Below are 72089 nucleotides of genomic sequence, written 5' to 3' on the forward strand. Positions count from 1 at the left end.
GCAGAGCATGGGTATAGGCTGGACTGATGACTAAGGGAAAACTGCTATGAAGATGCCACTAGGGGCAAGAACAGGGTACTGTATTATCACATTTGAACCTGTTCATTACTACACTGAACTGGGCCAGTTTAAATAAGGATCACCCAGTGGCAACTGATCTTTAACTCTTGTTGGGTTATCATTTCAATCATAAAAAATAAATAAATGATGCTTTGTTGCACACATCTATGGAGACTCAGTTGTTTGTGTGCGATTCTTCATTAAATTTACCATCTTGTTATTATGAGAAACAGTAGAAACAGGTTGAGGCTAATCCTAATTGTACATTCTCTAATTCCATATGTAGTGACAGGGTGTTTCCATTAAAGCAGAGCACGCAGAAAGAACAGCTCTGTACAGCTAAGCACTGCTCCTTGCACATTGGACTGGGACTCAGGACTGGTGAGGACATGGCCAATACATCAGAGCTAACACATGGATTCAATGGAGCTCACAGTGACCCCAAGTGGCACTATTTGCACCTCAAGACGGAAATAGACAGCTATTGAGAGAGGGAAAACGGAGGTACAGCAGAGCCATCCTCACATGTCTACCAAAATCCCGATGCATTAACCTACATGACGCTTGAAACAATACTCTGATGGTGAACAGTAAAGAAACATTCCCGATCTGGAACCTCAGCGGGCCAGTATGCAGATACAATACAGGCAAAGACAACAGAGTACAGGACACCAAACAAAGAATGACTAAATCAAACGTATAATGGCAGTACAGTAATGACAGTGGAGACAGGGAGAGGTTCCTGATCAAATGTATGCCATTAAGGAAGAAGCACGCTGAATGTGATCATGTGCATTGATGTGTTACTCCATTGGGCCAACATTTTACATACGGCTTCAACTGGGGTATCATAAGATGATTTTTGACAATCAGATACAATATCAGTGTTCCTTTAATATTTGCGGAAAATTTATAGTTTGTCCAATGCAAACTGGTTTTCCACATAGGCATTTACATACACTGAAAATAGACAGACAGACAGATAGCTGAAAACAAAATGAAAAAAATCTGTGTACAATGTGGCAGAATATTAAGTATTCACAATTATTATGATGCAAAATATAACAAACTTGAATGCATGAATTCATAACAAATCTGGTAATCAGCAAACATATACTGAATGCCTTTGTATAAACATAAAAAATAGAAAAATAATATAATATACAGTTATATCTGATGACAATGATGATCACACAGGAAGTTGCTAGTAAGACACTGCACTGTAATTTTCAAGACACTTAAATTACAAGTATTGTTGTAATAATAATAATAATAATAATATTAAAGCTGCGTGCAGCAGTGAGACAGCAAGCAACACACCCTCTGATCCCTTACAGGTCATTAAAAGTCAGATGATAAATGGAATGACATGTTGGTGTGCACCACTGTGTAGCTAAAATATTCTATACTGGACATGTTGTGCCCTACACTGCAATAATTTATAAATCTGCAAAAGCTGTCTCTGAACAGTTCAGAATTGCCAATTTTTATTGATTTTTTTTATCTAAGAAATATTACTTTGCATTGATTGTGTGGACATATGTATAAAATTAATTGACTGGCAGAAGAATTAGTGAGAAGATTTGTGAAGGATCTGTTGTCTGCAACAACACAAGATATACTGACTGCTCTGGGTGAACCGTTTAGGCAGAGTAATGACTATGATAATGATCCAAATTTTTTCATAATCTGAACAGAAACAACAGGGTGTCTATGGCACTACAGTGCTTGCCCCCCTGAAAGATAACAATTCAAATAAGAAAATTTGGGTGCAGCCCTGGCACCACAATACACTAAGAATCACTCTTACTGTTAGCCCATGTGCCTATAAGAGGCCTTTGAGTGCTCAGGGTTTTGTAAAATTTTACCATGTTAAACTCATACAATGTACCATGTTTAGTGTCCATCCCCTCCACTGCCTCCCTTCCCATCTCTCTCCCTCTCTCTCTCTCTCACTCCCACTGCTCTACCACTCTCTGTAGCAGAAGGGTTCTGCTTGCTGCCCACCATTCTCTCTCTCCCCTCATGAACCCTGACCAATTAGGCCTTTATCTTACTGCCTGTTCACCAACTCTCCTCCTTTAAACAGTTGAGACACCAGTGTACACCAGTGTAAATGCAGCACAGAAAGTTTTGAGAGTACAGGGGCATTGGGGGTTTGAAATGTCACTCAAGTACACTTTTAAGATACCTTGAGAATGTCAGGTGAAATCTGAAAATGATTTGCAGGGCAGTTGATTAGATATGTATTTTGCGTGTCTGTCAGTCCAGTGGGAATGTTGAACTATTTTCAGTCAGAGTCACAATAGGTGTGTTCAATCCATTACTTACTATGTCATGTCACAGTCTGTCCCAGAGTTCTGTGAGTCATTCAATCACTGTAACCGCAGTCTATCACTGTGAGCTTTGTCAGTTTCTGTGAAACCAGTTTATCAGTGTGTGAGTATTTTAGTGAGGTCAGTGGCAGTCTTCAATGTTGGCATCCGGTCAGGTTAGTGTTAATGTGTGGTCGAGTCAGTAAGCCTGCAGTTAGGCCTGGTCAGTGTGCGGTCAGGTCTGTAAGCATGCAGTCGGGTCAGTAAGCATGCAGTTAGGTCAGTTAGCATGTGGTTGGGTCAATAAGTGAGTCAGTGTATCTCTCTGTCTAATGCCCCCTCTCTAGAACACCTGTGACAGAATTGGGGATGCCCAGATTGGCAGGGGGCATGAGGGTGGGGTTGATAGGGGAGGTGGCCCCTGAGCTGTCAGGGCCTCCAGGTCCTGGCCCATCCCGGTGGCCGCTGTACTGGCCGATGAAGGAGCCATCCTCATTGAACTGGATGTCCACGCTATCACCATACTCCGCTAGGCTGTCTTCACTGCCAAGCTTGCTCTTCACACACAGAGATGGCTGGCTGGCTGACCGCTTCTCCTCGTTATCACTGGGGGTCAGAGAGTGGGGTGAAATTTGGTGGAGTGGAGAGTGGAGGAGAAAGATAAAGAAAGCAGGAGAGATTAACACTGTCATGACTTGGCTCAAAGTCACAACAATGTCAATCCAAGTTTATTAATGCACTAAATGTTAAAACATGCATCAATGTGGATGGTCCATTAGTAAGCCAGTGTGGCTGCATGGGTGATGGTGTAGTGCATGTGAACATACATACATTAAAGGCATTCAGACAGATAACACAAAGGGACACACAAAAGCAACCAATCACACCAAGAGATATAGATAAAGATAAAGAAACACTGCATACCTTTCAAGAGATCTACAAGGTATTGTGAAAGCATTCAGACAGAGAGGGAGTAAGGCAGAAAAATTGTTATTTGTGTTTTTTAGCAACTCTTAGGTTGTTATAATGTTAACAAACTTGATGCCGCAGGTTACAGTTTTTCTAATGTTGCTAAGACAACATGAATAAAAACTGTGGTCCATGTGACCAGTTCAGTCCATATTTCAACGACATTTCACAAAATATTTTCCTTTGTAATACAAGGGAGAATCTGACATGCGACTCCAGAGACTCCTGGCATGAAACAGTTGATCAGCTCATATAGGACTGCACCCTTTTGCCAGCTTGTCACATTTAAAGGCCGGGATTTCTATCATGATCAACACTAGTGGTATATATTTTATGGGAACTTCTGGTCAAAGATTTATTCCCTGTTTAGTACCTCTTTCATCTCTTCCACAAACCCCTCTTCCTCTCTGAGTTTCTGGTTGGGCATCTTCTCTTCCTCTCCTCCTCTATTCTTCTCACCTAGGCTTGTGGTGCCCCTCTACCTCTTCACTGTCACCAACTAAATGGTGGTCTCTTTTACATGTTTTTATAGCTACCTCCCTGGTGTTGTGCATTTTTTATGAACTTGTTGAATGTTTCTATAGCTACGGTTTAGAAACAGCTGCAGTATGACTGTAGCAACAGCAGCAATCTAGTTGTAGGAACAGCTGCAGGACAGAAACAGCAGCAGTTTGGCTGTAGAAACAGCTGCAAGATAGAAAAAGCTGCAGTATGTTGCTGCAGTAGTAAAGAATATATCAGTGCAATGCAGGCCCTGACATACCTGTACTCCCCAAATGTTTCATCCTTCATTGGCCGGGCCTCAGAGTCCACCTGGCCTTCTTCCTTATCCTTGACTAAAAAAATAGAGAGTAAAATAGAGAGATTTTTGAATGGGTTTACAGTGAGTCAGTTCCCTTTGCTCCCTGAGTCAATGTAACGCCTTTGTTTTGAGTCAGTACCGTTGCTTAGTCAGTTAATGCTCAGAGATCCAGTTTTGCCACCTTTGCTCTGTGAGGCAGTACTTTTGCTCACTGATTCAGTAATAAGTGAGTCAGTGCTGAGGTGGGGCAGGTTTGTACAGCTGTGTTACCTGAATACTTGCCCCCCTTGCTCCTCTTGATGAAGCAGAGAATGAGCAGTACCAGCAGCAGCAGCACAATGGCGCTGATGAGGCCAATGAACCAGCCCTGTGTGGCAAAGCCCCCTTGCACCTCTGACAGCCCTAGGGGAGGAAGATGGGTGTTATTCTTCAACAGCAACAAGATGAAACAAATAACTTACCACAGATACACACAAAAAATGGCAAGCACATAACACACAGATGCCTGGGGAAAAAGCATTAAAAAGATTAGACTGACACATAAACATATCACCAGGGTTGGGGAGTAACGAAATACATGTAACGGCATTATGTATTTAAAATACATAATATGAGTAACTGTATTCCGTTACAGTTACCATTTAAATTGTGTAATGGCGTTACATATTTAAAATACAAAATATGAGTAACTGTACTCTGTTACAGTTACCATTTAAATTGATGGTAATCAAGTTACAGTTGCATTTTAAAGATATTTAGAATACTGAAGGGATTACATTGGATTTTTTTTTTTTTTTTTTATTTAATTTATTTTAATTTTTTTCATTTAATGTTTATTTAGTTGGAAAATCTATCCAATGATAGGCAACTCCAGGGTGTATCCCATATGCCCCTCACCAAAAAAAAAAGAAGAAAAATGCATGCAACCTGCCTGACTCACAAGACAGTAGAATGGAGAGTGAGACAGAAAGCATCCAGTGCAACGTGTTTATGTCATGGAAATACCGGGACCATTTTACTTTCAAATTTGGCAAAGGTCGCAACATAACAGTACAATGCAAGCTGTGTTTGCCAGCAACCAAACTGCTATCCGCTTCAAAAGAGTCAACCTCTAACCTGAAGAAGCATCCTGAAATAAGTTCTCCTTTTCATTATTTAAGCTAATATTGACTGCTAGCTAGCTATCTTACATAGTTTGCCTGCACTGGATTAGCTATTCAGCTAGCTAGTAGGCTAGTAGGTATAGTATTAAAGCTAGCTAGCTAACAAGTAGATACAGTGACAAAACAAGTGAAATTTCACATGTTCAAAACTGCGATTACTCCAACAATTTTACACTACGCATATTATACATTAAATTGTTAAGCTACTCCTTTCTCACTCACGATGTATTTAGGGTGGCTCGTGCCTTTTCAAACTCATGTTTTCGTGTAATGTACAGTTTTTGAATTAACATTTATAATTCTGAAGAAACTGCGATGATTGCCCATAGACTTAACATGGGGTGCCAAAATGTTAGCCACAACAATGCTAAGTGAACATTCTAAAAATTTAGAACCTTAGTCGGATGCACATTCTTTAAAAAAATCATTAAGAACATTCTTCAGATTTCAGCTTGCTCTGTGTCGCAGTAAAAAATTACTCAAGTTTAGCTATTTAGATTTTGACTTGGACATAGTTCGTGAGAATCACCCAAACAGTATATGCTACATTCACACTTTTACTTACATACTTTTAAAAATTAAAAAGCAAAGTGTTCAGAAAGTAATCCAAAGTATTTAGATTACATTACTTACCTTGAGTAATCTAACAGAATACGTTACAAATTACATTTTAGGGCAAGTATTCTGTAATCTGTAGTGGAATACATATTAAAGGTAACCCTCCCAACCCTGGATATCACATTACAGTTCACATCAGGTAGTCACACAGGAAAAGGGGGAAAATGTGTGTGAGACACAGACAGAGGAAACAGGTATGTGTGTGTGACACAGGCAAAGGACACAGGTGTGGGTGTGACACAGGCAGAGGACGCAGGCATGCATGTGACAGAGTGGGACCAGGGGCAGACTCTTACCTGGCCCTTCAGTGCGGATATCTGTTTTCCAGAAGGTGTTGTTGCTAAAGATGAAGTTTAGTAGATAATGGGTTCCTGGCTGTAGACCCTGGAGCTGATAGAAGGATTGGGTCGAGTTCACCTCCTCTGACACCTCCACTGGAGCCCCGGCTGGACAGACAAATCACCAAATCAATGACACCAATGACACTATGAGTGCAGATCATGATTCCAAATTTGTGTCCCTCTCATTATTTTATGCCTAGCCGATGCAGAGCTCTTGCTACAGCTCCCATGCTTTAAATGTTAACCATTAATATAGGTGGATATTAACTAAGGCAATTCAGTGTACAACAGCAGTGCCTTGCCAGACCATAAAACCAGAAATACCACTGCACCCCATTGCTGCTCTGCACCACTACAACACTCTTCTACTCCTGACCACTACAACACACTTCTGCCCTGCACTTTAAAACTACTCCACACTTCTGCCCTGCTCTTTACCACTACACCACACTGCTGCCCTGCTCCTTACCACTACACCACACTGCTGTCCTGCCCTTTACCACTGCACCAAACTGCTGCCCTGTCTAGTCTCACCACTGTTCCGCTGGTAGTAGATGTAAAAGGCAATGTTCCTGTATCTCTCTTTGGGAACCCAGCTCAGGTTGACAAATGTCTCCCCCAGGGACAGGCTGATGTTAGAAGGAGGACCTGAGAGAAATAGGAAAACAGAGAGTGATGTCATCAAACTGATGTCTGCACTGCCAGTTTAAAAACACTGAACAGCTGCTTGCACTGTAAGGGCAGCTCAAAGGAGGAAAGGAAGAGAGGATCCATGCTTAAAATATGCACTTGATTTCTTGTAATTAAATGGTGGTTTAAGGGAAAAATTAGACAAACACTGGAAAATTAAGATCTAATTCAATTAATAATTCAATATACCTAGAAAATGAGTAAAAGTGGTTGTATGAAGTTGGTGAAATCATACCTCAAAACCGCTGTAAAGCTTCATTGCTGATGTTATGGCATTAATGGTAAATTTGATAGCTAAATGTAAATTTTGCTGTATTTAAAAAGCAGGAACTGAAGGAAAAGCAGCAGGAGGACCAAAATCTGAATAAATTAACTCTGAAAATTCAAGACAGACTTTCACCCAAGACATGAACAAATCAGGAGTGGCTGTTTGCAGGCAGTAGTCAGAGTAGGGGAATGTCACTACTCACCTCTCTCAAACTGTGAATACATCGGAAGGACATTCAACTACATGCAATGATGAAACAGTCAATTGAAAATAAAGTGTATGGGAATTTTATGAAGGCATGTGTGTGCCCTAGCATCTTGTACAGGATCTGGTTGGTTATGGATGGGTTGATTGTCCATCCATGGATTGTTAGTTGTTCAGACTGCAAGCTAGTTAGCTTGCTAGGACAATTGTGTCAGCTTTTTCATGGCACTGCATGTTTTTCTGTTTGCGTCTGTATTTGTATAGTGTATGAAAGTATGAAAGGGACTACATTCAATGTAGCCTTGCTAGCTAGCTACCATTTCAGATGTAGTGAACATTACTACAACTGGATTGACATGTTGCTCGCAACAGCAACAACATTAAATTGTAATATAGTATAACAAAATAAATGTAATTTGCATATGCTTGCTAGCTAGCTAGTTACTGCATTTTCAGATAAAATGAGCTCGTTGTAGTCAGGGAACAGTAAATCCTCCCTTCCCAACTATGTCATAGCACCATGGTAAAGATTCAGGAAAAAAACAAGAACAAATTATACATTTTTGCAGGACATTGTGTAACACACAGCATAATGACACAACTAACACACTTAGGAAAGTGTTGCCAAGCACTGGCTAATTAACTAGCTAGCTAGTCCACTAGCTGGGGATGAAAGCTTTGGAGATACTGTATGTCATAATGCACCAAGACACTAACTGGAACTATGTGGCCAGGATCAAGAGCACAATGTTTTCTGCATAACTGAGACTGCAGTGTGGATTCCCGGTCTTTGGAGAAGATCCGTCATAAATCATCTCTTAATCCAACCAAAAACACTAGAAACACTGTCACCACTGAGGACACTGTGAGATCTAAATGAGGCTGGGCATTCCCTCATACCTCATTTTTAAACTCTTTGAATGTGGTGTCTGACTCCTCATCAGCGCCTTTGTCACTGCCAGAGAAAACTGTAGAGGCAATTGGAGATTGTAGTATTTTGCTCTCCAGACCTTTGCCAAGCTAGGTGGGTAACTCTTAATCTCCCACATAGCTTGAGCAACCCATGTCTGAATGCGGCCCACATCGTAACAGGGGTCTGCACCTCACCATGGAAGCAGTTAGGCAGGGTTTGCATGCATGCATGTCAGGTCTGAATTGGCCCCATATTGCTTATGCTATTATGCATGGGGAACACAATGGAAATCTTCTCATGCCAGTAAAGGTGTCTGAACTGAATTCAATCTAATTAAAAAGAGACTCAGCAAATTGATCTCACTCATGAGAAATATTTTATTTGTTTTATTTTCAATAAATTAACTTGTTTAATTTGCTGTGGCTTTATTTCATCAAGCCATTCATTTATTTAATTGAATTTCAATGATCTGTTTCATTTGTTAATTTCATTCCATTTAACTTAAATGATATACAAACATGAATTCATATTGAGGACTGTTGAATTCATATTGTTATAGCTGTTGCTGCTTTCACTCCCCATAACAGACATCTCTGTCTAAAGAATACATACTGCTTGACTTGAAACTATGGAGGAAAAAAATTTACATAAGCATAAATAAATAAATAAATGCAGAAATAAATAAATAAATGAAAAATAAATACATTTTGGTAATGAAAAAGGCTATTTCTGTACTTTTACATGTATTGATTTATGCATTTCTACATTTATTTATTTATTTTTGTAGTTCTACATTATTTATTGATGCATTTCTACATTTATTTATGTATTTCTACATTTATTCATTTATGCATTTCTGTTTTTCTACATTTATGTCTGTATTTCTACGTTTATTTATTTCTGTATTCTGTGTTCGTATGTTAATTGAGTGGGTGGTCCTATACCTCAGTCTAAAGCTGGATTGGTTATAGCGGTGCGATTGGATCTAAGTAGCAGAAGGAGATGCTTGGTTTTTGATAAAAGATGGTGTTTATGACATGTGAGATCTCAGACAAATTTGGTGATTATTGATCGCTGTTTTGAGACATTAAGCCACGTTAAGCTTTTTATTTATAATGTGCGTCAATGGAGAGGAAAACGCTTAACGTGAGATAACGACGATACACCTAGGATTTCGGATTAGATTTTTTGATAGGAGGAAATGTTTTTGACAAGAAATATCCAAGAGAAATTTGGTGATCACTGATCGCAGTTTTGGAACATTAAGCCATGTTAAGCGTTTTAGAATTTCCCGGCTTTTGTATGCCTTCAGGCTTTGCTTTGTGTATTTCCCCGATGTCGAAATCAGGTACCTACATAAATGTCAGGAAACCCCAAATCCTGGCCACATGTCAATGACCATGGACTACTGGTTCTTTGGTAAGTTGTAAGGATCACTGTCAAGTCCAACTGTCTTTAATTTAGCCAGATAATCGTTTGTTTTACCCCCGGCTTCGCAGTTTCCCCTACTAAAGGCAGCCATGTTGCAGCATGTTTTGCCACTCAATCTGACTGAGGGGGGGTTTCCGGTGGGAAAATTCCAGTTGAATTCATTACCAAAATGTATTTATTTTTCATTTATTTATATATTTATTTATTTATGCATATGTCATTTTTTGTCCTCCATATGAAACAACCGTATTTTAATTACATTTATAAGTATATTTACTCACAGAGCATTGGTTACTGGGTTTGTATTAATTAAAAAGCACAGACTTGTTTCAGCTTGAAATAGTGACATGAAAAGAGACCAGGGATCCATTACAAAATAATCAAACCACTGGTGGTATTTCAGTTTAAATACTTAATGGGGAGTCACATCACTTCAATTACAATTAGCTCAACTGAAACAAACTTTAAGTCTTGTTAGTCAAACATCATATCTCCATTTAAGGAAGCTTAATGCCTCAGATACACTCACATGTGGCAATGCGAAATGAATTTGCAGCTTTGCTTGCAGAGCATACATGCATACCCTCAAGGTGAGCGAACAGTGTGGCTACCTGCAATTATTTTCCAAATAGTTTTTAGATGCGACAAATTACACGTCATCAATAGCGTTTACTTCCTGGTTAGATCAGATAGCTTTCACACCAAATGCGAACCGCACCGAAGTTCAGGTGAACCGTACCCCAGACCCCCGTTTTCTGGAGGACTCAGGTACGGTCCCTGGTGCATACCCGAGTTCAGAAACCGCGTTTACATCAACAAAACAAACCAAACTAACGGCTCAAGCAGACTTGGGTCTGCACCAAAAGCTCTAATGTGAAAGCACCCTCAGTTTTGTTTTGGTTGAGCTCTCTTAAGTGCTAAGGGTATGATGCAGTCAAACCTCCATCCAGCAGGGTGGTGGCTTCCTTGACAAGAGCCTTCCCCAACCCAGCAGCAGTGCGCCCCAGCAGGTAGAAGCGGTAACGGCTATGTGGATCCAAGGAGCCCAGTCTGAAGTGAGAGACCATGGGGTCATCAATCTTCTGCACCCGCAGTGGGCTGTCATTACTGTCCACAACTGAGAGAGAGAGCAAGCGAGAGAGAGAGAGAGAGACACCTCAGTGAAAATAGCTCAACCGCTGGCACACTGCTGGATTATATAGATACAGAGAGAACAATGGACCTTGGTACTGTAGCAGGTATAGATAGACAGACCAACTTACTCTCTTGGTACTGCAGCAGGTACAGATAGACAGAGGAACTTACTCTCTTGGTACTGCAGCACGTATCCAATCAGAACTCCATTGAGCTGTGTTGGAGGTTTCCAGTGTAGGACCAGTTCTGTCTCAGAGGGGCTTTCAAACTCCAGGGAGGCTGGGGGACCTGGTGCTGCAGGAATAAAACCGCACATCCACATATCCTCATGAATGCAATACCAAAGACACAGAGACCATAATGAACTCAAGACCACTGAAACCTTAACCATTATAAACAAAGGAGCAGAGAAACAGAATGCACCTAAACTGTTTAAGATTACAGCCATTTTGCCATGTGGTATAGAAAAAAAATGCAGTCCCCTTATAATACAGATACAGATACAGTAAACAGAACAGAACACAATTTAGAAGGGAGAGGAATATAGTGACAGAGGTTCCAAAAGGATCTCACCTCCCTCGGGTGTGTGGAAGGCATGTGGCTGAGAATGTGGCCCCTCCCCCTTGCTGTTGAAGACAGAGACCGTCAGAGTATAGTGAGAGTAGAGCCTTAGGCCCCCAACCTCCTGCTCCACACGGCTGGCCCCCAAAACCTCCACCACCCGGCTGTCCAAATCCCCCTCGGGTCCCCTCTCTCTCCTCTCCCTTCCTCTATTCCTCAGGTGGCCTCGTCCATCCAGTGAGCCCAAGCGCCGCAGGTGGATCTGCAGGAATGGGAGAGAGGGTGGAGAGAGAAAGAGAGGGAGGGAGTTAAGAGAGGGAAGGCCCAAGTAAGAAGGAGTAGGAGGGAGAAAGAGAGAGGATAGAGAGAGCAGGGGGTGTGGGGTGGAAAAAGAGGGGGAGGGGAGAGAGAGAGGTAGTGTGGGACCAGGAAGAGGAGAGTATTGTAACATTTGAATATTTTGTATATACTGTAACATTTGTATATTTTATTTTGTATAATACATTGTAATTTTGCATTCTAAAGCCAGGTCTGTCACTGTTGCTTGTGTAACTTGGATGGATACACTTCTGTTCTCTTGCACTGGAAGTTGGTCTGGTTAACAAAGTCAGAGTTTTTAAAGTATTGTTCCTTTTCAATTATGTCTGAAAATGTTATATCCTGGAAGATGTTTTATCCACCCTGCATTCAAAGCCACATTATGGGAACAGGTGATGTGGCCCATCTCCTGAAACACTCAACCCTTCACACCTCTGTAGCCCAGCTAAGGTTAAGACTGGAAGGAAAGGGATGATATTTGATTTTTGTGGGTGTACTTCATTTTTTAGAGAGCATTAAGTCTGGAAAGTAAATCATTCTAGAAAAACTAAGTGATTTAGTGAGTGTGCATTCAGAGACTTATGAAGTAAAAAGAAAATTAATAAAACATATTTTTGTGAACAGTTTAAGTTTTGCCATTGATGAGAATGCATATACTCCTCCATGGAAGCCTACAGTCTTAATATTCTTTTTTTTTTACTGAATAAACTCTGTTTTTTTTTTTTGGATGTATGATTCCAAGCAAAACCAAGGCAAACCAGGAGACCTGATCACAAGAAGAGGGCAAGCAACACGTATGTCATCTAGAATACAAGTAACTCACATCTACTGACTGTCTGTTTTGCGCATTTCTTCTAATAATCACATGATCACAGCAAAAGTAGAGTAGCTAAAAAAAATAGTGGCTGTCAACAGGTAGCTAGTTAATAGCTGACATTAGCTATCACTAGCTCTCTAGCTGGATAACCTTTTCACTATTTGTCAACTAACGTTAACTAGCTAGTATTGTCAAATAGCTATCAGTCAGTCAATCTAATATAGTGATGATATATTGAGGGCTTATTTTGTTGGTTTAAATAAGAGGTGATTTTTGACCTATCCCTCAAAGCTTTTAAAAACAGTAGCTAAATGATGGGAAATACTCTGTTAAATGAATCCCTGATTGTTCTTCAAATTTAGCTTATTTATCTAGCAAATTGAACATTAAATAAATCAGAATGATTCAACTTTTTACGTTGTTGCTGGATATATTTTGTTCGGATTATACCTCAAAGAACGGCCAAAGCTGCTTGTGACTAGCCACTATTAGGAACTATTCGAGCCTTTGGGACTTCATCCAAAAATCACCAGACTTTAATGACATGGTGATTAACCTGTTTGAGTCCCAGAAAATTTGTCGATGTGAGCTTCTCTTCAAATAAGGTAGGCCCAAGCCTATAGACCTCTTAAAAGACCATCACACACGTTTTCTTTAGCTTTCCTGTCTACATATCACCTGTCCCTCTGCTATGATGACCGTTATTTTTGCTGTGGTTACTAAATTGTTTTATTCGGGACATGATGTTTGACACAATGTCTTGCAAAACGGTTGTGATAAAAACAGTTGCAGTATCTATTGGCAGTCGTTACAGTTGGAATACGTTTTGTAGTGCATCCCTAGGTGGACCCTTTTCTGACATTGTAGGCTACATGACAGAGCATTCTGTTCTATCATGTAGCCTATCATTTCACCATTCTTGCATATTTTGTTTTTGTTAAAAATGGCATGTGCTAATGTGTACAGAGAAAAATAGTCAAATGGTATGTGTGTGTGTGTGTGTGTGTGTGTGTGTGTGTGTGTGTGTGTGTGTGAGAGAGAGAGAGCTAGAGAGAAAGAGAAAGATACAGAGAGAGTTTCTTGGCATCAGGCCATTCTTGTGGGTACTTCTCTATAGTGTAACTTGGTATCTCGGATGTGATGCTGCTGTTGCTGCAGCATGAACTATTGATGGGTATATTGCATTTGTTTGCATTAAGGGAAGTCCCGCTTTTCTACCAAATGGCCAATTGCTTTGTTGGTAAAGGCGTAACCTGGAAAAAATCAGGCCTAACATATTCTTAAGGTGAAAAATGAACACCCACAGCCCACTCTACTGTCACAGTTATGCACAAACGGGGTAAAACTACTAGTGATGGGAGTTCCGGCTCTTTTTAATGAGCCGGATCATCTGGCTCAGCTCAGCAATAGGAGCCGGCTCTTTCAGCTCCCAAACAGCTCTTCATTTAGTACCACTTCTGGCTTTTATAATTCAGCCAAATTTAGCAATGTTTTGACCTATGATTGGTATGTGTGCACGTATATCACTTAAATTATTCAATGTAATTATATTAAACCTTATAATTTTCAGAATACCATTATTTTACATTAAGTTTGGTATAAAAACATTAATGTAAAAACATCAAACGCTGTTACACATGTGTATTGAACGTTTTATTTATACTGAACATTGTAAATTAGCGTTTCGCTACAAACACTAAAAACAGTGCATCTGGTCCTTGTGCATAAATGTATGTTACAATCCTAACATTCAGTCAGTGCATGGAGTACCTGTGGCCAAGCAGTGTGGCAAAAAGATCATCCTATTAGTCAGGCAGGAGCCAGCTCCCATCGTTCACGTAAAGGAGCCAGCTCATAGAGCCGACTCGCTCGCGACCGAGACATCACTAAAAACTACACAAGGAGTAATAGTAATGTTAGGTACCAAGCTAACATCCTATATAATGTCTCTGATGGAGATTGGTGCATTATTCAGCCAGCTTTTCCGTCAGATATCTCATGTAAAAGATGACACAACTGTGCCTAAAAGAATTAAAATATAGACCATTTTTGGATTGTATGATCATAATAGCGTGAGCATTTATTAACATTTGGCATTTATTGTGCTTTTTTCAATTTCTATTGAAGCAGAAATTAGCTTGCTAACTATGTGTATCAATTAGCTAGCTAGCTTGCAAACTGTGATACACCCAGTAGGTGATTTGTTCATTTTTAACAGGGGGGATGGCAGATGCACACGCAGCACTCTCTCTGCTACTAAGTAGGGGATGGAGAGGGGGGTGGCAGGTTAACAAGGTGAATGCATTTTGGTCATTTTGCTAACAAGGGGGATAGCACCCCCTCATCCCACCGCAAATAGCCTACTGGATACACCGACTTTATTAAGTACCGGGCATGACATAGTGACCACCTCTGAGTGTTTACTGATATTCACAGATCATATGTAAGTCCACTTCATATTTCTCCTCCGGCTAAACACTCTTCAATTAGGCTATGTGATCAATGTCTGGTCTGTTGTCACCGCTCTCGATGTATGTGTGCGTGTAAGGTGCACGTGCGTGGTCAGGTTTCTGTGCGTACCCTAAGATGAAATCCTGCAGGTGCCCCTGATGTAGTTGGCGTGAAATGGTGACACCCCTAAAACCCAGCAGGCTTCAGCCCTGCTCCCTCTCAGTACCTTGTAGCCGAGCAGGTGGCCCCGCACTGTCTCCCTCTTCACAGCCTCCCACCTCACCAGCACAGTGGAACTGTTGACCTGCTCCACTCTCACATCTGTGGGAGCCGCCAGGGGAACTGAGGACAGGCAAAGGGAGGGGGTCAAGGAGAGAGAGGGACAGACAGCAAAGGAGAGAGAGAGATGATGAGAGTGAGTGAAGAAGGGAGAGAAAGAGAAGGAAAGAGATTGGAGGAGAGAAATGTAGTGAGGGAGAAAAGGAGAAAGAGGGAAAGGGAGAGAAGGTTGGAGGAACAACACACCATCAAACACACCATCATGAACATACTACAGTGAACACAGCTTGGATTCAAAGACTAAAAACCATGCAACGAGTGGGAGAGGAAAGCATAAAAAGACTGGCTGGGGACACAGACTAACCAAACCAAATTTTACTGTAGGACATCGGTCACCAAAAAACCCAAGTATAATAAAACAAAAACTGGGTCTGCATAAAGAGGGAAAAAAGGAGACAACTCACGGTCTTCTCCAGAGTAACCAATCACAGGATTTGGGGGTGGTCCCTCCCCTTTTTGATTGACAGCCTGCACTTTGATCTCGAAGGGTGTGAAGATACCCGTGTTGTGGACAATGAAAGGAGGCACTCTAGTGAAATTGCTCTGCCAGTTGGGTCCCTTTCCCTCAGCTTGTCTCCACAACACTCTGTACTGGAACCCAGGTCCATTAAAGCTCTGCTGGTCCATCTCCTGTGAAGAGAGACATGCCTGTTACAGACACAGTCACCTCCTTAAAACAAAGTTGATCAACAGATGTGAAATTACATCAGTGGAACAGTCCAAAGAAACACAGAGAAGATGAATATGTCAGAGCCTATCACAGGTAAAATAATGCATTCAAGTGCTTGTCCCAGTACAGGTGATCCAGCCATAATCATTTTAGCTTATGAAGGTAAAATCTAGGGCTTCGTGTACCTCAGTACTCCACTGACACTCTCTGCATCAGCTATAGATTTAAACACTCACTGTAGTACTACATATTAAACACATCAAAACACCCTCTGTATTCTCTACACATTAACATACACTGTGAATCATATTCACATTAAACACTCACTATAGTTTTATATATTAAAACACTATGCATCATATAAATATTACACTTACTGTAATACTACACATTAAAGCATTCAACACTCTGCATCGTGCACAAATTTAAAACTCACTCTGCATCATATAAATATTAATACACTATTGCATACATGTTGTGTGCTTGATGTACGTTGCTTAATGTATAGCACACGGTGCGCTACACGTTAAACACTCATTGTACAATTACACACTCAAAGTACAATTACACATCTTAAAACACTCACTGTAGTGCTACACATTAAAACACTCACTGCATCCTTTATACACTAAAACACTCACTGTAGTTCCACATATTAAAACATTTGCAGCTGTCTCTAAACAGACCTTCCATGTGATCACCAGGCTATCCGGGTTTATTGATTCACTCCTTACATGTGTAGGATTGCTGTCAGGAGCTGCAGAGAGAGAGAGAGAGAGAGAGAGAGGTGAACACACAGATTTAATTTAAGAACATAAGAACATATTATGACAAGAACAGGCCATTTGGCCCAACTAAGCTTGCCATTTCTTAATTAAAGAGTATCCAAAATGGCATTAGGTCTAGACTTGAACACAGCCTAGAAGAAGGGTCTCTGCCTCAACTACATGACCTGGCAACCTATTCCATGTATTGATATCTCTTTGCGTAAAATAATATTTCCTTTTATCAGTGCGGAACTTACTCTTAACTAGTTTCCATTTATGTCCTCTTGTTCTACAGACTGAACTCACCCTAAAAAATGTATTGTAGTTAACCTTATTGAGTCCTTTTATAAATTTAAAAACCTCAATTAAATCACCCCTAAGCCTCCTCTCGCTAAGTCTAAATAGGTTAAGTAACTTGAGTCTTTCCTTGTAGCTTTTATATTTCATGCCAGGAACTAATTTAGATGCCTTTCTTTGAACTTCTTCAAGAACTTCAATATCTTTTTTATAGTGCAGTGCCCAGAACTGCACACAGTATTCCAAGTGAGGTCTGACTAAGGCATTGTATAATTTCAATATAACCTCCTTAGATTTATACTCAGTACTTTTGGCTATATATCCCAGCATCTGTTGGCCTTTTTTATTGCTACAGCACACTGCCTAGATTTTGTTAAGCTTGGGTCAACTATTACTCCCAAGTCTTTTTCAAAATGAGCACATTCTAGTTTTTTTTCCCCCCATGAAGTAGTCTTGTCTAAGGTTCTTATTTCCCCACATGCAAGACTTTACATTTATCTAAACTGAATGTCATCTGCCAGGTATCTGCCCACTTCTGGATGCTGTTTAGGTCTTCCTGTATTACCTTAGTTGATTCTATACTGTCGGCTAGACCCCCTAGTTTTGTGTCATCTGCAAATTTTACTATTTTACTATTAACCTCTGCATCAAGGTCATTTATGTATATAAGAAATAGCAAAGGCCCCAACACCGATCCCTGCGGGACTCCACTTCATACAGGACCCTGCTCTGATACAATTCCTCCCACAGTTACAGTCTGCTTTCTACTAGACAACCAACTTCGAATCCACTCAGTGATAGCTCCTGTAATTCCTGCAGATTTCATTTTCAATATGAGCCTCTTGTGCGGAACTTTGTCAAATGCCTTTTGAAAGTCCAAATAGATAATATCATAAGCTTGGTTTGAGTCCAAACATGCTGTAGCTTCCTCAAAGAAGTCCAGGAGGTTTGTTAAGCACAACCTCCCTCTGCAAAAACCATGTTGGCTATCATTTAAGACACCATTTTGTTCCAGAAATAATTGCAAATTATCCCTAATGATGCATTCCAGTAATTTACATGTGATACAAGTTAAACTGTCAGGCCTATAATTTCCTGGATCAGTCCGGTCTCTTTTCTTGTACATAGGTAGTACACTGCCATGTTTCCAGTCATCTGGGATTTCTCCAGTTTTAAATGATTGCTTAAAAATAACTGTCAGAGGTGTGTAAACCACCTCTGCTAGTTCTCTGAGAACTGGATTTATTCCACCAGGGCCTGCTGCCTTACTTGTTTTAAGTTTTTGAAGTTTATCTAGTACTTCTGCACCATTTAAATCAATTTCCTCCATAAGTCTCTGAGAACTGACTGCACCTGAAGGCATATGCGAAAACACTTCACTAGTGAAACTCTCCACAAAGTAACTGTTTAGTGTATCAGCAATAGCTTTGTTATCATAAACCATAACTCCATCCTTATTTTTTATACCTCTTATTTCATCCTTAACTATCCTTTTTCGAACGTAATATTGAAAAAAAGCGTTTAGAGTTACTCTTTGCATCTAGTGCAATCTGTCTTTCAAACCGTCTTTTAGCTTCCCTTATTTTTTTTCTTAACTTGAGCTTGCATATTACTGTATTCAATCTTATTACTATTTGAGCTGTCCATCTTGTATTTTCTAAATAATTTCCTTTTTTGTTTCAAACTGTCCCGTAACGACTTATTCATCCACTGTGGATGCTTCTTTTTCAGCTTCCCTTTTCTCACTTGCGGAATGAATTTACGCTGTACATCCAGAATAATCGTTTTAAATATGCACCACATTTCTTTCACAGTTTTACCATCTAGAAGAGGTACCCAGTTTATATTCCTTGTATAATCACGCATCTTAGTAAAGTCAGCTCGTCTAAAGTTGAATACTCTAGCATTGGAGAATGCAGACTTAACTTGCCAAAAAACCTTCAAATGTAATTGAACTATGGCCACTTGTTCCGAATGGTTCCCCTACCTCAGTACTGCTGATTCTATCAGGATTATTACACAGAACCAGATCTAGAATTGTGTTCTCTCTCGTGGGTTGAGTAACAGACTGTATCAAAAACACTCATTTACATCCCAACATCCAAAAACTCTTCCTCACATTTACCTTGCTAGTTTACCAGCTAGTTGGGCCTCGAGATCAAGAATCTTGTTCTCCAAGTGCTCAACGAGTCGGCAACAGTCGCAGATGGACTCATCCTGGAGGTCTCCCTCCAGCAATCCGATCATCCGGCAACTCTTGCACAGTTTTGGCCACATTTTTTCTGAACTGAACACGTTTTCCTTAAATAAAGATTTACTGCCGAGACAGAATTACCAGCTAAAAGGTGCTAAAAGCACCGTGGTGCTAACTCGTTGGATAACGCTTTGACGGAGGAAAGAAGTGGAAAATTCCCTCTCTGTCCCCTAATGGCAACAAAAGATTCAACTTTAGGAGCAGATTAGACCTACCTTATTTAATAGCTAGGTAAATAGCCCCAATTTTTATTTTCATCCTATTGAATGTAATATCACAGAGACCACTCCACAAACACAGCAGAAACTCGTCCAGGCTAGAGCAATTGAACTCTTGCTCTTGCTCGATAACCTCCTGATTATATAATTAACCAGGAGGGTTGACTGAGAACTCAGTTACAGATATGACCTGGGTAATCCAGGTGGGGATGCAATGCAAGGTAGCTTTAGGGGGACCCACCCAAGCCCTCTCTGAGTCCTACTCAGTTTCAGCTGTTCAACATGGCAGGGACAGTGGCAGTACTGACAAGCAGGGAGTGTGCTGTATGCATAAATCAGCAGGGGCAGTGGCTTTACTGACCAGAAGGAGGCTTGCTGTATGTAAAAGGGGCAGGTACAGTGACAATACTGACCAGCAGGAGGGGTGCTGTATGCCTCAGAGGGAGTGCTGGAGTCACTGCTCCCCAGCTCGTTCACAGCTGTGACCCGGAAGCGATAGGTGCAGAAAGGTTGCAGTTGGATTTCCACTTGTCTGATGTCCCCTTCAACTCGCATCTCCTCCCTCCACCTACCTTCTTCCAAACTCAGCTCTTCAAACTCCACCACAAACTCTGGGAAGAGAGAGGGACAGGAAGGTAAGACAGAAAGTTTATTCTACAGAGGGTATAATTAGATACACTGTAAAATAAACCTATTATATTAGGCAAGTCGAAGTAAAGTATTGGAAATAAGAAGTTAGTAATGAGACAGGTAAATTAATATTGAGATAGGTAAGTCTATACACTGGTATAGTGAACTGGAGACAGTTAAAATAATTAGTTGCAGGAAGGATACACCTCATATAAAGTATAATATATCTGTGGAGCAGAATCAGTACATAAAGATAATAAGTAGATACACATTTGTATATACAGACAACAAGTGTCATGTTGGTTTCTTTTGGGAAACACTTAACCAGGAGTGCTAGAATCTGAGTAGAGAGCATTAGTTTCCATTAAAATCACCTTCTGAATGAGTGAATGAGTATACAGGTACTGAGCAAGAAGAGTCCTTTACACTGGAGGATAGGGATGTGATGTGGGGTGGCTTTGGTGTGGTGTGGTGTTCTGTGGGTATGGTGAGGTGTGGTGTGGGTGTGAATATGATATGGATCTGGTGCTGATGCGGATGTGGATGTGGTGTGGTGTTGATGTGGCATACTGTGGGTGTGAATGTGCTGTGGGTGTGCTGTGGATGTAGCTGTAGTGTGAATGTGGATGTGGTGTGGTGTTGACGTGGCATGCTGTAGGTATGTGTGGATGTGGTATAATGTGTTTTGGATGTGGTGTGCTGGTGTGGTGTGGCGTGGGTATGGTATGGGGTGGCGTGGATGTGGTGTGGGTATAGATGTGGTGTGGCTGTGGTGTGGTGTGAATGTAATGTGGGTGTGCTGTGAATGTGGTGTGGGTGTGGTGCAGTGTTGATGTGCTGTGGGTATGGATGCTGTGTGGTGTGGTGTGGATTTGGTGTGGTCTGCTGTGTATATGGTGTGGGTGTGGTGTGAAAGTGGTGTGCTGTGTATGTGGTGTGGTGTGCTGTGTGGTGTGGTGTGGGTGTGGTATGCTGTGGCGTGGGTATGGCGTGGAGTTGCATAGATATGGTGTGGTGTGGATGTGGTGTGCTGTGTATATTGTGGTGTGGTGTGACATGGGTGTGGTGTGGATGTGGGTGTGGTGTGAAATGGCATAGATGTAATTTAGGTCACAACAAGGGAAAACAGCCGTGTGTGTGTGTGTGTGGTCCCTTTCAGTGTGTTGTTGTACGGATGTGGTGTCATGTTCATATGGTATGATTTAATGCAAATGTGGTGCAGATATTGTTTAGCGTGGTGTGAATGTGGATGTGGTGTAGTGTAGATGTAATGTAGATGTAGTGTGGTGTGGCTATGGATACAGTGTTTTGTACATGTGGTATGGCGTGGATGTGGTGCAGACATGACATGGATTAGATGTACCGTGCACTGCACAGTTTGTTACCTTGGATAGGACTGTTGTGTTCATCCCCCGGGGTCCAGCTGAGGGTGATGCTGCGATCCTGGAGATCAGACAGCTTCAGGTGCAGCGGCGGGTCTGGTCGGTCTGAAAATGAGAATTGCTGCTGAAGGAGAGTTTACTCCTGAGTGTCCTTGCCTGCTTGAGTGTCTGTGCTGGTCTCTAAATTCTACAGACTGTGATTGAACCCAAGGCCATCTTTCCTGTGTGCAGTCAGGACAGATTGTCTTGACATAACAGGCCCTTCACCTACATAATTAGCCAGTTATGTGGATTTGTTCTTTAATCATGTTCCTCTGTTTATGAACATATCATATGTATTAAGGACCTCTCCTTTTCTCACTTCACTGAGCTAAACAGCACTCTCATGACTGATTTTCAAGTCACTTTTGTGTGTTTGGCTGTGATATTGCAGATCATAGATTTCTATCATTTTAAAACATGATGGAACCAGAGTTAGTCAGACCGCATGTCCCTACAGCGGATAGTGAGAACAGCTGAGAGAATCATCAGGGTCTCTCTCGCAGCCATGGATGAACTCTTCCACAAACACTGCATCCTTCGTGCAACCTGCATTGCCACAGACCCCTCCCACCCCTCACATGGACTGCTCACCCCCCTGCTGTCTGGCAGAAGGTACCGGAGCATCCGTACCGTCACTGCCAGACACTGCAACAGCTTTTTCCCTCAGGCAGTCGGGCTCCTCAACTCCTACCCTTCTGCCACTGTACAAGAGCACAGCATACCCCTGCCCACTCCCCTGGACTGAGCACCCCAAAATTTAAAATGCACATTGCCACTTTAAAAAGTGAAATTCTGTTTACAAATTTACTTGCACTCTTCTGCCTGCCACTTTTATAATTTAATTTCTTGTTATTTTGTCTATTTTTTTGTCTTGTTATTTTGTCTATTTTCTGTCTCATTATTTGTCTATTTATTGTCTTGTGTATTTATTCACTGACTGAATGTAGCTCCAACATTATTTCAACCCTACTGTATACTTGTATATGGATGGGCTGACAATAAAATCTCTCTTGACTCTTTGACTCAGCTTCCATATAATGACTGGGTAAACTGATCTTGGCTCAGTACCTGTAGCTGCTCTGTGGCTGTGTGGGCATTAAGCCATACCTACTACGATGATGGAGGCACTGGCAATGGCCATGTCCAGCTCAGTAATGAATTCACAGGTGTACTCAGCTTCATCCTCTGGCTGGACATCCACAATTTTGAGGGAGCTGTCATCAAATGTGTACCTGAAACAGTGAATGCATTACTGAAAACATGTGAGAGCGATATGATCAAACAAGGACTGTATCTACACATGGTTAAAAGTGAAAACAAGCACAGCTCATATCTCAGCCTTGGAATTATTGGGTTATTTGAAACTATAGCAGTTAATTGGTTTCTGCTTATCATTACTGTATTTTTATTAAATGTTTGCATATTTTTCAAATAACCTGCTTGTGTACTTGTGACAGTACCAAGCTTGTCTTTTCACAGTAATGTTGGTACTATTTTCAACTTGTGTTTTTGAACCCACATAAAATAAGAAAATAGAAAAGTTTATGCCCCCACTTTCACAGGGCAGACCAAAGTGGACTTGTCCAGAGTGAGTTGACTGTGCTCAGTGTACATGTTTCAGTAATACAGTGCCCTCCAAAAGTATGTTAATGGTAGAATGGAATGTGTGTTGTTTTCCCATTAACTTAAGGTGTTTGGATTTGAAATTAAAGATGAATGTGAAATAAAAGTAGAAACTATCAACTTTTATTTAATGGTCTTCACATGCACACACATTTTTCGATTTTAGAGAAATGGCTGTATTTGTGTTGAGTGCCCCCATTTTCAGGTGTGCAAAAATAAGATAACAAATGACTGACAGGTGTAACTCATTGCTCAGGTGTTTTCTTTTGCATGGATTGTTCACACATAAAAGGGCAGTGGGTTTCAGCTTATCTTTTCATCTGTGGAAATTGCTTTTGGAGCGAGAAGACATACACCAGCATGAAAACCAGAGGACTGACTATGGCAGAAAAAATAGCTAAATCTGTAAGAAGAGAGAACAAAAGGTCATTAAGAACCATAGCACAGGCAATGACTATATGAAGTACAGTAGTTTGGAAAGTTCTGAAAAAAGAAACCACTTGTGGACTTCAAAATAAAGACAGAGCAGGTTGCCCATGGAAAACAACTGCAGCTGATGACAGAAAAATCCTAAGAGCTGAGAAGAAAAACCCTAAAACAACGGTCAGTTACATCACCTCCAGTCTACTGAGTGCAGGTGTGAAAGTAACACAATCCACTGTTCGCAGAAGACTTCGACAGCAGAATTATAGAGGGTATACTGCAAGATGCAAACCTCTTATCAGCAGCAAGAATCGAAAGGCTGGATTTGAATTCGCCAAAAACATACAGAGACGAGCCAGAAGAGTTCTGGAGCAAAGTTTTATGGACAGATGAGACCAAAATAAACCTTCACCAAAGTGATGGAAAGCCAAACGTGTGGAGAAAGATGCCCATGATCCAAATTATTCCACCTCATCTGTGAAACATGGAGGAGGTAATGTCATGGCCTGAGCATGTATGGCTGCTTCTGGAACTGGCTCACTCATCTTTATTGATGAAGTAACATATGATGGTAGCAGCAGGATGAATTCAGAAGTGTACAGACGGATTTTGCCTGGCTATGTACAAAGCATTTCCTCCGGTCTCATTAACTGGTGCCTCATCCTGCAACAATCACCCCAAACACACTACTTGTGCAACCAAAGCCTTTATCAATGACAAAAAGTGGAAAGTTTTAGACTGGCCAAGTCAGTGACCAGATCCAAATCCAACTGAGCATGTATTTTACTGGCTGAAAAGGAGACTGAAAACAGAGACCCCCCATAACAAACATCAACTGAAAGCACTTGCAGGGAAGGCCTGGAAAAGCATATCCAAAGAAGATATCACACGTTTGGTAATGTCAATGGGTCGTAGACTTGCAGTCATTGCATCAAAGGGCTATGCAACCAAATATAAGACCTTACCACTTTGATTTGTTTTGGAATTCATCTGTTAACTTACTTTTGCACATCTGAAAAAGGGAGACTCAACATTAAAATGGCTCTTTCTATAAAATGATAAAAACATATATGCATGTAAATAGCATGAAATAAAAGCTAAAAGCTAGCCTCTACTTTGGACTCATTTTTTTATCTCAAATGCAAATGCCTAAAGTAGCAAAAATATCAAATGCCATTCTACTGTTAACATATTTTTGAAAGGTACTGTAAATATGACTTTACCTGCATGGTCAAGCACTGTGGTCTTTTCCACCACTGACAGTCTGACCTAGCGAAAGAGCCTTACTTGTCATCATATGAGGATGGAAAGAGCTTATGTCTGCCCTTCCTCCACTGCATCTGAACATGGTTCATCCGGGGGTCAACCAGGGCATGGCAGGTCAGGTTGGCAGAGTCTCCACGGCGAACACGCAGTGGCTGAGGTGGCAAAACAATGACTGTCCTGTCTGGATGGAGAACGGCAAAGGAGGGGCAGGTCAGACACAGAGTCAGGAAAGAGAGGGATGGAGAGCAGCAGAGGAGGAGCAGAGGAGAGGCAGAGCAGGGGTGGGTCATACACAGAGTTAGCAGAGAGATGGAGGGCGCTGATACCATACCAGCCTTGCTGGTCCTCTAAAGATAACCTCATAAGCATGCAAGAAAGCTTTTATTTTCCTGAGATTGTGACACAAGTGGCATTGATTTGGCACACTTTGTTTCAAGTATAGGTAATGTGTGTGCATGTATGTGTATGTACTCACTCAACACCTCCAGCTGAGCCATGATTGACAGATTGCTGTTAAGCACGGAGCAGGTGTACTGGCCGCTGTCCTCTTGGGAGGAGTTGGTGATTTGCAGGACCCCGCTGGTCAGCTGGGACACTCTGGGGTTGGACAGCACCAGGTCTGAGCTTCTGCCCTCCCTACCCCGAAAACACAGTCAGCCTCACCCATTCAGCAACAGCACTACTAACAACTCATACACAGCTCATACACATATCACATCCCTCCCAAGCACTTGGACATCAAATCTGTGATAAGCGCTTGAATGTCACATCCCACATTGGAGCTTGGATGTCACATCCCTCATAAGATACTACACTATTTTGGTGCCAAAAGTTCAGTGTTTTGTGCTGTTGTGTACGTGCTAAAAATAAGAAGCACGGTTATGACCGTGTGACTCACCAAGTGACTTTGGGTAAGGGGGAGCCAAAGGTGTCGCATTTGAGGAGAGCTGTCTGTTCCTCTGTCACTCTGTACTTCTCTCCATCCTTCGTCAAAATCTGAGGGGGAAGCTCTGTGAGAAGAGAGAGAGAAGGAGAGAGAGAGAGAGAGAGACAGGGAGAGACCATGTTATGAAACACTTATGTTGAAACCATAAGAACGCAACTCAGCCTGTCCATTGCTGTCCTACAGCAGGAATGGAAAATTACCATCATAACAGCCTGAGTATTTTTATGAAAGAAAGCAGGGATACTTATTTGTGGGACAGAGAACAGGGATATTCATTTGCTGTCCAGGGAGCAGGTACGTTTTTTCATTTGTTTTGTTCATGTTATTTTGTCATACAAATAGATTATTTTAATGTGAATTTCCCTGTGAATTTTAATCTGAATGGGAATGTGAATGTGAGACAGACAGAGAAAGGGGCAACTCCCACCTTCCTTAATCTGGTATCCTTAAAACACATTTAGGAAAATGTTCAATTTAGGGTGGAGTACCAATCCTGAGGGTGAAATACTAATTGAACCTTTAACTCAACATTCACAAGGCAGAAAAGGAACAGACATTAGATGAAGATATGGAAGCCAAACAGACTGTGTGTACTTACCTGTGATGTAGATGCTGGTGTTTGTCAGGATGTACTCACCTATGACATTGATGTAGGTATTGATCATGATGTTCCCATGCTTGTTGGAGGCTTCACACTGATATACTGCAGTGTCACTAGATTTAACATCTTTCAATATCAGAGTTCCAACATGTACTCTGAGTCGGGGGTCTGGGTCAATGCCTACAACAAGACGACCACAAAACATCATCACACCCAGTGCCTACAGCAATACAACATGACCACAAAACATTATCACACTCAATGCTTACAGCAACACGACCACAAAACATCATCACACTCAATGTCTACAGCAACATGACCACAACACATCATCATCACACTCAAGGTCTACAGCAACATGACCACAACACATCATCACACTCAATGTCTATAACAACACGGCCACAAAAAATCATCACACTCAATGCCTACTGCAACACAACCACAAAACATCATCACACTCAATGTCTACAGCAACACAACCACAAAACATCATCTCACTCAACGTCTACAGCAACATGGCCACAACACATCATCACACTCAATGTCTACAGCAACACAACCACAACACATCATCACACTCAATGTCTACAGCAACATGACCACAAAACATTATTACACTCAATGCCTAGAGAACATAATCATGTTCAGTGCCTAAACAAAGGAAAATACATATAGAAAACACTATACTGTACATTCAGGATTCTATCCTGAATCCTTCATTAGCATATGTGACATGAGAATCCATTCAGAAACAACTGAAAAGCTACATCATGTGTGACACACTGTGAAACAGGGGATGCTATGAGAAAAAAGGAAACGTTACAGCTGAACAAATGTGATATTTCATTTTATGGAGGCTGTCTTATCCAGAGCCAGTTACAATAATTACAGGTTTACACAATGTTATCCATTTATACAGCCGGATATTTACTGAGGCAATTATGGGTTAAGGACCTTGCCCAAGGGTACAGCAGCACTGCCCCTGTGGGGAATCAAACCAGCAATGTTTCGGTTATAAGTCCTGCTCCTTAACCACTACGCTACACTGTTGCCCATTTGTGGGGCTCTGCAGTGTTGCTTGGCACTGTGAAGTGCAATGCTGTGTCTGTGTTGTGGAAGGATGTGTTGTGTGGGGTTGTGTTGTGTACTGTTGTGTCTTTGTGTTGTGTAGAGACATCTAGTGTGGAGTAGTATTGTGTAGTGCTGCGTAGTGCTGCTATGTGTAGTTTTGTGCAGAGCTGTATGTTGTGACTTCACGTAGTGCTATGCAGTTGTGTATTGTAATGTAGTGTGTTTACACAGGGTTATTCAGTTGTGTAGTTGTTTAGTTGTTAAGTGGTGTGTAATGGCATGGGTGTATAGTGTTGTGTAGTGCAGTGTGTTTATGCAGTGCTCTGCAGTTGTGTAGTGGTGTGTAGTCTTGTGAGTTTTCACAGTGTTGTGCAGTTGTGTAGCAGTGTGTCATGTACTGTACTGTAAAACCTGAGATGGGATTGCCATTGATGCTCCAGGTGACATTGGGGGTGGGGATGCCCTCTGCATGACAGTCCAGCCGCACGGTCTCTCCTGGAGCGTACAGTTGACTCTTGGGCAGTTTAGTCCAGTATGGGGCAGCTGCAGAGACAACACCATCATACCATTAAATGTCTTCATTATCATCATCATCTTTACCATCAACATCATCATCATCACCATCATCATCTTTATGAGTATCTTTATCATCATCAGCAGCAGCAGCAGTAGCAGCGGCAGCAGCAGCAGCATCTTCATACCATTCAGCATTTTCATTTTCATCATCGTCATCTTTATAATATCTAGTCCTCCACTGCTATACTCAAAAAGCCTGGCAGAGAGCAAATGTATTCACTCAAAATAATCAGAGGTAATCTAGACAGCTTCACTGTGATTTAAGGCTGCTCCGACGTGATTAGTCAAATGTGGGTCATTAAGACCCAGATCAAGGCTCATCTGCAGTCAGGCAATACATAATATCTGTTTTGGCAACTGCATTTTTCAATAAACAGGTAAATTCATTCACAGAGACAAAACTTGTCCATGACTCCTACCTTCCACAGTGATAGTGTAGGTGTGAGTGGCCTCGCCTCCTTTGTTGGTAGCTGTGCACTGGTATTCTCCATCATCATCCTGGGAGATGTTGTTGAAGAGCAGCCATCTGTCAAAGTTCATCTTGGTTGTGCCAGATTCAGACAGAGCTCGATCTTTCCTAAGCCACTGAACCCTGGGAGTGGGTCTAGAGAGAAAGTTGGAGGGAGGAAGAGAGGACAGAAAGGGAATGGGGGAGAGAGAAAGAGAAAGAGAGAGAGAGAAAGAAATGGGGCAGCAATGAGAGATGTTGCATATAGTTACAGAGACATGTAGAGGAATGCAGAAACCCACACATACAAACAGAAGAACAGTGAGCTGGACAGATGAACAGAAAGACAGGGAGATGGACAGACAAGCAGAAGGGTGGTGAGTTGGACAGACAGACAGAAGGACAGTAAATTGGACAGACAGGTGAGTGAGCTGGACAGACAGACAGAAGGACAGTCAGCTAGACAGAAAGGGAGAAGGAGAGTTGGACTGATAGAGTGCAACTTACAGTCCTTCAGGGATGCACTCCAGCATCAGTTCCTTGCCCATGAGGGCCAAATGGTGGCTGTGGGTCCCACTGGGCCTTAATAGCTGGGGCTTCCTGTGTTGCACCACGGAATTAGCTATGGAAAGAGAGAGGGAGGGAAAAAGGTCTTACAAGTGGTAATAGGGAGGGAGATTGGAGGTGCAGTTGTATTACAGGTGATGTAGGTGAGGGAGATTGGAAGTTCAGTGTTATTATAGGTGGTGATGATAAGGGAGAATGTAGTGGGGTTAAATTACAGGTGGAGATTGTGAGGGAGATTAGAGGTGAAGCTATAGAGCAGAGAGATTGGAAGCGCTGCTATAGTACATATTACAGTTATGAGGCTGAATAACACTTACAGGGCATAATGCTGAGAGAGATTGGCTCTTTGGGCAGGATGGTCCTGGCAGCAATGTACTGAGCATTGCAGGTGTAGTCATCTCGACTGTCGCTGGGGATCACGTGGGCAAAGTAGAGGCTTCCGTCCAGGCCAGTTGTCACCCGCTCACTCTGATCAATGTGCCGCAGTTCTGTGGAGGCAGAGATGGGTGGCCTTTTATACTCTGTATATACAAAGTGTGCTCTGTACCACATGACAGAAACACACATACAGTTTAAGTCTAGGCTCAAAATATATCTATGTAGGAAATCCTTCGGCTGAGGGACATGGCCTGGTGCTGGCGTGGATCATAGAGTCTCTGGTGGACTAAGTGGTCATTGCTTTCATGGACTCTGTGCCGTGATCTGGTGTTGACTGTCTTAGGGTCGCCCTCATGACTATGCCGGTCCCTTGCCTCCCGTCCCCTAGGTATGCTGCCATAATGTTAGCCTGCCAGGGTTTTTCCTTGTTGCACACTGGCACCTTTTTCACTGCCCCTCCTCTCCTGCCTCTCTGTTCTACATCCCTGACATTCTTATCATCCACTAACCACTGTTTTCTGTTTGCTTCCTATCCCTGCTCCGGGCTCCTGTCCAGAGCTGTAGCCCAAGCGTCTCATCCCGTTTTCAAGTCCTGCTACCTCGCTGCCCTGCCCATCAAAGCCAACTGCATTCCAAGAACCGGACATCCTAGTAGATATTCTTATAATCACTCTGCTGTTAACCACTATTGTCTGTCAATCGTAAATGTCTTAAAGTACATTGCATAACTTGTCTTTAACTCTATCTGCCCAGTGTGGCCAGAAGCAGATGGGTCCCCCCTCTGAGCCCGGTTCTGCTCAAGGTTTCTTCCTGATAGGGAGTTTTTCCTTGCCACTGTTGCCTTAGGCTTGATCTCAGGGGATCTCAGGCCTGGGAACAATGTAAAGCTGCTTTGTGACGACTTGTGCTGTATAAAGTGCTATACAAATAAAAATGAATTGAATTGAATTGAATACACATGATGATGTTCAATGCCAGAAAAAAATACAGAAGAACTAACATTCAGGCAACTTACACGTACAAGCACTAAGAAACAGACAGTCACATATATGAACAAGCACAGAGAAAGAGACTGACAGATGGACACCTGTAGAAGCATTGAAATACAGTCAGACAGACTTACATGTAGAAACACTGGGAAACAGACTTACACGTACAGGCAAACAGAAACAGGCAGTCAGGCAGGTTTCATGTGCAAGCATAGAGGAACACACAGTCAGACAGACAGTTTTATGTGCAAGCACAGTGAGGCAGGCAGTCAAATAAACAGTCTTCATGTGTAAGCATAGAGGAGCAGATAGTTAAATGGACACTTTCATGTGCTAGCACAGACAAACAGACAGAGAGACTCACTCTTATCCATCCAGTGAATATGAGGGGGGATGGTACTGAAGGGAGGGTCACAGACCAGGACCACACTTTCCCCCTCCCCCACCTTCTTCATCACCTTCTTCTCTTTTGGTAGAGTTGGGGTATCTGGAAAAGATGGTGTGTTACATATGCAACATCATCAGAGGTAAAAGACAAATTGCAGTGAGGAAGAGGAACATGTGAGCACACGCACGCAGTTTACATGAAATGCCACTTTCAAGCTAACAATTCTGGCAAAATTGGCATAGTTGATTGACACTCCATTCACACCAGTTCATACCACAGAACCATTCCACTAAATTTCTGGTCGCCATCCTTTCATTTACACCAGTTTAATGGCCTCAGATTGCTGTTTGTGTGTGTAAAATTATTACAATAGCCAATGTGTTGTTATTGTGCACATCCTGGCCCATTATTTTAACGTAACACTTTTACGTTGTCTTTAGTGTGAACAAGCCTAAATTATTCTTAAAAATACCTTAACTATGCCTCAAAGCTGAAATTTTCTGCCATTGAAACAACACTATACAGTCCATGTTGCTCATTTACAGTGACCTGATGTGTAAACTTACTAGTATTTTTACTGGAACACGTGCCATTGAATTTCAAAATTTTTGTCACCAAGGAAACAATTTTATGACCTCACACATCTTTCTAAGGGACTGTTGCCAATGAAAATTAAGGGTGAGGTAAGAGGAGGAAGGGATTTTTCCTCAGTTATTGTAGTTTGTATGTTATTCAGGTCATGGGTGTACAACTGAATGACTTTTAACCTTAAAATAAGCATTGAAAATGTTAATTTGTATGTTTTGCCAAAAAATTAGAGTTCAATTGAGAAATGGACTCACTCTCTGTGATGATTTGGACCTCACTGGAGACAGCAGTACCAAGCTCATTGGAGGCATAGCAGCGGTATTTGCCCTGGTACTGGCTGATGGGACCATTTGAGGCAACAAAGAATGTTCCCGAACTCTTGGAGGTGGAAACCCTGGGATAGCTGGTGGGGTCGAACTGCTTTCCGTCCTTCACCCAGCGAAAGCTGCAAAGGGGAATGATTTTAACGGGAAAGAGAGAGGGAGAGACATCTGATGATTGCTGTCAGTGCCTCCTAATGATGCCATTCCCTGCATTGTCTGCTTCTCATCAGCCCCAATTTACTGCCATGCTAACAGAGCCACTCCATTCTCTGAGGAGGTGAGCATCTGGCAGGGATTCATCTCAGTCTTTATTGAAGAGGTTCTTTATCATTGCAATTACTTGTAAAGGCTATGTCTGTAAAGGGATTGTATTCAGACAGTGTGTCTCCCTGTAGTCCTATGGAGACCTGTGGGAGAGCTGAACACAAAAATATGTTGCAACTGCATACAGAATAATCATACATGAGCTCTGTTTTAGATGGTGACTCTAATCTGGTATATCCTTCAGAGACCGCTGAGACAAAACGTGGCACAGTGAGTAACCTGCTTCATCAGGGAGAGGGATCGATATAGGTTACTCTGTGTAAACAGTGAGTAAGAGATGAATGAAGACTGACGTGGGTGGGGGGTTCCCAGAGGCCTCGCAGGTGAGGATGATGTCATCGACAGAGAAGGCAGTGCCAGACTGTGGCTGGGTGGTGATGACAGGTGGCCCTTTTACTACAACGAGAGGTGCAGAAAACTAGCATACACAGGAGGTTAGCAGAGAGGTGAAAATGCCCTCTAGTCTTGGAGAATTTCATTTTTGATACCCTGAATAGACCAGCTGAGAAACAAGAAATACAAAGAGTCAAGGTTTTTTAAAAAATCAGTTTTTTTAAAGATCAGAAATCAAAAAGACAAGATGGAAAAGCAACTTACAGTCATTTATTTGGTCTGTCAGTCCAGCAGCGATTTAAAGGAAGTCAGAGAATATATTATGTTAGTCTTAAGTTATTCTTAAATTACAAGTTACTCTCTCTCCTTCTTTGTTGCTCACACACACACACACACAAACACAAACACACACACACACAAACAGAAAGAGAGAAAGAGAGAGAAATACATAAAGAAACAGTCAAGCACAGAAACACAGAGAAACACACAGAAACATATACTTGCCAATAAGATCCAGAAAGACAGAGTGTGAGTGTGTATTAATGTGTGTGTGTGTGTGTGTGTGTGTGTGTGTATGTATGTATGTATGTATGTATCCAAGTTTGGATCCAGCTGCCACACCAGGCTTTTGTCTCGCTAGCTCCCGCACATAACGCCTCCTCCTCCTCGATGCCAGAGTTTCCCTGAGCGGTACCCACGGTCAGCTCTCAGCCCGCTGCCTGCTTTGCGCGACTACAGAATAAAGCGATCACTTTTCAATAATGTGTAGTAAATGACACTACTTTCAACTGGGGTTTTTTTAAATGGAGGAAATTAACACATACAGCTAAAACTACAGGTTCTAAGCATCATTTTGTTGTATAGGTTGCGGGGGTAATCCAGCTGCCACACCAGGCTTTTGTCTCACTAGCTCCCGCACCTGACTCGGTGGGGGTGACTACAGAATACAGCGATCACTTTTCAATAATGTGTAGTAAATGAAACGACTAGTTAGTGAAATCAAAGTCCCATGTTGCAAACAGAATGGGCATTTTTATCTTGTGGCCATCCACAATGATATCAATCGATTTGAAGAAACATAATGGCTGACGCACAGACATGTCAATCATGGCCTTTTTTCCGAATAATAACAACCAATTTCGGGTAGAAGAAATACCTATTTCCATCGCATTATTTGTGCTTTCCCGAATAACGTATTCAGATTCGAGTACATACCTAGTGTGTAGTGTGTCTGTGGTCTGTGTGTATGTGTGTGTGTGTGTGTGTGTGTGTGTGTGTGTGTGTGTGTGTGTGCGTGTGTACATCTGCCTTGCCACATTCAACCTCTCATGCACTATTCAGCCTCCCAGTACACATATTGACGCAACAGACTTGCATAGTGCACTGCAGGAAGTGAAGAACTTTCAGCATGGTGCCTTCTGAGAGAATGACACAGTGAAATTCAGCAGAGCTTTCAGCACAGTACGTTCAGAGAGATTAACACAGTTAAAGTCAGTACTCACATAGGCTGGGGATGTGGATGGCTGCCAGGGCTGGTCCAGGAACCACGACGATCAGGAGCAGGAGGATGAGGGGTAGAGAGGCACACTGCCCCCTACTTTGGAGCTGCCGACAATGCACTGAGTGCATGGCTCAGAGTCCCATGAACCTCTGTCTCTCTGTCACACTCACACACCAAATACTGCTGGGAGCAGAGCTGCGTAGGAGTGGGTAGTGTGTCTGCAGTTCCTTCCTCTGAATGATGCCTGACCTTCTTCTTCTGGAAAGACTCAGCTGATTCCTGGAAGACCAGCTGCTGGCCAACACTTGCAGGTCTTGCTCCCTCTTTCTTGCTCTGTTCCTCTGGGCCACACTGCCTTCTGTCACTATGAAAAACAACAGGGATAGGGAGTGGAGGGATGGACATAGAGAGGAAATAATGGGAGAAGCAGAGCAAGGGGGTGCGTGCAGATACGAGGCTTGGGTCAGGGTCAGAGAAAGAAAAAGCAGGAAGCAAACAGAAGGGCGGGGGAGGGGGAGAAAAAGAGGCGAAATTAATCATTTCACTACAACATTGCCACAAGAAACCTCAGGACTGACTGAAGTAGGCATGGTGGCATTGATCAGATCAGACTGAATGCAAAGTAAACACACACCTCACCAACACAGACAGATAGTTTGGATGATAAACAGTTTCACAGAAATGCTGATGGGGAGATGAGGATAATTAATGCTGTGCAGTGATGATCCTTTGTCTCTGTGAGGCTCTAGGGACATGCAGGGGTGCTCAGGTATTCAGGGCACTCGGTACTGAGGCCCAGATTCCACCCAACCCACACATGATGTTTGCTTCAAATCAGAAGAAGCTCAACATTTAATAAAAGAAGTACAAATCATTAGCCAAACATGAATAGACATTAAAGTGTAAATGATTTCAGAGCGTAAAAACATAATTCAAGTCATCAAGTCATTAAAAACAACATGTATGAATGAAAGTTGCATTTAGATATGTGCTTTGAACACTAGACTCACTGTGTCCTGTCTCTGAATATTGTGAAGGAGGCGTGGAGGCAGAGGCACTGATTGACAGCTGTGAGGGGCAACCTACCACTGCCACTTTAATTACACATCACATCTCCCAACCAATTCATTATCTCTCTCTTTGGCACCCCAACCACTCTCCCCCAGGAACAAAGGAAGTGTAGCCTGGGGGGGAGTGGTTGGTCAGGGGAGTCCTCACAGAGAGGTATGAGTACAACCCTCACAGAGCATTGTAACTACAGTGCTCACGACAATGTTAATGCAGTGCTCACAGAGAGATGGGACTATGGGCCTCACAGAAAGGTTTAACTCATTTCCTGGCTCAGGATGGCCTAGCTGATCCTAACCAGTCTGGATTCAAAGCAATGGAAACTTCTCTGTTCTCTGTAACTGAGGCTCTTGACCTTGCTAGAGCTCCCTCCATGTCCTCTGTCATAATCTTCATGTGCTGCTTGTGATAAAGTTGACCATCAGGTCCCCCTGACAACCCAGGTCAAAGTATGCATTCCAAGCACAGCAAACAAGTGGTTTTCTTCCTACCTTTTCGAGCATTCCTTCCAGGTAACATGGTGTGACTCTGCCACAAAGTCTTGCAGCCTGTCCACAGGTGTCACTCAGGGATCCATCCTGAGCTTCCTTTTTTATATTTAAACACACAATCTCTGGGATTGTTCATTTCCCCCCACAGTTTATCCTACTGTTGCTATGCAGTGGATACACAACTGTTTCTTTAATTTCCTCAGCCTCTCCAAAACCAAACTTCTCTACATACCAGCTATGTTATCACTTTTACATAGCCTCTCTTTTTCCCCTCAACAACATGACTGTGTCATGATACCAGTGTGCCAAGAACCTGGGAGTGACGGATACTGTCCTGTCCTTCACCAACAATATATCAGCAGTGGGAGCTGCAGATTTGCAATCTGTAACATCTGAAAAATCTGCCCATTTTTAACCATCAACTTTGCACAACGCTTTGTCCAAGCCTTTGTGTTTTCCAGGCTAGACTGGAGGCTACTGCAACTCTCCTCCAGTAAGTGCCATTAGGCCTCTCCAGATGAATCAGAATGCAGCGGCTTGACTGATCTACCACAAACTAAAAACAGTGTCATGTCATGTCTCTCCCTATCTCTCTAAATTACCTACCTGTTATGGCTCATACAAAACTCAAAACTCTAACCTACCTAGCAATAACAATTACAATCTATAATCACACCCTAAACTTCTGCCAGACCATTTCATTCCACTACACCTGATAGCCTAGTAGTTCCTTCCTGGAAGGGTTCTTCACCTTGTTCATATCCATTCTGTAGCCTGGTACCAAAGTGGTGAAATGGGGTCCCCACAACTGCCAAAACAGCAAAATCGCTGTTCCTTTTCTGTTGCAGACTGAACACCCACCTATACAGACTATATCTAGGTTCCTCAAACTCTGACCCTTACATCTCTCACTGCTATTGTAATAGCTAGTAGCTGTAAAATGCACTGAGGATAAGCATATACAATAAAAGCCTGGTGGCACTTCAAGCTGTTGCAGTCACATCAGCTCAGGGGCAAACATGTGGTAGCAATACAAACCTATAGCTGGAAACTGGCAGCAATGATTTTAAGGTTGTTCATCCTATAACTTCTAACCTTGCTGAATAATTTGGTATCTGTGTGGCCATTACCTAACCCAGCTGAATGATTCAGTATCTGAGTGGATGTTTGCCTAATCCTGCGTGTGTGTGTGTGTGTGTGTGTTTGTATGACATGTGTGAGTGTGTGTGCATGTGTGCATGTGGGGGCCAATCTGAGAGATAGCAATGGGTGGGGGGGATGAATACAGAGATAGCCAGAGAGAGACTCAGTTATGGGAGAAAGAATGACAAAGGAGACGTGGTTGGGGGGGGGGGGGGGGGGGGGCAGGTTAATTCAGAGGCCCCCTTTATACTCTGTATTCACAGTAGTCCTGGAGACTGTGAATCTATGTTTCCAGCCCTCTTTGTTCATGCAGATCCATCCATTCTAATATGCTACGCCTGTCCCTCTGACATCACTCTGCAGGCTGAGGTCCAATGAGTCACTGCCATGTTCCACACACAGCCACAGAGTCACTGCCCTGCACCACACACTGCCACTGAGTCACTGCCCTGCACCACATGCAGCCACATGGTCCTTGACCTCCACTGCAAACAGCATCAATATCATCAGGTAAATACAACGCAATACATACACTGTTCTGACCAATGGATTTCAGTGATCTGCACCTACAATGAGCAAAAATGCTATACCTGAGGCATTTTCACTAACCCACCTGAGCTATCTTTCACCTATATCTGAACCCTTTCCACTGACCCACCTTATAGGTTAGTTATACCTGAGGTATTTCCTCTAACCCAGCTTAGCTGCAGGTGAGTTCTAACTGAAGGAAGCTAGAGGTGTTTCCACCCACAGAAAACTGACACAATTCGCCCTTACATTAGCTAGCCCCAGATATCATAGTGGATTGATCCTGTGTCCAACCAGGCCAACTCAGGATATTTGCATTACATTACATTACATCATTTAGCAGACACTCTTACCCAGAGCAACTTACAAATAAGTGCTTGAAGTGAAACGCTGTCCATTTTACAAGTTAGTGGATGGAAAAACCATTATGAGAATGACAAGGTCATTCATGCTTTTATTTCCTTTTGACTGGACTACTGTAATTCCCTTTTAACCTGCCTGAGGCAACACAACTTGTCCAGTCTGCAGCTAGTACAGAACTCTGCAACCAGACTTAACAAAACAAGCAAAAGATGTCACATCCATTCTCAATGTCACACCTATTATTGCCTCACTGTGCTTGTTGCCAATTAACTTATCAAACTGGTTTTAAGGAGACCTTGCTTTTTCAGTCAAGGCCCCTAGACTTTGGAACAGTCTCCCTGACAATGTATCTATGCCAAGTCTGCCTTCTTCTAAATTCCTTTGAAAACTATTTTTTTTTTACAAATTTTCTTTATCAATCAATAATTTAAGAATTCTTATCTTTCATTCTAATCTTGATTGTAAAGAATGCACTTTGAGCTGTTTGTGAGAGATGCAAGATGCAAGTTGTGTCGATCTTTCACACAACACACCTTGCACCCACCCACCCACACACACACCACATACAAAGAGTCCCATGACTCCATATACTTTACACGTGTCATGTCCTGTGCAGCATTTCTTTGCAGATTTAAAGGGTTATGGCATCAGCCATGCACATTCTGATCCGTAACAGCCTGATCCCTGCAGACCACATGCAGCTGTCCACTGTGACGAGTAATAAGGTGGCATTATTCTGTCACATATGGTGCAGCATGTTAGGCAAGAACTTCTATGGCATTTCACAATCAATGAGCTTTACACCCCAATGAAGAGAGTCTCTCCATAAACACAGTAATGAGAAGAAGAGGATCTCTCAATTCACCACAGTATTGAACCAGAAAGGGAGGATCTCTTAATTCACCACAGTCATGAGTCAGAGAGAGTGTCTCTCCATTCACCACAGTAATGATCTAGAGAGGGAGAGTTAGATACCCCTTCTTTCCTGTCACTCTCACCCTGCCCCTGAATTCTATTCAGCTGTCCATCTCTGCATCTTTCTTCCTCTTCAGCGCTCATCCACTCAGCTTCCCTTCCCTCTCTCCCTCCCTCTCCCCCTCACTTATCTTTCTCTCATTTTTCTCCCTTTGCCCTATTTTTACACATCTGCTCCATGTTACCCTATACTTTTTCAGCTGATTTCATAATGGCTTAACTTTACTGCTGGATGGTCATACAAATGCCCACAAATGTACACAAATGCACACAGCTGTACAAAAATGCAAATACATGCATACAACAAGTTCATAGACTCTCAACTGACACCCACACATGCCATGCTGTGAAGAGTTAACTACCTTGTATGCTGCATACATATATAATGTGCACATGCACCTGTAATCATATTTAGCAAACCGTCAAAATAAGTAAATAATTAGGGCAGTAGCCATGCATGCTGCATGGTGGAGTGGGCCTTGGTTTAGGCATGGCCCTCCACGTACTGAAGTTTCACCCTACTGAAGTGTGGGTGTAGCACATAAACAGACTCTCACGCTTACACTAGCTAAGAAACTAGCACAGAAACACGTTCTCAGAGTCACACCAGCAGAGAAAAATGTACTCTGTCTCACTGTCAGAGGCAGGTCTGTATAGCGTGACAGAAGCTGAGACAAAGAGCCTTGCTCCCAGCAGCAGAGCCTGCACAGTATATACTTTCTGTCAGGCCCCTCCCCTTTCTGTCAGGCACCGTCTGAAAGCCACAGATTCTCCCTGTCTCTCCGTAAGGGTTAGGGGTTAATGTCTGCCTTATCAAAAGCTGTAAAGAATGGAATGAGTGCGCATCATCCGAGATGACCACTCATTCCTAATTCCTCCTCTGTGTGTCCTCTTCTGTGTTTCCATGACAGTCTCCTTGACATCCATGTAAACTCCCCCCTGACACCAATTCACATGCACACACACAAATACACCTGTAGTTTGACCCAGGCTCATTCACACATTGATCGATATGTGGATGGTAATATACATTAGGGCCTGTCCCACAAAGAGAGACACCCACTGCGCATGACTGTAATAGCATACAGACCAATAACATAGTTCAATCTACTTTTATTTTTACATTAAATAATATCTAGTGCAGTTGAGTTCAATGGATAACATAATGTTACAATTATCTAATTCATTCCGGCTGCTGACTGGACAGCCCATTCTTTGGCTGTCTCTGTTCCCTGTTCTCTGTTCCGTGCTCTGACTGGCAGTCTGCCCCTCCCCCAAATCAACACAAAACATAGCCGAACCAAATAAACAGTGACTGAACATTGAGTGGAAATAAATAGTGACTGAACATTGAGTTTTTAAGTTAAGTTATTAAATGTACCTGTATATACACATTACGTGTAGTCACTTATCAGATGCTAATATCCAGACTGACTCAAAGCAAAGGTACAAAAGTGCGTATAGTAAGGTACAACAGTGAATGGACAGTTCAGATTTAAACAAGTCAGACAATGAAAATGACCTAGAGAGTCAGTGAAAAAATCAGCCAGAGAGCCAACAAGAACCAGCCAATTAGTCCTTGAAACTCAGCCAGTTGGCATCACTGTGAGTCAGGTGGGAAATAAACAATTGTACTTATCATTAATCCATTTGTTTGCATGTTTCTTAATTTGACTTGGTCAGTTGTGATGATGTGATGATAGTATAGGTGTTAGTAAGGTAACCTGTTTGGTTTCCGGTTGCCCAGTGATAATTGTTTTATTGTGATTTACATATTGTATTGCTAAATAACATGCAATAAGTCTAGTTAACTGCATCAAAACCAGTGACTTCACAACTAAAGCCAAATGACCGATGGTGACCTAACCAGACAAGAGAAAGGGAAAGAGGAAAGAAAAAACTGGAGGCTAAGACAGTATACTAGCCAGGCCTACACCTCTCCACTCAGCTAATACATTTGAAAACCCAGAAAATGAATCAGCATCAACTACAATCAGACAACAGAAGGAGACAACAGAACCAAGTGATCTGCATTGAGTAGGAATGTGATTTCAGTATCCTTTACAGTGAGACCAGGGGCTACAGATCCAACATTGTTGCCAGTTCATTGATATAAATGCTGAAAGATCCTGGACTCAAGTTGCATCCCTGTTTTATTACCATTTTATACCACATTTTTTTCATTGTATACTGAGTTGATGTCATATATTTCACCCCCACACCACGTTGAAAAAGTTTAAACAATAATCCTTCAAGTTAAATTAAATCAAATGCCTTTTGAAAGTCTACAAAACATGCCTTTTGTTAATTCTGATGTTTTGCTGTATTAGGATGTTTGTAAATATGGTGTGAACTCCAGGTCATTCCTAGACAACTACAGAAACATGCATCTCTGGAAGATGCAGTGTTTCTGTTGCAGGTTTTTGATGGACAACAAGTGGCAGAGCAACAGCATCAGGTTCTAGAAATTATGATCAATGCACACTCAGTAGCTACTAATAGGAACAGTGTCCTTCTCTTACACTGGAGGGGATTAATGTATCTGCATTTTTAAAATCTTCAGAAGCAACAACTTCTAACATCTTTGTTTCTTAAAGCCCTGGCAACAAAAAGTTAGCTAACCTACATAATACAAAGTGGAGGGATCCGCTAGGAGTTGAGAATTTAATGCCATCCTGGAGGTTGTTGTGTAAAAGTGCAATCCCTAAAGGAGTTGGTGACTTCCAGTGGAGGGTCTTTATTGGCATACTTGTGTCAAAAAGTGCTGCAGCAAGGTTTAACCCAACCATTCAAAATAATTAATAGTAATTTCTGTGACAATGGGCAGGATATCATTCTCAATCTCAATGTGTTTCAGTCTTTCTTTTTGTATCTATCTCCCTCAGTCTCACTCTCACTGTCTCTCAGTCTTTCTCTCTCTGTTACTAGTTGTGATTGCTCTGGCTCTTATTAGGTGACAGATGAGTGAGCCATGTTGTTTGACAGGCAGACCACAGGTTGGATCAGCCTCTGTCAGATGATCACAGCTATGGAAGTAAAGAGACTTTTTATGAGGCAGAACAAACACTGTCATGTTTAGTAAATTCATTGAACTGAATGCAGGGTTTCTGAACAACAGCTATGTTATTTTCTAGCATTAGCACTAATTTGCTAATGATTTCTGTAAAACATCAAGAACTGATTCCCTGTTTCAAAAGATAACATGTTTCCCACTCCTCCCTCACCTTACATTAGAAAGTGAATTCCAGCATAATAGAAAATAAGCGTATCCATTCGATTTAAATGAGCAACAGTATCAGACCAGGCTAACCACACTCCCAAACCAGTGAATGTGAGCATAACACTATTTAAGTCCTACCACAAGTTACCTTGTGTACTCTGACAGAAGCCAAGTATACCATGATACAACAGTCCCTAGAACATAAAATCAAAATACATCACAATACTACATGTATATGACTAGTGGAACCAAGATGCAGTCTGAAGAGATGGGTCTTCAGTCTGCGTTGGAAGATAGCCAGTGATTCAGCTGTCCTAATCCCTGTGGGGAGTTAATTCCACCACTAAGGGACTAATACAGACAGGGCTTGTGTCTGAGGGGATTAACCCCATCGAGTTGGGACAGTCAGTTGCCCTGTAGATGTAGAGCGCAGCGATCTTGAGGGAACATAGGGTTTGAAGAGGTATGAGCGTGCTGTCCCATTCACTGTCCTGTATGCCAGCACCAAGGTTCTGATAACAGGAAGCCAGTGAAATGAGATGAGGAGGGGAGTAACTTCACTATGTTTAGGGAGATTGTAAGGGCGTGCAGCTGCATTTTGAATTAGTTGTAGAGGTTTGATTGCACAGGCAGGAGCACAAGCAAATAGAGAGTAGTCAAGGCGTGAAAGGACCAGGGCAGGAACTAGGAGCTGTGTTGAATATGTAGTGAGATAAGGGTGGATCCTTTGGATGTTGTAGAGGAAGAATCTGCAAGCCTGACTCACTGCTACCACCTGAGAGGAGAAGGACAGTTGGCCATCAGGCATTACACTAAGGCTTTTGACAGTGCTATTGGTTGTAAGGCTTGTAGAGTCTACACCAAGGGTGGAGAGCCACATGTCCTGCATGTTTTAGATCTCTCCCTGCTCCAACACAGCTGATTCAAATGATCAGTTTGTTATTCAGCAGATTTCAGGAGTTCATAACGAGTTGATCATTTGAATCAGCTGTGTTGGAGCAGGGAGAGATCTAAAACATGCAGGACATGTGTCTCTCCACCCCTGGTCTAGACTGAGGGAGAGCTCTTGAAAGGGGAGGACTTGGATAGGAAGAAAAGCATCTCAGTTTCAGCCAGGTTCAGTTTTCAGGGGTGGTCCACCATTCACTGTGAATGTCTTTCAATGTCTTTCAGGCAAGCTGAGACGCATGCAGAAACCTGTGTGTCAGATTGCAGAAATGACAGGAAAAGTTGTGTGTCATTGGCATAGAAATGATACAAAAAACTGTGGGAGGAGATGACAGAGCCAAGAGATTGCATGTAAAGGGAGAAGAGGAGGGGGCCGAGTATAGAGCCTTGAGGGATATTCATAGACAGGCTGTGGGGTCTGGACAACCCCCCTTTCCAGGACGCCCTGAAGGAGCTTCCAGAGAGATAGTATTTATTCCACTGTGTCAAAGGCTGTAGAAAGGTCTAGAAGAATCAAGATCGAAGAGTGGGAGGAAGCTCTGGCTGTTTAAAGAGCCTCAGTAATGGAGAATAGGGTAGTCTCTGTGGAATGACCAGCCCTGAAGCCAGACTGAAACAGGTCAAAAAGGCTGTTCCAGGAGAGAAAGGAGGTAAAGCACAGGTAGTGTGTCAATGTCAGAGTCAATGTGTTGTAAGGAGGTGAGTAACATCAGCATCTGAAAGAGGGGAGAATTTAGAGAGTGGGAGGGAGGAAAAAGAGGAAGAGGTGAGAGATGAGGGCTATTGGGATAGGATGTTACAACTTACAAATGTTTACAAGTCATTGGCAGAGAGATCAGAGGGGGGTGGAGGAGATGCATGATTGAGGAGAGAAGAGAAACTAGAAAATAGTTTATGTGGATTAGAAAGTGAGCTTTGAATTTTTGATTCATAACAGGAAGCCTTAGCTGATGTCACACTCGCAGAGAAGGCAGAGAGGAGTGCTTGATAGTTTAGCAAATCAGCGGAGGAGCTGAATTTTCTCCACTTCCATTCCGCAGCCCAAAGCTTTGCCCTATTCTCGCAAGTGAATCATTTAGCCAAAGATACAGCGGAGTGAGTTGTACAGGCCTGGAAGTAAGACAGAGAGAATCAAGGGAAGAGGACAGAGAAGAGAAAAGGGTTGATGCAGCGGAGTCAGTAGACAGTTTAGAGAAAGCATCAAGGGTTGGGAGAGAAGCAAGAGCTCTGGAAGAGAAGGTTGAAGGTGGCAAGTTGCATATATTACAGCAAGAGGTGACAGAGGTAGGCACCAGGGTAGGTCATGGAGGAGGTAGTGAAAAAGGAGACAAAGTTGTGGTCAGAGAGTTGGAGGGGGGTAACTTTTAGATCTGAGGTGGAGCAGTCCCTGAGGAAGACTGGATCCAGCTCTTTGCCTGTCTTGTGTGTTGGAGGTAACTGTATTGGAGTGAAGTCAAAGGAGTGCAGCAGGGGGAGGATCCAGAAGTTTGAGAGGCCTCTAGGTGAATGCTGAAGTTCCCCAGTAGGATCAGGGGGGTTCCATCCTCTGGGAAGGTGCTGAGGAGAATATCCAGTTCCTCATAGAAGTCTCCCAGGGGGCCAGGTGGTCTGTAAACAACAATACATGTTCTAGAGGGGTTAGTAATGGCAACAGCATGAAATTCAAAAGAGGAGATAGATGAGAGAGGGAGAACAAAGAATTTCCAGTCCTGTAATATAAGGAGCCCAGTCCCACCACCCTGGCCAGAGGGTTGGGGAGTATGGAGAACGAGTATGGAGTGGAGAGGGCTGCCAGGGTTGCAGTATTATCTGGGGTGATCCAGGTCTCTGTGAGGGCAAGGAACTAGAAAGAGAGGAGTGAGGCATATGCTGTGATGAAGTCAGCCTTTCTGGTTGCAGACTGACAATTCCACAATAAGTGCATCTTCTGCAGGAGATGGTTACAGGGATTGGATGATACATGGCACATTGCTGTTCACCCTGATGTTCTCTCTGAATGGACTATGGCAGATAGACTCCCTTGTATTCGTCTGACCGAGGCTACTAATGTACCTGCTAATCAGTAATGCAGCCTCTAGCTAAACAGCACTGCAAACTAAACTTCCATGCCCCACTAATTATCAAAACAATAAAACTAATTTAGCAGCAAACAATAAACGCGAAACGAACAAACTAATACATCTTAGAAAACAATATAAAAAGCTATAAACTATAGTATCAAAGCACAGGAATATATGAATATTAGCTTAAAATAATGTTGTTTACATTAATTAGCTAACAAGAGTGAAACTAACTTGACCTAGAAGAACACCGAACGCTTGTTCCACAGCTCATGAAATACACTCTTACTTCGTAGTAGCCCATGTGATCACTCTCTGACATCAGGCCAAGTGATCACTTCATGTGGTGGATGGGAGTAAAGAACTCAGCTGAGACACAAACATTTTGTTGTTGCAATCTTAGTCCAACAAAAGAATTCCCTTTATATCAGCCCTTCAACTGTGTTAGATTCTTACAAGAGGCTAAAGCATTGATCATTTTTCTTAGCTGCTTTGGGTGGATAAATATGTGGTAGAGGAAGAGTAATTACATACACATCCTGGAAAGCAGATCAAGGAGAGGAATTAGGCATTCTCTGGGATTGGCCACACTGTAGGCTGGCGCTTTCTGATGATGTCACCAATAGTCATAGCAGTAAAAATAGGGGAGCCCAACATCTTACTTTTAAACCGATAATTGCTCTGAACCTACTTGATCGTGTGTTTGTGAACACAATAAGGCTGAGTAAGGCTTATCCATCAGCAGAGTCCTTCTTACTTAAATGTGATTGCATTGTCTGTTAATTTTAATGAGGAGATTGGGTAGTACAGAAATTAGTCTGTGCTGGACTTCCTGTCCCTGCTCATCAAGTCTAATAAGTAAATAAATTGATTGTGCAAGGTGAATAATTCAAAGTGAGGTAAGTGAATTATTGCCAGGATATGTATGTAATTGCTGCCTTAATTTCATTTGCATTTGAAGCAATGTGGAACATGTTTAAGGTTGGTACATCTATGTGTACTGTAAAGAGAGAATATTTGAGTGCTGCCTTTCCACATTCTGCAGCCCCCAAATCTTTCCACATTGTATAACCCAGGATTTCTGAAGTTTTTCAGAAAATCCCAAATATTTGGTCAGACTGCATGTGTATTGGGTAGCTGCCCAAACAAAGGTGTAAAAAAACATGCAGGAAAATGTAAAATGTGCAGGGCTCAGAATGCATTGACATGAAACAGCTGTCCTGTTCAACACATTTTAACTTAGATTAATATCTCTGCACTATTCCATACTGATAGCATTAATATAAACAGTACATTGATAAATAAAATGGTGTTTCAAAAAACAGTCAGCTCAACAAAATGTACAAATCTAATACACTTGTGGGTGGCAACAATTTGCATCTTAGCTAGCATACTTTGATGGAGGAAGTTTGTATATGTGGTTGTTCTCCTTATCCTGTGAGTTTGGTGTGTTCCTGCTGTGTTGTGCAGTGCTTTTTAACTCACTGGGCTCATTGGTGTCAACAGGGTGACACCAATGAAAGCGCAGGGTGCAAAATGGCTGATGGCAGTCACCATTGGTGTTGTAGTGTGATGCATAGAATAAGCTTTTCATTTTTCATGATTTAAACATATATAGTTAATTTTAGAAGACATTTTTGAAAAATATTAACAAAAAACTGCAATATTGCATGTGATCAGTAAAGGCCAAACTCCAGGATTGTTATTCTTTTATTAGGCCTTTTAACCCTCCTGGATGTAAAGTAAGTAGAACAGACCCTCACAATGAATAAGCTACCCATGTGTTTCTGAGTGTTACTTCTGTAGAATATGAGGAGTTGGAAAGGATCAGTGTTCAGCTACAGGTGCAGCGATTGCACACACTTCTTCTGTATCTTCATCTCAGCATCGCATCAGCATCTTATGCACTGTCTTTCTCATACAGACTCCACATGCATTCACCAATACAAAGAGTGTATGTGTGTCTGTGCATTTGGGCTATTGCATGTGTGTTAGTTTGTGTGTGAATGTGTGTGTCCCATGCTTGTAAGATGAAAATGCTGGTCTCTCCCATGTCCCACTCTCCCATCACCATGGGAACCCCTGACTCCAGTGGCTCACAGTGATATTCCCCCCCCCCCCCCCCCCCCCCCCCCCCCCCCCCCCCCCCCTATCCTCCCCTCCCCCACTCCCACTCTCTGTCTGCACCCTCTCATTCTTCTCCCTTATTTCATGTCTCTTTCCATATATCCTTCCCTCCTTATTAAAGCATTTTAGCACAGACATATCTGCACATGTTTCTGCCACCTTTTCACTCTCTCTCTCTCTAATATAACTCCCAATCCCAACCTCACCTCTGTTCTTGTTTCAGTCTTCACATTGACTGTATCTATCATTCTCTCTTTTCACATCCATCTATCTGTCCCTGTGTGTACATCCATCTATCTGCCTTTCTTTCTTCTTTGTCCTTATTTATATTTGCAAAAAACCCACTGAGACCATTTCACATACAACAAATCAGTTTGGCTCCACATGGTAATATCACGGTACACATTATTACATATGACTACACTCTACATGCATAGTAATATCACAGCACACGCACACAGCATAACACATATGACCACACACTACAAGTGTGGCAATATGACAGTGTTTTGCAACATTAGAAAACACGGTCTTCAGCACACATTTGCTAAATTCCCATTTAGTCACAGCTGATGCTTTAAGGACAAAAAGATGCAAAGCCTTAAATAGGGACTTAACCGGAACTGGCAGCAATACCTCAGAGCTGTAACATTGCTGCACAATTGAAAAAACATGAACATCAGAACTCCCAGTACAGTGAAAATTCATAACAGCCACACTCCACAATGAGAAGGCGGCAATTATCCATGTTTAGAACATGTACTTTAAAGGCAAGACACAATAAGGAATAAATGGATTCAAGCTCCCGATGGCTGCTGACTAATCCTGACCCAAACTGGTGAGTTCATTCAAAAACAACTGGGGTTTCAGGGCAGTTGTGGAGTACCTTAAAACACTAGGGTTTGGTTTTATATTATGGTTGTGAAAAATACAAGGAGAGTATATTGCTCTCATTATTATAAGTTAGAAATGACTTCAGTATCCAAAGGAAAGAATTAAACAGTCTTAGTATGTGTCAGTTTGGCTTAGGAAATCTCTTTACATTTATAGGCCAGTGTTTTCTGGAGTTTTCTGTTCTGTTTTATTTTAATGACACCTGTTAGTAGCTAGTTGCTTAAGTCTATTCCCTCTACTCCACCCCTCTGTCTCCCATTACCTCTCCCTCCCTCTATGGCTCAGTCCTTCACTTTGTCAGTCCAGATAAGTCCAGTTTCTTGTTGTCTCACTTCCTCTCTTGCGCTGTTATTGTACAAAGTCATTATACAGGATGGATGATTTCATGCTTGCTGTCAGCTCCACACTTACTCTCAGCCCCATGCTTACTCTTAGCCCCATACTTACTCTCAGCCTTACTTCATCTCTTTGCTTATTCTTAGTTCTACACTTACTCACAGCTTTACATCTACTTGCAGCTCTACACTTACTCTCAGCTCCATGCTTACTCTCAGCTCCATGCATACTCTCAGCACTGCCCTTACCCTCAGCTCGATGCTTACTCTCAGCTTTATTCTCAGCTCTAAGCATGAAAACAAAGATGGCGAGGGAGACAGGAAGACAGACAGACAGAGGGACTGGGATAGAGAGTGATGGTAAAAGACAGCAGGTGGTCGTGTTTGTGAAATGTTGAAATGCTGGGTCTTTCATGTGGAATGTTGTTTATTCAATATTTAAATGCATGGGGTACCTGTAAGCTGATATGTGCACATGTGTGTCTGTGTATATATGTAGTTTATGCCTTTGCATATTTCAACTCACGTGGTTATCATTTTTGTAGTGCTTGTGTGTATGCGACCCATGTTTTCATGCCAACTTTTCTTTTTTTGGTAATTGAAATCTGTTGCATTCCACACTGGTCCATGTAACCCTCTACCTGCAATGCAACCTCTCACCTTAGTTTGATTTCTCTTCTATCTTTATATGTGAGAAAGAGAATCTGATAATCCTGCTAGGACAGAAATCTGCTGTCCTATTAGAACAGAAATCCATCAGTACTCATGGACCTAACCACAGATACACAGCTTTGCATGGTTCTGGTGGAGATGCAACATATTCAACATTCATGTCCAGCTATACCTCTTGTTTTTGGCCCCAAAGCCAACATTCTTATCCAGCTACATCCCTTCTTTTACATCTCAGATCCAACACTCTTATCTGGCTACACCTCTTCTTTTAAGTCCCATTTTATATTAAGCAGCCCCCACACCAGTTTTTTTTTACCCCTCCCTACATATTCACTTCTGTGTACACACATATGACGGATTTTATGCAATTACACAAACAGGTTTAATTACTATGCACATACTGCATGGTGTAGTGTAAAAATATAGTAAGCACTCTGTGTATATTGAATGGTGTAATGTTAATTATTGTGAGCACTGCACTGTGTTTATATTGCATAGTATAGTGTAAATATATTGTTAATGGCTGTTAACTGATGATCAAGTTGTATAACTTTGTGTCTTAACCACTCTGCAGACCCGCTTCCTGCCTGCCCAGCCCCGCCCTTAACCACTCTGCAGACCTGCTTCCTGCCTGTCCAGCCCTGCCCTTAACCACTCGGCAGACCTGCTTCCTGCTTGCTCAGCCTCGCCCTTAACCACTCTGCAGACCTGCTTCATGCCTGTCCAGCCCTGTTCCTTCTGCCCCTTCTATTATGTAGTTTTGGCCATGAGTAAATGTGATTATTCAAGCAGTAAATGACTTTGTTACACCTGCGAGGTAGAGGTCTCTACATCTGGGCTCTGGTCTGGTCATTCTTTCTGTCCCTCTCTCTCTTCCTGCCATTTGCGTCCCTTTTTTGCTGTGTTGCTCCTTTCACCTGTCCTCCTCTCTTTCTCTCCTGATAGTTTCTCTGTCGCTTTTTCTCACAGTCTCTCTTACACCTCCTCTTCTCTCTTCTATAAAATTTTGCAAATAAAGGATCTTACATATTTGTATATGTACACTATACGGACAAAAGTATTTGGCCACACCTGTTTTCAGGGTTTGGGCTAGGCCCCTTATCTCCAGTGAAGGGCAATCTTAATGCTTCAGCATACCAAGACATTTTGGACAATGTTATGCTTCCAACTTTGTGGCAACAGTTTGGGGAAGGCCCTTTTCTATTCCAACATGACTGTGCCCCAGTGCACAAAGCAAGGACTATAAAGGCATGGTTTGATGAGTTCAGTGTGGAAGAACTTGACTGGCCTGCACAGAGCCTTGACCTCAACCCCATCAAGCACCTTTGGGATGAACTGGAACAGTGATTGTGAGCCAGGCCTTCTCGTCCACCATCAGTGCCTGACCTCATAAATGCTCTACAGAATGAATGGGCACAAACTCCCACGGAAACACTCCAAAATCTTGTGGAAAGCCTTCCAAGAAGAGTGGAAGCTGTTATAGCTGTAAAAGGGGGACCAACTCCATATTAAAGTATATGTATTTGAATACAATGTCATTACAGTCCCTGTTGGTGTAATGGTCAGGCGTCCGAATACTTATGTATATATATATATATATATATATATACATACAAAAATAAAGCACATTTACAGGATAGGGGATGTTTCCTGCCCACTATACCTCAGATTGTGGTGCTCGGACACATAACCCGTTACCAAAGGTACCATGTCTTGGTGCCCTTCTCTGTACTTTTTCAAGAGCCTCTATGTTCTTCTTATAGTGTGGTGCACAGATCTGGACCCAGTACTCTAAATGGTAAATGGACTGCATTTATATAGCACTTTTCTACTCATTTGAGTACTCAAAGCACTTTACAGTTATATGCCTCACATCTACCTACCAGTGGCAGAGGCTGCTATACAGGCTTACCAACTGGCCACTGGGAGCTGTTGGGGGTTCAGTGTCTTGCTCAAGGACACTTCGACACTCTGCTAGGATAAGTCAGATTCGAACCAGGGACCTTCCAATCCCCAGTCGACTGCTCTATCTCCTGAGCCACTGTCGCCCCCGTAAATATGGTCTGACAAAGGCATTATATAACATGAATATAACCTTCTTTGATTTGTAATCAGTGCTTTTTGCTATGTAGAGAGCAGGGATAGAGGGATAGAAGAACAAACAGCAGAGATAGAGAGCATGCATTCAGTACAAATCTGTGCCAGTGCCACAGTATGCCCAACACAAATGTTCCCAGAAACTGTCCCTCGCTGTAAACTTCACTGCTCAATGGAAAATAGTGACACGTCATCTGATTCTTGACTCACAGAACAACATCAAAATCTGGGAACTTTTGGCGGCAAGAACATTCAGTGGAAGATGGCAAGACGAAGAATTGTGTATTATCTGCTAGCCCGTATCTGAAACAGTAAGATACTGTGCTTCCTCCCAAAGACACTTTCCAAAACACTTTGCTCAACAATGGACTATAGTGTACTGCACTCCATAATATAGTACGGAAATTGTGTCTAATTCTAGTAAGTGATCTGGCTTGCACTTGCTTGGCCTGAAGGAATGCTCTAGCTGAAGGAGGTTTGGAAGCAATGAGGGAGTAATTTTTCATATTTCTCAGACAGAGCCCCCTTTCAGAAGGGGGGGGGGGGGGGCGGAGTAGGAAAGCGAGGCAGTGACAAAGAGCACAGACACACGCCCTCCCTCCTTCATCTCTCCACTGTTTCCAGGTTTTATATCTCACAGAATAATAATAATAATGATAATAATAATAATACACACTCTCACATACCTCTCTAGTCTTTTCTCACTTTACCTTCTGGACCTTTCTCTCACACCATTTCATTAACTATCCAAAATTCTTTTTGCACCTTAGCCCCTTTACTGTACCTCAATCACCTCCATCACCGCACCTTCCCTCCTTTACTGTACATTGCCTCCTTTACTGCACCTTAAATTACAAAGAAATTAATAATATACACATATGCTTTAAAAGGAAACTAGTTCCACTTTTAAGAGAGGGTCACATGTACAGCTTCATCCTTTTTTCATATTATCTGCCTGTTAGCTGCTGCTGTGCTCTTACTGAATGAGGTAGGGGCCAGCATACCACTCTTTGTCAACTTTAACTTTCTAAGTGTTGATAGCACTAAAGTTTGTAATTTTTTTATATGCGCATTACATTGTTACGTTCCTTGTGCTATCTCATAACTTGGTGAATACACATTTTCTGTGTGTGTGTTTTGCTAAGGCTGTTTGGAGTTAGATAAAGGTAATGCTGTAAATGCCTCAGAACCAGCTGCTTGCAGGGAGTCTCTTCTGAGCTGAGCTCCTGGCATTTCAGGGCCTCATCACATCATCTAGACTTGTACATGCTGTAAGATACACCTGCTTTCTGATCTCAAAATATACAGGTGAATGAAAAAAAGCTTCAGCAATGCTTACTTAGTATAAAACACTGCATTAACAATTTCCATTAAAATAATTTGTTGTTACATTACATTGCATTACATTACAAAGATTTGGATGTTTTCCCTATTTTACAAAATCATTTGTTAGCGAACATTAAAAAAATACATTATTGTCATTTAACAGACAGTCTTATCCAGAGCGACTTAGGTTACATTTTTTACAGCTGGATATTTACTGAGGCAATACTGGGTTAAGTACCTTGCCCTAGGGTGCAACGGCAGTGCCCCAGCAGGGAATCAAACCGGCGGCCTTTGGGTTACAAGTCATGCACCTTACCACTATGCTTCACTGCCGCACCATATTGTATAATATAATTAGCATTTGTTTCTCTCTGATCGAGATCAGCATAATAATAAGAAGAATAACAATTTCACATTTGTTCATGATATATGCCAGGGCTTAGTCCTGACAGTGTATTTCAATCAGAGTCTGCTGGAACATTTGTTCTACAAAAGCCAGCAACTTTCTATCTCTGTTTCATCAAGTGTGTTACTCATGGACCTGGCTGAAGGAAAGTGTGGAGCCCATAAGTAAAATGATCTCCTGTGGATGACCATTTGTTTATGTTTTGCTTTTTTGAGTTTTCCCAGACTCTGCAGTTAGTCAAGCCTGCATTTGCAGTTTTTTGTTGTTGTTCCAAATGTGCCCATGTAGTGATTTAGTGCATTGGTCACTGAGACAGAAATCTTGTTTTTGTTTGTTATTGTTTCTTTAATTTGTGTCAGGCCATTTGCAAACAAAAAGTATCATCATTTATTTTAAAAGGTGGACATTATGGATATAATGTGTTTCAGACACTGACTGACTCTTTTACTGTGCGTGATAAACAGAAATGTTGGAGTCTGGAGCTGCTGCTCTATGTGCTGTTTGGGATCTTTGCAGTTCTACAGCTAATCTTTGTTGCATTTAGTTTCTCCCATTTTGAGAGGGACAGTAATTGGACTATGATCAGACAGAGCTGTTAGTGGATTTACAGTGAATGCTCTTCAAGAGAATGGTCTTAGGTCTGCAACCACATGCCTAACATGACTGCTAAGAGATGATTTATAGATGTCTCTCTCAGCCCACACACTGTTGCTAAGAGATGAGCTGTAGGTGTATCTCTCAGTTGCCTCATTGTCGCTAAGAGATGATTTATAGGTGTATTTGTCAGTCGCCTCGCTGTTGCTAAGAGATTAACCATAGTTGTATCTCTCAGCCCCCTCACTGTTGCTAAGAGATAAGCTATAGGTGTATCTTTATGGGCTTGGTTACCATGGCAAAGCTCACAAAACAGGTCAGCCAATCAATCCAACATAAAATACCACAGTAGCAATATAAAACAGTGCTGAGGGGAATGGGGGTCTACTGCAACACATATCAGCAACAGTAACAAGCATTTCTAGGTACTCTGCACATGCTAGTGCAGGGTCAGTGTTCCTTTAACTGTCAACAGTCAAATTCAAATATCACATATCAAATATCTGTCTCTACCCCACTCCCTATCACGGTCTCTCCCCCCCCCTCTCTCTCTTCCTCCCCCTCTCCCTGTCTCTTTCTCTCCCTCTCCCAATCTCTCTCTTCCTTACATATCTAGTTCACTTCTTGTTTGTTACCATTTCTCCCTCTGTTTCACGTCCAGTTTGTTTCCATTTTTCCCTCTGTGTCACTCCCTCTTTTTCCTCAGTTCAAACTCAGTGTTATGAACCATGTGATAATAATGGCATGAGTGCAAAAGCACTCAACTTAGTACATTAAAGATTTTAAAAAAGAGACAAACACAAACTCTGACATGTTCTCAGTCCAGTTGAAATCTGTATCTTCATAACTTCAACACACACACACACACAAACCAACCCTTAGACAGACTGTCTGACAGCATGTATATTTCATTGGGCTCTAGAAGCTTTTTGAATTTCAAACGCAAACACCTCTAACTCCTAATTCTTCCGATCCCCCCCTTCCCCTCCTTCCCTGTCACAGGCAATTAAGCTCAAAGCTTTATTGGCAAGACCAAACTCGGTGCTAATCCCAGAGCAAACCTATCACAATTAAAAAATGATACATGCTGGCTCTAAGTGCAGACCATACTGGAGTTAAAATACCATGCTGCCCTGTACTTTGAAAAGGCTGTCTGCACTGGGATTCCCATCACAGACCATCCATCCAAAATGTGTGTGTATGTGTGTGTGTGTGTGTGTGTGGGGGGGGGGGGGGTTGCAGCTGTGCTACACTGTGTTTATGGACCATACTTGCTGTAAGACCGCTATGGATACTGTATCCACATGAATAATTCAGTCTTGTCTGCATTTTTAATAACCAGACCACATCATTTACAGACACAAAGAGATGTAGATTCCTCTCTTCTCAGGTCAGTCTGTAGGCTAACCTGAGACCCACTGCAGGACAGGTACAATACAGAGCTGTTCTCAGGTCAGTCTGCAGGCTCCTTTGGGATCTATTAGGGGCTTGGTAGAGTACAGCACAGAGCTGTTCTGAGTACAGAATAAGAGTGCTGAAACATAAAAACGTTGACATGATCCAGTGAAGTGCCTTGGATCAACACAGCACCCCCTGGGTGGTTCATGGCAGTGGTATGAATCTGGAGGCCCACCACTCTATCCCTCTCCTTCCCTCCATCCATCTCCCTGTCTCCTTCTCCTTTTGACACAGAGGCACAGAGCTGGGCATGAGAGGATGACACAATCAAATGCTCTGTGAGACTCTGAGACTCTGAGCCAAACACTGAATCATTGACCACTCTCGCCGTCTGACTCTTAAAGCCAAAAACTGAATCATGCCAAACACTCTCTGAATCTCTGAGTCAAAGACTGAATCATACCAAACACTGTCTAGGAGGCTCACGGATACCCTAGAAAGTTATGTCATTGATTCAAACAATGGAGAGGGAGAGGACACGCAGAGATAGACATTAGAAAGGGAGGTAGAAACAAATACAGAGGATGGAAAAATCTGGAATATGACAGGGAAGTGAGCTAAGTGAGATATAAACAGTATTTAACACTGTACCATAAATAAACTTAATGCAACACTTCATGCAACTTAATGAGATCAATAAAACAATAAGCAAGATTATGTCCTGCATAATATTATATGTAATTCACTGTTATGATAATCCTGCAATAAATAGTACATGTAAGAAACATAAAAAGAGGTCCTATTTTAGGAAATGTAGGCGATGATGTTGCTGTATTTCATAAAATGAACGTACATATACACTATACTACAGACTGATACTACAACACACAAGCACACTATAAAAAATATAATCATTTAACATTAGGTTACACTAAACAAGGAGCATCCTGTTGCATGTATTGCATTAAGGATGCATACAGAATAAATTTCAAAGGTGTTGCAGAAGTAATGAAGGATTCAATTATAACAATAATAACAAATAATAATAACTAGCTATAGTATTACTAATATTAAGAACTAGAATGTTTCAAAATATGAATGGAACTTCATGTATACATCTGTGCATATGTTTCAGTATTATTATTACTGTCATTATTATTATTACAACCATAATCATGCTCAATAATACTAACAGTAATAATCATGGTAGTGATTATCATAAGGATAATAATAACACGTAATAATGTGTAACAATAACAACACAGACAACACTATGTAGAAACTCTGAGTTTTTCCTAAATGAAAAAGAGCAATAAAACAATTAAACCTGTCTGAGATTTTTATTAGGAGCACCCAAGCCTACTGTCCTGTGATTCTAGGCCTACTGCATATGCAGACTAGGTGTGTGCCCCTGATTACAGTCACCTGCTCCCATGGCTAGGCGTATGCTCTGAGTACCAGCCATTGTTATAGCAAACCTCTAATCACACACATTCATGATGTGTCTGGCCTTAGCTTACCCGACCAGGTGAAAAGATGAGTACGATTAGTTCCTTCTCATCCTGTCCCACTCTGTTTCATCCGTTTTCTTTTTTTGTCTGATTTTCTTTCTTTTCTTCCTCTCCAATAAACAGATGGAGCCCGCTGTGCTGATGCTGCAGTGATAGAAAACCCCACCCTCTGAGACTCTCTCTCCCTCTCTCCTCCCTCCGTTCTCTGCTCTGATTTGCTGTTGGCTAGAGGTGACATCACCTCTCTCTCTCTGTCTGTCTCTCTTGATGATCGTCTTCAGCCCCGCCCTCTCTCTCTCTCCCTCTATTCCCCTGGCACCTCCCTGCTCCTCCCTCCCTACCCCCATTCCCCCCTCTCCCCACCCCCATCCCCTTCTCTCCCTATTCCCTAGTCCAACCCAGCTCTGTTGGCCTGGTTACAGTGCTCTGTTTTAATACAAATAGCATCTCTTCTTCCTGCCAGTCATGGCAGATACAGCATAACAATGCCTTTCCTTCCAGACACCTAGGCCCTCTCTACCTCCAAACAGCCCTGATGCATGCAGCCCAAAAGCAGCCATGCACTGTCCTGGACCAAACAAAGAGTCACTGCGTGAGATTCATGCATCAGCCACTGATGTCTGCAGAGCTGCAGACAAAGGATGTGGAGTCATGCCATTTATAATGTAGGATTTATCAACAGCAAATTAAGAAACATGATTCAGTTTATAAGCACATACCAAGACTAAACAGAATTTCTGTAAATGAGTGAAGCTGCAAACGCAGAGGAAGATTTTATTGATGGGCAGTAAAGGAGGGATCACACTGTGGTGAAAGCTCTCTGTGATGGCAGATCTCGTCCTCCTTCTCCCTCCGCAGACAGATGGAGAGTGAACAGGGGGTTGGAGGTTTGGCTGGTGGAGAAATACGAGTCTCCCCCTCTCTCTCGCTCTCTCCTTTACCAAAGCAAGCAGAGGAGCAGATTGAGAAGCATATGAAGAAGTGCCGAGAGCTCTGGAGCTATGACCAGACATTGCATGGGCCTCTATCACAGCCCCTTCAATGACTGCAAGACGTACAGGCACAGCAGCTAACCCAGGCATTTGTGAACATGGGATCCTTATTTATAAACCTCAAACCCAGTTCTTAACATATACCAAATAATGCTGTGGACACCATCATCAGTAAACTCACACTGACCTGCATTAATAAATGTTAATATTGAAATAGAAATGAAAGCTGTTATTGACCAGGCTGAGTCAGCTGTGATACATTGATATGAGGAGGCTAGCAGGCCTGGTGGGTGACATTGGCCATCTAGACAAAGGTCATGCAAATACATTTGTGTGGGTTTTCTGAGCATATATCCTTAGTGTTAGCTTCTCTTCACTGGTTACCTATTACATTTTAAAGGCATATTAAACTTTTAAGGCCTTAATTGGACTTGCCCCTCTAGATCTCATTCCTCCATGTAACCCACCATGTACACTTCATTCACAAGGTGTTGGCAATCTGTGTTGCAAGTGGTCAAGCCTTCTCCTGTCAAGCTCCTCTGTTATGGAACAGTTTGCTCGTGTTTGTGATACAGACATTCTCTGTCTTCAAGCTTAGACTTGAAACTTTGTTTCATTTTGGCCTTTCCTTTAGTCAAGGGAAGGGGTTGAAGGACTGATACGGTCTATAGAGTCTGGTACACTGAGCGGCCAGTGCTGCTCTATCACAACTCGATATTTAAGAAATTCAGCTGTGGTCTGGTACTGACAGCCTCAGGCTTGCCTCATAATTGAGATGGCCATCTGTATCCCGTCCCACAGTTATGCTGCTGTAGCTTTATTCTGCCAGGCTATTTGTTATTGTACACTGGCTAATGCCACTCTCATTTACTCAACAGCATTCTCCATAACTGCTCACTCTCTCCCTTCTCCTCCTCCTCATCTATTTACTCTTTTTCTTTCTACTGCGGTCTGCACCTCCCACTAATAAGCTTTAGATACAACATATGATCAAGCAACCTACCCTGGCTCCACTAGTCCAGTTCCAGATGCATCAACTCTTCTCTTGGCTGACTATGCCCAACCACATGGCCCAGGCAGTCAGTCCCACTGACCTGACTATCCCCATGTCGTCAGACTTCTCCTGCCTCCCCTAATTCAACTACCCCATGTCAGCCAGAGGCAAAGGGATTCAGAGTCACTCAATGTTTCCTCCTTTTGGTCAGGGAGTTGCTCCTTGCTACTGTTGCTGCAGGCTTGCTCTTTGTGGTTTGAACCCAGGATCTCAGTAAAGCTGCTTCATGAGAAACAGTAACATTACAGAATGAGCTTTTTTTATAAGTAAAAGCCTCTTTCCCTTTAACCCTCACTTTTGTTCTGACCACATTATCGTCCTCATTGCCCTGCCCTCTTTCTGTCTCCCTCTCTCTCCCCACCCCCTTTTTGTGTCTCTCCTCTCCATGTTTGAGTAATTGGGTTTACAGTAAGAATGACTCAGCATGCACTAACTGGAATGTGTTATATGCTAGAGAGAATGATACACAGAGAGGGAGGGGGAAGATGGATGCTTGAATTAAAACCAGGCCAGAAGGATAGAGAGAGGGATAGAGGGAATAGAGAGGATGGAGAGGGGGATTCAGGGGTTAGAAAAGAATTTACAGATTGTTTTGGAAGAGGGAAAGACTGCACCTTTAGCAGCATGATATGAGTGCCATAGTCTGAGAGAGAGTGGGCAAGAAGTTTAGCCTATGCTGTCAGCGAAATCGCTGGCTAGCTAGCTAACGTTAGCTACAGCAGAGTTAATAATTGGTATTTCGTTCAGTTTATCTGTCCTGTACCACTTTTTCTTTCTGGCATTTATCGCGAAAATGACCCCAGATCTGGCTATCCCCGGAATATAGAATTTGTTACAGAATTTTAAATCTGCATGCTGTAGTAGTTTAACTGCCCCACTGCAAGATTTTGCTGAAGGTTTCTACGGTTGTTTTTTTTTCTACGGAGTTTAAAACAAAGCTTTATGTCTACTTATTGACACTATCGAAATGCGCTACCTGCAGGTTTATGTTGGTAGCATTTTCTGATAAGGTATCAGAACATTCTATAGTTATATCCTGGTAGTCTTTTCTGATAAGGTTTAGAATATTAAAATATGCTACTTAAAGTTTTACGTTTGTATTAATTAGAGCGTGTTGATGGACAAACTACACTACAAATTTACATGTCAGCATGTAGGCCTAAACCAGACTGTCGAAATACATACAGTTTATGTATTTCCTACTTGATGTGATGTGATGTGATGGATAAATTGTACGTAGGCTATGCCTATTAAAATTTACTTGACAGCATTAATGAAAACAATAATGTAATTAGCTTAGAACCATTTTCTGATATGGTTAAAAAAAAATTACTGACCTTTTTTGGCTTCTAAGGTAGCACAACCTACTTGCGGTAGCATTTCCCGATAGGGTAGCAAAGATCAATAGATAGGCTACGAACTGTCAATCTACGCTACAGTAGGACAAATCGACAGAAATTCAAGGATCCTAGTAAAGCAAAGGACTATGTCCTGGAAAATTTAATGACAGGGTAACTGATCAACGTTAGTTGAGTGGTTAATCATTCCCTGACTGTAGTAGGCCTACTAGGAGAATCCTTTCTCGCAAGGTATCTGAATGTTTAAAGCATTGTGCTGCTGTAAGGAAATCTAGCTTGTGCTTTCTTCCCCGTCTGTTAATGGTAGCAAATCTTGGCCACTGAATTTTAAATACACAAAGGACAATACATAAGAGACTAAATGTCAAACCATAAGCAACATTAGAATACTATTACGTTTTTATTTAAGAGTCTGTGGACATTTCTACTTGATGTGGGTCAGTACTAGTGAGCTTACATTGGATCAGTAGCGGACCGTGGCCATAAATACTAGTGGTGCGGACACTGGCTCCAGCTCCTGAATCGCTAGCCATGCCCACTTTGGATACCGTTATTTTAAGTATATTAAAAATGTATTATATTAATTAAGTGTAACCAGCTAGTGGCAGCACTTCTTGGACAAGTGTCTCTCTTTGGCCACCGTAGTTTACCAGAAGCGCAAGTCCCCCCTCTTTACAGCTGTTTCTGTTCCCGCAATTAACCTAGCATCTGCGAGGTTAAAACAAGGACTCAGTTTATTCGGGATGCGTTCACTCCACTCCACTCTCTATCTGCGGGAATAGACGGGGACGGCAGAAAGGTTGGTCTTATTTGATGTTTCAGTTTAGTTCAACATTTCTTTGAAATAATATTCATGATATATTGTATCCCCAAACAGTTACCAGTTCTCCCCCCTTTCATGCTCGGCTTCTTAGGCATGCATCAGAAACGGTGACAACGGTATTTAAAGTCTTTTCCTTGTTTAAATATGTCGATTGCGTACGCTCGTTTTTTTAAACTATAAATTATTTTTATAGATTGATGCAGCGTACGAGGGCTACGGGTTAGTGCGTGCCTACTTGAATGCTGGAACGGAGGTATGATGCGCCGGCCATTAACCCCCGGTAAAACTGAATATATGGCTTAATTATTAGCCCCATAATTAAGATTGTGGCTATCTTACGTTAACCGTGTGCTCGTATTCACAGGTGTCTGCCATTGCTGTTTTGCCTGATTATAAGTTTTGTGCTTGTTTACTTTTTCTTGTATTTGTTTTTTTTTTGTTTCTTTGTATTTTTTTTTTGGGTTGGGTGGCCACTCGGCGGCCCCCCCTGGTGGGCTTTGTCGCATCCGGTAGATGCGGTCTTTTTGTTTCCTCTTGAGTTCATTTTTTTCTCACTATTGTGTTTTTGTTTGTTGTATTTCAGTTGTTTGGTTAATGTTTAGGTTATTGTTAATAGAGGCGTTGATTGGGCAATGTTTTAGCTGCTGCCAGCTGTATTTGGGGAGCTCTTTTCCTCCTGGCTCTCAGCTTCCGGGTACTGGCTTGTCACCTTGCTTCAATATTCAGCTCTATAGGATTTTATCATAATTTCTAATTTTCTCGCTTTTACCAGCAGGAGACAGTTAGCTGCGCCGGTGTTTGGGTTACTGGATGGTGGTTCCCTTCTCCCTGCACTGCATGAGGTGAACTAGGCGTAATATTTACAAGCACCTTCACATTATCCTACGGCTTGCTGTGTGTGTGTTTGTGGTGTGTAATCCTAGGTACTGGGACACTTGGAGTGAGTTTGATGAGCTGGCCTCCACCCTTCCAGGTAACTGCATTCATTGGCCCATATTTATATTCTAGTGCATTGGCTTGTTTTTTTATTTATGACAGCCAGTACCCCGGTCTTGCGATTTCCATTCTCTGCCCTGTCCCTAGCTAAAGTGTTTTTATCTATAGGATCTATTTTTATAATAAAGGCTTGTTACTAATGAAATATTCTTGTTCAGAATTTTTGTCGTTTATTTAATAAAATTGCCCAGTCAACTGGAATACACGTCTCTGTCTCATTCTCATACAACTTGTCTGCGTGCTGGGGAGCCTCTCCACTCGAATTGCTGGTTACAAATCTTAAGGTGTAAGTCCTTAGGTGGCGTAGTTTGGTGTGGTGTCTTATTATATATTACTTCATAGTGTTCAGCCACATAAGTATAGTAATTACTATATTAGAGAACAGACAGTGCATACCTATAAACATACCAGCCAGCAGCCCACATAACGCCGCGGTAGCCAACACATTTCAAAGATGAACAATAGGCTATCCTATAACCCGAGTGTGCGCGACAAAGAACCACCGACGATAAACTAAAGCAATGTCTAAAAATAACTTACTCCAACTTCCATAATTATGAGAAGGACATGATTTTCAAAACTGATGAGAAATAGGATCAGGAGACAGACGGTTGCTTCCTCTTTTCAATTTATTCTTAACCTTGGCTGATGAACACAGAAAATAAAATGAAAATGACATGTTTGTTGGGAGCTGAAACAAACTTATAAAAAAATATATCAAGTGCATGAGCATATGACAATGATATACAGAAGTAAATAAAATAGGCCTATTATATAAGCTGTGTAAGATTTTGGTCCAGATCCCTAAACTAACTCACTCAGTGCAGCATAAGATAGCACAGATCCTCTCACTTAAGGTATGCTAATACCTGTATTCATTTGTCTAGATGGCCTTAGTGTAACCACAGTTCTGCTCGCAGACTTCAATTGTTACTTTGGCCATGGCTGGCCATTGCAGCAATTGGTGCTTCTAAAGAAACCAGTGATGGGTGATTGAGAACTGTTCTTGCTAGGGAAGATAATGCAATTACCAGACCTCCTGTATTTCACCACCTGTATGCTAATTATTGTCGATCCTGATCAAAGCTCTGTATCAGTATAAAGAATGCTTTCGCTGAGTGCTCGGGGTTCAGATCAACTCCGCTGAACCCAGAGTGCGTTTTCACGCATTTCTGACAACTGCCGTTCCTGTAAATAAAAAAGTCTTTTCTGCGAAAATCGGAATTGCGCCTTGTTTTTCCTTACAACTGGCGAGCCACCCAACGCGGGATTTTTCTGAAAAAAAGCGGGGAAGGTGAGTACATTACTAACCTACTGCTAAGTTTCTTTCAGGTAATCCCTCGTATAAAAAAACCTAGACAGGAGTTTTAAGGACAGGGACAGTTGTTGGTTTTCATCTTTATTTACATACGAGCAGGAGGAGTCGCAGGCTAATTCCTTACTATTCTGTGAAAGATTCTAAAGTAATTGAATCTGCTCGAAGTACTGTGGTGACAGAGTTGTTTCGGAATTAAGTTTCTAACGTAACTGAAACGAAGTGCCTGTAAGATCCTAAAGTAACTGGATCTTGTTAATCTACTGCGCTCGAAGTACTAAGGCAGTGATTATAGTAGGTCGGCCCTAAAGTAACTGGACCGTGGGAATTTGCTGGGCCCGAAGTACTGGGGCAGTGATTCCGTAGTGTAAGTTTCTAAAGCAGCTGAAACTTACAGTGTCGTTGTGAGCCCAAAGTATTGTGGCTGTGTCTGAAGCACATTGGTTTATGCCCGAAGCAGTGGGGCATTGAGTCGCCTAACGGAGCTGGCCAGACTAGGCTATTTCATTGTGTCCAATGCACTGGAACATTGAATAGCGTTATTTGAGCGACTTTGTACAGAGTGCTGGAACAGTCGGCTGTATGTGTTTTTTTATTGTTATTTTAGCGACAGTAAATGGTCTTGTTTGGCGAATCACCGTTGGTTATTAGCTAGCTGATAGACACAAGTCATAACTTGTTCTAGGCATAAGTTCTAGCTAGTAATGGAGGAATTGATGCTACGTTACATTGTCAAGCATGGGCAATGTGAAGTACTTAACGGAATCGAAAATATGGAAGACCCTTATGGGTGGGCATTGAACCAATTCGAAACATACCCGAAAATGCCTAGGAAAAAAGAATGTAAAATTGCTATTGCCCTTCAAGCCGTTCTTGCGTCGTACAAAGTGACCAAAAGGAAAAAGGATGCATTAGAACTTGAGAATCAGACTTTGCATGATCAGGTTGAAAGGTACGAGGAACAGCTAGATGGATATAAGGGAACGTTGAAAAGTTACGAAGCTACGGCAACACTAAGAACCGAGGAAAAGTTAGAAATGAGGCATGAGTTAACCCGGTGCAAAGCCCATAATCAGTATTTGGAGAGTTCTTTGGAAAAAGCAAACCCTGAAATGAAACGCTTACAAAGAGCCTGCGATTACTTGCTGAGTAGATGTGAAACAAGGAGTGGTGTGGATGATCGTGGTGATAGAAGTAGTAATCCTTTTTGGGACAAATCGGCACATAACATCAGCGCACAGAGTTGCGACGATCGGAGCAGATGTTCAGATCATACTGTGAGGTTTCCCATGGCGCCAATCCATTCAACTACTACCACTCACCCAGGTGAGGAAGATAGCGCCGTCACCACTACCACTGTTAGGGCTCTCACCCCCACAGAGTTTGAATCATTAGTTAAGAGTATTGGGAAGTTTCATCTATCTCAGCATGACCCTTTAGAATTTCTAGCCAGTTTGGAACAATATGTTGATTTGCATAGCTTAACAGATTCAGATGCTTGTGTGGTCCTGACTATGTGTCTCCCACGTGCATTGGCAAGGGCCCTCCCAGAAAAGGTGCAGAGGAAAACTGCTAACGATAGAGAGAGGAAAGAGGCATTGCTTGAGGTCTTGGGGGCAAGAGTCATTGGCTGGGAAAAAATAACAGGGGTTAAAATGAGAAAAGAGGAGCACCCTGCAGCATTTTCATCTAGGCTTTTGGACGCTTTTCTAGCTTACAGTGGCATACCTGATATCACACAGCAGCATCCAATGTTCAAATCAGCTCTGATAGCACAGTGTGATGTATACATGCGCAACGCCCTCATATTACATATAGACTCCAACACACCATATTCAGAGATAGTCAGCAAAATGACAAAAGTGTATAACTCTCATATCCATAACCCCACAAACAAAAGACCGAACCATACACCAAACTTTATGCCCCCACTTCGTAATTCAAATGGCATGGTTATATGCCACAACTGTGGTAAACCGGGGCACATTAGGAGGCACTGTTGGGCAAAGGAGGGGCAGAGACCACCACAGAGAAATGGATGCAGGAGATTTAGAAACAGCTCTTTTACAGACAGATGCCACAACTGTGGGAAAATAGGCCACTTCAGAAGAGATTGTTGGTCTAAAGGAGGTGGACAAGGCAAAAGTTGGACAGTCCACAAGGAAATGGTTCTATGTGGATCAACTGAAACCATATAAGAAATTGGGGGACTGTTGATAAACTCTTATGTGTTTGTCTTGCTATATGTTTGTCAAATGTCATGCCCATGTGGGGAGAAAGGGGGGAAGATTCTTTCTTCTTGTATGTGTTTTACAGATCCCAACAACACAAACCAACAGCAACAAAAAGGAGATGTGGCGCAGTGTCCTGAGGTTAATTCTACCCATTGCTGTGGTGCTGCAGAATGTCCAGAGCAACAACCAGCTCCCCAGTCCGGCGTGCTGACAGTCTTGGGGGCCTGATCCACAACATTCAGTGGGTCCATGTTCCAGTCCTGGTGAACCTGACGGCGTGGTCTCCATGCTTGATGAGCAGTGTCAGGGAGAAAGAGTGACTGGAATGTACAAGGACCTCCTGACAACAGCACTCCTGAAATACCATAGTGCAGCAGCCACCAGTTCATCTATGGACCAGTCTGCAGAAGAGCTCCAAACCTGTGAATTCCACTTCATTCTGTATTGTACCCAGCTCAGCTTGATCAATAGGAAATTACCACTCCCTGTATGTCAGTCTCAGCAAACTATATATGCCAAACCAGAAGTTTTGAAAACATTTCTGAATTCGATTGTGAATTACCACAGTTGGATAAAGTACTTAAATAATCTGCTTCCCACTCCTAAAGCAAATCTGTCCAATAACCTTCTTAAGGAGTCTCCTTGGCTGGAGTAGTTCTCTGTCTTCTATCCTGGTTAAAAGTAGATAATTGAATAAAGGTTAGGGTGAGCAGTCTGTGGTTGTAATAAAGCTTCATCAGGCCTGAGGATGTGGTGCTTAGAGTGATCCAGTGGAAAGAGGTGTTGGTCCAATGACGGGTAAGATTGTCCGTGCAAAGGATGACAACCTAAGGCAGGACAGCACCGCCACTAGGATACCTGGAATGGGTGATGCTTTATGGCATATAAGCATCAAAGGGGGGACTGTAAGATTTTGGTCCAGATCCCTAAACTAACTCATTCAGTGCAGCATAAGATAGCACAGATCCTCTCACTTAAGGTATGCTAATACCTGTATTCATTTGTCTAGATGGCCTTAGTGTAACCACAGTTCTGCTCGCAGACTTCAATTGTCACTTTGGCCATGGCTGGCCATTGCAGCAATTGGTGCTTCTAAAGAAACCGGTGATGGGTGATTGAGAACTGTTCTTGCTAGGGAAGATAATGCAATTACCAGACCTCCTGTATTTCACCACCTGTATGCTAATTATTGTCGATCCTGATCAAAGCTCTGTATCAGTATAAAGAATGCTTTCGCTGAGTGCTCGGGGTTCAGATCAACTCCGCTGAACCCAGAGTGCGTTTTCACGCATTTCTGACAACTGCCGTTCCTGTAAATAAAAAAGTCTTTTCTGCGAAGATCGGAATTGCGCCTTGTTTTTCCTTACAGCTGTCATGTCACAGTCCCATCCTGTCACCTCACCTACACAGGAACTTGGCACGCCGATTTTTCGGGGAAATCAGGGATGTCATGCGTCAGTCGCTTTTCAATTGACAACATTGCCACTGCGTTTAGTCTGTCCTGTGACATGGTATTTCTAAGAAATGTCTTTATTCGTTTGTGTGTGGAAAACCATCGCTCAAACTCTGCGGTCATCATGGGTGTAGTGATCAGAATGCGAAGTAGTTTCAAAGTTTCAGAAAACATCCTGTAAGTTGTTATTACTTTTTAAAATGAACAACGCCATTGCGCTGCTACATATCCTGAAGTCAGGGTTCTCGTGTATGACTGAAAGTTCTATTTGCAGACGTGATTTGCTTAACATTGAATACGCATCGACTGCCTTCCTCAATGCTTCTGTGGGTGTTTTGAGTACTCAGGAAAACGCTCACTGTCAAACAGGAAAGCCGCAGCCAAGTGCCCAGTAAAAGCAAACCTATCCCTCGCGTTGGCAATTACTGTCACACACCTCATATGCCATTCGCTGCAAGTTTGAAACGTTCCCCCGTCTGGACCCTGTATCAGCAACAATGTGTCGAGCACAAAGAGAAGGCACGGAGTCGCGAACTTTTGAAACAGCATCAACAAAGTTTGCTGTGACTCTCTGTTTGCACAGTATCAACATTTCTCTTCTGAAGCTGCGCAAAGAGTGCGTCTACACGGGGTACGATTTGGTGGAACAAGTCTAGGAAAAAAAGAATTTTTTTTATCCACCAGCATACGACAGAAACCTTTAGCCTCTCTGGCTGTGGTTGAGTCAAAATCTTGAGATGCTTGAATAGTGTTGAAGCATTGGAGCAAAATATCCTTGTTCTCATAAACTGTGCTGACAGCTTGACTATGAAAGTTCCAATGCGTTTGTGGTGTGCGTGGCAGCCTTGCTACAGTCTTGTCCAAAGTGGCAGTTCTCTTCGAAGAACGTGAGAAATAGGCCAAAAAGCCACTGATATTAGAGAAAAAGCAACGTGCTGGGCATTATCGAGGAGACGGCCTGTTGCATCACCAAATTCAACTGAAGTGCATAACAGTGTATGAAATGTTCGTTGGGATAAATGTCCTGAATTTTCCTCCTCACTCCACCTGTTGCTCCTCGCATTACACTAGCCCCATCAAATGGCTGCGCTATTAGTCTATTCCTGTCCGTCTCCTTCTCCGGTGAACAAACCACATTCAACAGGACATTCTAAAACGTTTAACGTGGCTTAATGTACCTAAACGTCGATCAAAGAAGACCAAATTTCTCTCACACGTCTCTTGTCATAAACACTCTCACATGTCAAAAAATCAAAACCGAAATCCAATGGAAGGAGTAACTATCTTACGCGAAGTCTTTCTTCTTCATTGACCCTCATTATAAGGAACTGACCATCATGAATTTAATATTGAGATTGAAAATTTACACTGAACTTTCTCCATAAGAATCAACAACCTACACATTAGGGTACATTTGGGGGAAAAAAGCAAAATAACCCTTCTACAAATACATTTTCATTGGTTCCACTTAGGTTTCATTCTGTGAACACGCTGAAAACATCAGATATAGCTTACACAAAACTCCATTGGGTAACTGTAAAATAAATAGAAATAATGTGGTTGCAATGTATTAGGCCTACCACAAATTGAAGTTCCTTCAGCACATTCATTTAACAATCAGTTGTCTGTTATGAAAAACATCCAAATACACCCTTTCTTTCTGACCATTTTAGACCATAATCAACTCCACAAGTGCTGATGCTCCAGATACTCAAGTAGCCCAAAGAAGGCTGGTTTTATTGCCTCCTTAAACAGCACAACAGCCTTCAGCCACACAAACTTAATTGCAAAAGGGTATTCTAGTGATGAATTAGGCTTTTAAACATGGTAAATTAGGATTAGCTAACATAATGTGCCATTGAAACACAGGAGTGATGGTGGCAGAAATTGGGCCTTTTACACCTATGTAGATATTCCATTCAAAATCAGTCATTTTAGGATGTAATAGTCATTTACAACATTAACGATGTCTGCACTATATTTCTGATAAATTTAGGTTAATTAAATAGAAAAAAGTGTGGTTTTCTTTCAAAAACAAGGAAATTTCTCAGTGATTCTAAACGTTTGAATGGGGAGTGAGTATGAACGTTGTGTTTAAGCATGCACAGTATAACACTCCACATATGATCAAGGCAAATACATCAATGTTATCAATGACATACAAATTGAATATTAGCTATTTCTTCGCAATATAAAGAAATTTAACGCTGACAGATGTTAATTACCGACATTGAGTAGTTCTAAGCATGAACTTAAATCAGTAATGAATTAATAATTGGGTAAATAATCCATCCAAATGAACATCAAGAATATACATTTACATTTATTCATTTGGCAGACGCTTTTATCCAATATAATTGTTAACTAGATCAAACATAATGTTTTCAAGAAGATAAAGGTGATAATTTACTTTGATGGTAGTATCCTACACGAACAGGACGACAACTTTCTTCTAGTTTCTGATAAATTGACAATCAGCAGCACCTGAGGTAAAACAGTTGACGCTCTTCAAAAGAAAGGGGCGTGAGATACGCGGTTTTGATGGACACTTCTGACAGCCAATCGGATACTGCTAGTGACCAAATTAAGCATCTTTCCATTGGTCTTCTGGATGGAAGGTTGTTGATTCTTATGGAGAAAGTTAAGCATAAATTTTCAATCTCAATATTAAATTCATGATGGTCAGTTCCTTATAATGGAATATAAGGATCGACGTTTAGGTACATCAAGCCACATTAAACGTTTTCTTTATAATGGGCGTCAATGGAGAGGAAAACGCTTAACGTAAGATAACGACCATATTCCTTGGATTCCGGTTTTGATTTTTTGATATGTGAGAGTGTTTATGACAAGAGATGTCCGAGAGAAATTTGGTCTTCTTTGATCGACGTTTAGGTACATTAAGCCACGTTAAGTTTTTTTCACGTTAAGCATTTTAGAATGTCCCACATTCAACTGCTCCAGAAGCATTTTGGAGATTGACTCTGCAGTCGTACCTCCATCAATCGCTTTGAAACAAAAAAAATCTCTTCTGTACAGTGTTAGCTGAGTCTATGTAACGGCATACAACAACGAGTTGACAGTGGAAGAAACATCTGTCATTTCATCAGCCTGCACTGACATGAATTCTGCGTTTTTCAGGTCCTATATAATGTATCCCTGCATTATGTCTAGCATGCAATCGAGTAGCTCGTTCTGGATACTTTTTGACGTACCTTTGAAAACCATTGCCTTTTCTAGGTGCTCCTGCATTGCCGTGTCCAACGACGAAACTAAATCCACAAGGCCACAGAAGACACCAGCGTTATCGGATGATTCGGTCTGGTCGTGTCCTCTAAGGGCTAGTTCAAATGCTCCACAGAATTTTATGCAACCTATGAGCTTTGACAGAATGTGCCGGTTTTTGTCCACCTCGTTATTGTGATTCCGCACACTCACATGGTACCCCTCGTCAAGCTGTGCTGCTATGTTAGCTTGACCAAGCATGGCTAGTTTCATAGCACAATGTAAATGTACTTTGCTTGACTCGTGTTTCTTACCCCGTTCTGAAAAGTGCTTCAAATCACTCAGCCCTGTGTTAGTCCATACATACCCTTGTCCTGACCCTGCTACAGATGACCGGAACAATAGGCAGGGAAAACAGAATACTATATTCCATGTTGAGCAACCACATCACCATGTTTTCTTGTCATACCATGTTCGCGAAAATGTCCTGTTGTAGATTTTCCCTTTGTCCTTTGTTTGCTGAGTAATGTTAATGTCAGGTCTATCAGGGCCAAGCTGCTTAATTACTAACTTGTCTTGTAATTGTAGTCGTTCAAATGGGTTTTTTTTAATAAATTCTACACTGTTAGACACAGCAGACGCATATGCTGATCGCCATTTCTGTAGTAATCTAAACGTGCGGACTAACTCAAGAAAACGGTAGAGGGCTGCAGGGTAAGGGAGTAGGGCAGACTCATTGCTGCCCCAATGAGCCTCTATTGGCGCTTATTGCAGTTCCCATCTTTGACCACAAGGTGCTATAATAAATCTGCCAGCGAAAGAGGGTCACTGAGGTCTCCTGATTTTGCGCAACGCACTAAATTGAGACCAAATCACTTTCAAAGAATAAAAAGTTGTTCACTACTTTGATTCATTGATTGCACGGAAACTAGGTAATATTTATGGCGATGTAAATTATGATGTATTAACTTGGAAAAATAGTTTATGAGGAGGAACTATGTTTTTGGGTGGTTGATTTTTTTAGTGGGGCTCTGCCCCACCTGCCCATATGAACCGCCTGCATTGGCTGTGTCGTGTTCGTGTTAGACGGACTTCCTCTGCCTCGCATTCTGGAGGCATGTTTTAGGCAAGTTTTGTTAGAAAATGTGATACATGGTTCAGTTCTATTCTGTATATTCCTACATGCTTTTTTTTTTCTTTCTCTCCCGCCCCTTACACTCTATGCCCCTGCAGTGGAATTTTGCATCAGAAGATGTAATTGTTTGAACATGCTAGTGATTTTTAGCGACTTCACATTTCATTATGACATCAAGTAGTGTTGTTAGACCGCGGACGAAGCTGGTTACACAGAACGCTCGCGGTCTCAACCATTCAGTCAAATGCAGCAAGGCGGGCCAATCAAGTTCTTCCACACCAAACTCATCAAACCATGTCTTTATAGTCTTTGCATTGTGCATTGGGGCACAGTCATGTTGGAATAGAAAAGGACATTCCCCAAACTGTTGCCACAAAGTTGGAAGCATAGCATTGTCCAAAATGTCTTGGTATGCTGAAGCATTAAGATTGCCCTTCACTGGAGATAAGGGGCCTAGCCCAAACACTGAAAAACAGGTGTGGCCAAATACTTTTGTCCATATAGTGTATGTTGGATACAGTTTATCATGGGGACTTGAGGTTCATTACTAATTGTAGGGTCCTCATTCATCATTGTACATTATATTCCAAAGTCAATTGGCCTGCTCTGTCTATACGGAGACTTAGTCACTGGCATGTTTTTATCTATAAGGCCACTTTAGTAAAACCTCCTTCTTATTTATGTAATTATATGTCACAAAAATGTAAAGGCACTTATAGGTTAAGGTTTCAAGCCTCTTTGCCTTTGGCTGTTCCTAAAGTTTGTACCGAGTTTGGCAATGAGGCTTTCATGTATTCTGCACCCTCTGCCTGGAATAGCCTGCAAAAAGAGTTAAAACTTCAGGACTTGGGTTTGTCAAACTTCATGAACTATTACTGGGCTGCCAATGCACATAAGATTCTATTCTGGATGTCCCCTGAGGAACACCAGCCTTTATTATCATTAATGGAGTGAGATATCTTTCCTCATTTTTTTCTTCTCTTTTCTTCCATTGGAAAGTATGTACATTAAGATTGGTATTTCATGGTTTAAAGTATTGATATGTCTGCTCTTTGATTTTAACCTTTTGACCAGTTGGAAACCGGTGTAAAAACCCAATAAAGATAATTTAATAATAGTAATAATAATAATAATTTACAAGCATAACACAGAGCATTTCAATTGACTATTCTCAAATTATTCAACTTGCTTCTGAGTGTAGGCTATTTCTCTGACATCTGAAATCAAGGATTCATAACCCCAATTTTTGGAGATAAATTTGATCCCAACAACTGCAGATGCATTCATGTGAATAGAAATTGGGAAAAGGTGTTTTGTAGCATTATCAAGTCAAGACTCCAACACTT

At 42.0% G+C, this 72089-nt stretch overlaps 1 protein-coding gene across 1 annotated transcript; it reads right to left on the bottom strand.

Annotated features, from left to right (window-relative positions):
• Positions 1–1151: 1151 nt before the first annotated feature.
• LOC118778659 (neural cell adhesion molecule L1-like) lies at positions 1152–56352 on the bottom strand. The gene is made up of 29 exons (XM_036530267.1): positions 56168–56352; positions 34004–34459; positions 32766–32780; positions 32462–32564; positions 31776–31966; positions 30910–31032; positions 29496–29666; positions 29119–29233; positions 28583–28767; positions 27999–28130; positions 26550–26693; positions 25865–25976; positions 25442–25602; positions 24988–25147; positions 22762–22886; positions 21616–21717; positions 20014–20211; positions 16751–16821; positions 15799–16024; positions 15282–15397; positions 11482–11731; positions 11080–11202; positions 10715–10891; positions 6803–6916; positions 6224–6373; positions 4417–4548; positions 4108–4180; positions 3300–3311; positions 1152–2981 (listed from the first exon to the last, which is right to left on the bottom strand). Exons 2-29 carry the CDS (start codon positions 34128–34130, stop codon positions 2705–2707), a joined length of 3885 nt encoding a protein of 1294 aa, XP_036386160.1. The 5' UTR covers positions 34131–34459; positions 56168–56352; the 3' UTR covers positions 1152–2704.
• Positions 56353–72089: the final 15737 nt, after the last annotated feature.

The sequence above is a fragment of the Megalops cyprinoides genome, chromosome 6 (genome assembly GCF_013368585.1).
Source record: "Megalops cyprinoides isolate fMegCyp1 chromosome 6, fMegCyp1.pri, whole genome shotgun sequence".
NCBI classification, from domain to species: Eukaryota; Metazoa; Chordata; class Actinopteri; order Elopiformes; family Megalopidae; genus Megalops; species Megalops cyprinoides.

What these genes read in the sequence shown, in the direction of transcription:
- LOC118778659 (XM_036530267.1), bottom strand. Translation starts at nt 34,130, where the DNA reads ATGCACTCAGTGCATTGTCGGCAGCTCCAAAGTAGGGGGCAGTGTGCC. An exon ending in GGTCCAAATCATCACAGAGA is followed by an intron (nt 31,033 to 31,775) that starts GTGAGTCCATTT and finishes CATCTTTTCCAG; the next exon opens with ATACCCCAACTCTACCAAAA. An exon ending in CTACACTATCACTGTGGAAG is followed by an intron (nt 28,131 to 28,582) that starts GTAGGAGTCATG and finishes TTGTCTCTGCAG; the next exon opens with CTGCCCCATACTGGACTAAA.